This window comes from Phaethon aethereus (genome assembly GCF_964289735.1).
Source record: "Phaethon aethereus genome assembly, chromosome: 2".
Classification (NCBI taxonomy): Eukaryota; Metazoa; Chordata; class Aves; order Phaethontiformes; family Phaethontidae; genus Phaethon; species Phaethon aethereus.
In genome coordinates, this window is record NC_138582.1 from 99,759,009 (window position 1) to 99,831,097 (window position 72,089).

A 72,089-nucleotide genomic window follows, 5' to 3' on the forward strand; every position below is an offset into this window, starting at 1 on the left:
ATTTTTAAATGATTTCTGAGTTAGAAAAGATTTAAACTGTGTGCCCAACCAAGAGTTTGTATGTTTGATTGCAGGAAATTGCAATCCAGAAACTTACAGATTGCCCAGAAACTTACTGTGACAAAAAGTATGAAATCGTGGGTTTCAGCAGATTGTCCTAACAGAGGCAATAATTAACTTGTGAACATCATACAAGGAGAAATCCATGCATTTTTTTAGAGATTGCCTTCCACCGCTTGTACACAATGTTCAGCCTCTTCCAACAAGTGTCACAGAAAGACTCCAAATGTTACTCCCACTGATCTAACGAGGTCAGCCAGAAAACACAACAACACCTTGGCAAAGCATATACCAGGCTACCTACCTTTCAGACCCTTCCTGCCCCGTGAGGTGGATGTGGAAAAGTTACCTGCTCTGGGCTTAAACTCTTGGATGTACTCAGGAGGAGTAATTGAGTTTTTCCCTTCTGAAACAGGTCTCTGCCCTCCCCAAGTAAAGCTGACAAGCTAGACAGCATCACCTCTCAGCCCACCAGTTGACCCACACTGTGCCACAGGTTTGTCTCGATTCTTGGATTCTGTGAAGTTTTTCAAAGTAGACTGCTATTAGTAATGACACCTGCAAAGGCCCTCTTGTTTCTTGTTGCTTCTTTCAGGGTATCTTTGCTGCATAGTTGATTTGAGAGACTAGCAGTCACATCTGACACACAGATGAGCCAGGCAGGAGCCCATGAGCGATCCGATTACAAAAAGGCACCTTTCCTGATGCTGTGCTTCTCGCTCCGTATCACAAGGGCTTATCGGGCTTTGTGCTGCAGGGAGCTAAGATCCTCACTCAGAAAATAGTGAAAGAAATGGAATTGGCTGTGAACAGACTGTTGTTTGTCCTTCTGAAACTATAGGAAGGCACTGGGAGACTATTAGCACTTGAGCAGCTTCACTGCAAGGAGAGGTAAAGTGCTCCAACTTGGTGGAAGAGTCTGTATGGATATATATATGCATACACACACTGGTTTTTATTCCAAGCCTGGCCAGGTAGCCTTAGCTTAAAGTACTTAAGAGACAAAATTCGGTGAAGAGCCTGGGTTAACTGTGAGGTGAGAATGTACCCTCAGATCTCTCTCTTCTCCTATTTGTCAGATTGTTGGATATTTTTGAACCAGATGAGTAAAATTTCTCTGTTTCCTAAGGTGTTTTTTGTCTTTTTCCTGTTTTTCTACTGTTCTTTACAGGCAACACAGGGTGATTTGCAGGTTTTTTTCTCTATTGCTAATAGAGTTTTTTCACAAAACCTGCCAATTTGGCCAGAGCTGGGCTGAAAGAATAGTCTCTTTCTGATGGCCTGCCTTACTCAGCTACTCAGGTGGGATGCCAGCTGCTCAGGAAATGAGATGAGCTCTTTCTCCTCCCCTTAGTGATTTAGTACAAGTCTGGCAAGAGAAGAAGTAGCAGGAAAGCTTTTTTTCTTCCTGAGGGTGATAGGGAGGACTACCATGAGACTGTAAAAATAAGGACTACCTTTTTATCTGTTCTGCAGTGCTTGGCCTGTGATTTAAGAGAAGAGTTGTCCTATGCTGCAGCTGAATTTCCTTGGCTTGGAAGGGAAGAATGTGTCCTGTAGCTGGAGGTAAGAAAGTAAAAAGCCAAGGTAGGAGTGAGGTTGAGTGTGGTGGGGGCTTGATGGGGGAAGGAGATGGCCCAAATGGAAGTGGGGATGGGTATGTTTAGAGGTGGACCAGAAGGGGGTGGCAGAGCTGACAGCAGGGAGACTGTGAATGGCGCAGTTGCTTTACTTCTTGCTTTTGGAAGAGCTGGCTGTAGTAAATGTTGCATGCGCATTGGAAGTAGGCCGTGGGAGATTCCAAAGGCTGACCAAACATGTTGCTCTGTAACAGAAACAGTCATCTCCTTCCATGTGGACAACCCAACTGTGCTTTGTGTATCTCAGACCATTAGTTATTTTCTCCATTGGAGTTCTGGTACTTGTTCTGTCCTTCCCTTGTATGCTCAATGCTTGCCAAATAGATGTTCTTGGGGCCTGTTGTCACCTTACTATTTGAAGCTCTCATCTCTTTGCCTGTTGCTCTGCACAGTAAGTTAAAAGTCTTTGTTCTTATTCTGAGGACCCCACTATGTTCTACTGCCCCAAATCCCTGCTGGTCACAGCTTTTTCCTTGCGCACTCCTGTTTTTGTGCCTTCCCTGTGAATATGATGCCTTTCCAACCTCCTGTACCCTGCTCCCTAGGGAAGGGGAATCTTTTCATGGAGCCATTAAAAAAGTGAGCTAAATTTAATATTATAATAATAAAGAAGTAAATTTGGTAGAATTGTGATGATATGTATGTGCTTGAACTTAGTGACTGGCTGGTTACTAATTTGCTGGCTCTTCTTGTTTATTTTGTTACTTTTAGTTGGTGTGTAACAATTAAGATTAGGTACCATTTCCCCAGGTGAGATAAGTAGCAGCAAAACTCAGTTATGCCCCATGATAATTCATTTACTTGTGTGTGTGTCCCCCCTCCCAAAAGACAGCCGCAGGGAGCAGAGGAGGTCTTCACTTTTGCAAGACAGCTGAGGTCCAGACTGTTTCATTGATGCAGCTGTAAGTTATCAGACTTGTTGACAGACTCCTGGGTCTAATTGTTTGTGGCTTCTACTGTAGTTGTTTCCTTCAGCAGGACCCCTGGCTCACCATCTAAAGGTGAGGGCTGAATGGTATCTGCATCTCCTTGACTTTCAAAACTTGGACAGTCCTTTTCAGTCTGTTTACCTGTAGTTTGGTGAGCAGTTGCTAGAAAAAATGTGATATGTTGTGGCACTTTGTTCAGTTCCTCTTCCCTAACCTAGACCAAAACAATAAAATCCTTCAACGCTTTGTAATGAGGGGTGGAAGTAGATGTGTGTCAAACACATGCAGCAGTTCTTTCTATCTTTCTACTCAAATGTGATCAGAACATTACTCCAGGTAGCACTGAATTTAGTCAATTTATTCTGGTGTCCATGGAAGATGCATCTTTTGGTACAGGTGAGAAAAAAAAAAAAAAGACTGCTTCAGAAGTTTTGTCTTATGCATATTTTTAGAGTAATCTTCCAGACTTTTGGCAAAAGTAAACTTGGGCTTCCAACATCTATGAGATTAATGTAGCTGTGCTGCCATTAATCAGGTTTTGGTAGTAGGTTGTACATAAACTGTCTGCATTAGCTTGATTTATAAATAAGTAGAGGGTTTTAGGTGATAAAGCAAACACTGGAAAAATACACAGCAGAATTAGATGACCTGTTTTATCACTTCAGCAGAAGTCTTCATGTCCTCCACTGTAAAATCACCCACTTCCTTGTTTCCAGACTGAATTTTTTCCAGCCTAGCTGGTGGCTTCTTCAGTGTCTTTGCCAGGGCATCGCTCTGTAGAGACATTAAAAGCTTTCAGCAGAGTGTATTTTGACGTTGGGGTGACGCTTTGCTGCTTGCCTTCCGCTTTTTCTCATGCGTGGAGGTGATGGACTCTGATACCAATGAAAGCCTAGAAATAATGATGTGCTTGCTAATAACCTCAGTTTTTACTCATGAGCAAGTGTTGTCTGCAGTGACAATTCCCTTTCTCTGCTGAGTGATGTGTCTGAAGCTTGCAATGTTGCTGTACACCAAGCAGATGTGGGGATTTGGTAATGAGGCCCTAAGTATTTAGGGAAGTTACTTTATTACTGCTGAAAAGATTTAAGAATGGTTTTGTTAGAGCTTCGTAATCATGATACTGCTGGTCTCTGCTGCATACAAATGAGCAGCCCAATCCTAGAGCTCCGCCGCTGAGGGTAGCGCTTGCTCCTGAAGAGATGCGGTCATCGTTTGATCAGCGGGGAGGTTGAATTCTACCGCTTTCTGTATGGGTTTAGCAGTGCTAAAACTGCTTAACAATCTGAGGACCTATGGTTGAAATAATCACTATCCTGTAACAAGTTTCCTGAGTTACCTGCTCCCCAGACTTTTATTGATGTAAATAACTCTAGAAGTCAGGCCTCTGCCAGAAGTGTTAAGTGCTGCAAATAGTATAGAGGATGACTCATGTAGTGAGATGAAGGTGGAGCATGAATCAGTAGGAAGAAAACTGGTATACAAAGGAGACGTTTTGAATGCAGATGTCACAAAAAATCTGAACAAAGCAATGTTCAATCATCATAAAAATGAAACAGAAGACTTTTGAAAAAGAAAAATTCTTCTTAATGACACAGACTATTCTAGTGAAATCCCAAAGTGGGAAGGTATTGCATACTAGGCCTGTCATTCCTTACCCAAGATAAACTGTGGACTGCATGGGAAGAGACGAATGGAAAATTCTTCCCAATATGTCCAAACAAAATGGAGTATTCAGCAAGCGGGTTGCTTTCCAGATTGTTCTGTGTCTATATAAGTTGAGAAAAGAACTTATTTTTGAGCTAAACAGTTTTGGGAGATCAAAGCTTCAACAAACTCACACTGAAAGCTAACAGCAATGGAAATGCCAGAATAATGACCTGTGTGCATCCCTTGTAAATAATAACTCATAAGTGGATCAAATTCCCATAGACCGTTCTGTCTGAGACTACAACTGTTGGTCCTTTTGCTTACCCTCTAGCTCACACACATAGGAGTGCCTTTAAAGGTAGACTTGGGAAAAAGGTACCCCATAGATGGCATACCTCACCCCTACAGCTGCTGGTGCACTATGAAACTAAAGTGTCTAGTGCTGCCTATAATACAACTCTTGCCAATTCTTGGGAGTAGGGGTGTTTATTAAGAGCTTAATGTAACTCTTCAGGGTGAGGATTAAACATTTTCATGTTTGACATCAGCTATGATCCTTTGAATATTAGGAAAAGTTTCTCCACTGAGAGGGTGATTGGTGACTGGAACAGGCTCCCCAGGGAAGCGGTCATGGCACCAAGCCTGTCAGAGTTCAAGGAGGGTCTAGATGACACTCTGAGTCATATGGGTTAGTTTTAGGTAGTCCTGTGAGGAGCAGGGAGTTGGGCTTAATGATCCTTATGGGTCCCTTCCAGCTATGATTCTATACAAGCTTTTTTTAAGCACTGGAGGGAAAAATTGCAGTTACTTTTTGTTTTTTCCCTCCCTAAATACTGAAACATAATGGTGCAAGGAAGCCTAGATACCTGTATCTTAGGTACAAGCTCTAGTTCTGCTGCTATTTTTAGTAAGAGCCACTGTTAAAATTGTAGAGGCTGGTTTATCCTGTGGCATATATGTTTATTCCTTGGCTTTGTTACACTAGACCCATAAAATGCTGCTCTCAAAAGTACTGCTTCTTTAGAGCCGTATCACTTAGAAACAGGTATAACAAGGCATCTTAACTTGTACTGCTTGGAGTTCCTTTCCTCAGGATAAAGTGAGGGATGTTTGAAAGACTGAAGGCTTCCAGCATAGCTGTTTCTCAGTGCTGGCAATGGCAGGAAATCCTAAGAAGTCAGGTAATTTTGCCAAGGCTTAAGGGATGCAGATATTTGTATGGAGCAGACCTATGCACAGTTGCAAAGATATCTCTATCTCCAATATTACTGTACAAACAATCTAAAACCCGGCTGTACTAGTCTTTCATAGAGCTGTGAGGTTTGTGAGCTCACTTCTTCATTGAAGCTAGTGCTGGATTGAAATTCAGTGTAAAGGTATTTGTACTTACTTCTGGTCAATTCCAGAATTTCAGGCATGACTTTACCTGTGTTAAGGCTCAAAATCCAGAGCTGTATGTTGTAATTTGGAATATGTCTGGGTAGTAAACCTGTTCTACTGCATCTATGTTACAGAACATCTGTGTTACAGAACTACATGCACAGGCATGTAGTCCCTCTATTCACAGGTAATCTGCTGGATTCGAGCTCTGATGGAATAAATTATTCTTACAGGAGGTAGCAGAGGCCAAATTTTCTATTGCTGCTAAGGGAGAGCTAATAGTTAACAGCTAGTGACAGATATATGTTCTCATTTGTAGGTTGCCCAGCAGTGGGCCCAGCTCAAATGTAAAATATCACTTGGAAACGTTGGCTTTGTTGGTGGAAAGACTGGCATGGCTGAGTCGAGACTGCTGGTCAAACTAAAGGGCAAGAAGGAAATGCACAGGCAGTGGAAGCAGGGACAGGTGTCCTGGGATGACTACAGGGACACTGCCCAGTTGTGTAGGGATGGGGTCAGGAAGGCCAAGGCATGGCTGGAGCTGAGCTTGGCAAGGGATGCAAAGAATAAGAAGAAGGGCTTCTACAGGTACGTCAGCCAGAAAAGGAAGGTCAAAGAAAGCATACCCCCCACCTTGATGAGCAAGACTGACAGACTGGTAACAATGGATGAGGAGAAGGCTGACGAGCTCAACAACTTCTTTGCCTTAGTCTTCACTGGCAATGTCTCTTCCCACATCTCTTGAGGGGATGGACTGCAAGATGAGGACTGGAGGAGCAAAGTCCCTATCACTGTAAGAGAAGATCGGGTTCAAGAGTGCCTGAGGAACCTAAACATATATGTCTATGGAACCTGATGAGATGCATCCCAGAATCCCAAGGGAATTGGTTGATGGACTTGCCAAGCCACTCTCCATGATACTTGAGAAGTCCTGACAGTCAGGTGAAGTCCCTGGGGACTGGAAAAAGGGAAACATTGCACCCATTTTTAAAAAAGGTAGCAAGGAGGATCCAGGGAACTGCTGACCCATGAGCTTCACCTCAGTGCCTGGAAAGATCGTGGAACAGATCTTCCTAGAAGCTATGCTAAGGCATGTGGAGGACAGGGAGGTGATTTGAGACAGCCAGCATGGCTTCACCAAGGGCAAGTCTTGCCTGACCAACCTAATGGCCTTCTATGATGGAGTGATCACATCAGTGGACAAGGGAAGAACTACCAATGTTGTCTATCTGGACTTGTGTAAGGCCTTTGACACGGTCCTCCACAACATCCTTTTCTCTAAATTGGAGAGATATGGATTTGATGGGTGGACTGCTGGGTGGATGAGGAATTGGTTGGATGGTCGCATCCAGAGGGTAGTTAGTGGTCAACGGCTCAATATCCAGATGGAGATCAGTGAGCGGTGTTCCTTAGGGGTCCATATTGGGACCAGTACTCTTTAATATCTTCATCAATGACATAGTGGGATTGAGTGCACCCTCAGCAGGTTTGCAGATGACACCAAGCTGAGTGGTGCAGTTGACATGCCTGAGGGACAGGATGCCATCCAGAGGGAGCTGGACAAGCTCAAGGAATGGGTCCCTGTGAAATTCAAGAAGTTAAACAAGGCTAAGTGCAAGGCCCTGCACTTGGGGTGGGGCAACCTCTGGTATCAATATAGGCTGGGGGATGAAGGGATTGAGAGCAGCCCTGCCAAGAAGGACTTGGGGGTACTGGTGGATGAAAAGCTGGACGTGAGCCAGCAATGTGTGCTTGTAGCCCAGAAGGCCAACCGTATCCTGGGCCATATCCAAAGCAGCATGGCGAGCAGGTCGAGGGAGGAGATTCTACCCCTCTATTCCGCTCTGGTGAGACCCCACCTGGAGTCCTGCATCCAGCTCTGGAGCCCTCAGCACAGGAAAGACATGGACCTGTTGGAGCAGGTCCAGAGGAGGGCCACAAAAATGCTCAGAGGGATGGAACCCCTCTCCTATGAGAACAGGCTGAGAGCTGGGGTTGTTCAGCCTAGAGAAGAGAAGGCTCCAGGGAGACCTTATTGCAGCCTGCCAGTACTTAAAGGGAGCTCGTAAGAAAGATGGGGACAGACCTTTTATCAGGGCCTGTTGTGTTAGGACAAGGGGTAATGGTTTTAAACTAAAAGAGGGTAGATTTAGACTAGGTCTAAGGATGAGATTTTTTCACAGTGAGGGTGGTGAAACACTGGCATAGGTTGCCCAAAGAGGTGGTAGATGCCCCATCCCTGCAAACATCCAAGGTCAGATTGGATGGGGCTCTGAGCACCCTGATCTTGTTGAAGATGTTCCTGCTTGTTGCCGGGGGGTTGGTTTAGATGGCATTAAAAGGTCCCTCCCAACCCAAACTATTGTATGATTCTATGAAAGTACGAGATTCATTTTTAAAAGCTGTACTGATTTTTTTTAAAGACAAAACAAACCTGCCTTCCTCATGTTGGGAGAATAGAAATTCTCTAAGCTGAAATGGCACAGATTATTTCTGTCAATAAAAGAGTATGTGTAATTTAATACCAGACAGCTTTTTAATACAGGAGTTAAAAAAGAACAGACACTTGCCTATTTTATGAAGGGGAAAAATACAAAAACCTGCCTGCAGTATGTTACCTAAACTTAGCTATGGAGCAGATAATCCTCTCAGATACTCAAAAATCTGTGAGGGAAGCAAGTAAAGGCTATAGAGAAGCTGTACTTGGAGACCTTCCAGCCTGATTTTTCAGTGCTGGCAATAGGAAATGTGTTGGGCAGCGCCAGTGGGCAGTGTAAGGTGGCACTTGCTTGTTTAGTCCGTCTTATGAAAGTTTCTATTTGAGTGTCTGAGGTTAGAGATGCATGAATGGCTTGCCTCAATTGACAAAGCTACTCAATCATCCTTTGTTTGAGCTTGAATTGTTCCTGTGTTCAAGCAGTGGTGGGATCGTGCTTTGGATGACACATATCCACAAATGTGTTAAACTTCTTACAAACTCCCTGAAGATCTTCTCCCTCCTGACATCTGTACTCGAAACCCTCCCTGGAAGAGGCATCTGCTCCTTAACGCAATGCTTAACAACAAAGAATGAACTTGAGTTCAGAAGCCAAAATAAACCTCAGGTTATCACTCAGAATGAAAAGAAAATGGACACTAGCTTCTTATTCAAATACCAGCTCTCTAATTTCTTTTTAAATCCATTTTTGTAGTGGTTTCTTAGTCTGAGAAGAAATGTAGATTTCTCAGAAGTGTGAATATTCAGGATTTCTGAGGTTTTAATTTAAGTCTAATTATAAGCCCTGACAGCAGTATTTCTTCTAGTTTTGTGGACTTGAGGAACAAGTTTGTGGCATGTGACTTTCAGTGAGCTTTTCAAAGAGCAAGTTCTTAATATTGTCATGGTCTCCTTTGTCCCCATTTGAAACAAGCCTGGAAGCTGTAAACAACTGAAAACTGCTGCCAGCTTCTGTTGTATTAACATCCCCATAACACAGTTCTCTGTTAAACAGCTTGCTTCTAAATTCTTAGGGGAGATATGCCTGGATGCTTTGTGTGTGCAGAAACTGAATCTTGGGGTGCTCGCAGCAGGGTCAGAGCTATAGCAGGGTTCTGTCTCCTACAATGACACTTACCTTGTTTTCATGCACTTCTCCAGTGCTGGCAGTGGTAATTAGGCTCTTGGTTACTCCCTGCATCTTCAGCTCCTCAAGAATGTCTGATGATTTTTGCCTCTCTGTTTCCTGTAAGGGCCATGATTTACTGATGAACTTGCTGGTGAGCAGTGCATCTTCAAAAGATGAAAACATTAAGACTTAATACTTGTAGAGCACTTGGCATTCAAACAAAGCTTCATGATGTATTTCCAATGCCAGAGTTTTTATTTAAGAGGTTAGAGACTGAGAATGTCCAGTGGAGAAGGCCTGCTCGAGGCTTTCTTCACTGCTTAAACTTTGCAGTAAGCTTTTTAGTGGCTTGAAAAATGGTGCAGGCACCTAGTTCAGTTTCTCACTGTAGTCAGTTACATTCAGGAAGGCATGGAAGCATGGGCTGAAGGGCTGTGAAGCCAATTTTTGAGCATGTTCCCAAAGAGGGTCCATAGGGAGCTCTTTACAATTCAAGTTCTCAAGGGTTCTGCGATCTGGTCAGAGAAAGCCAGGCTGGGACGGCATAGCACAAGCCTACTAATGGGCTGTCTTGTGAAGATCACTGTGTTCTTCAGTTAAATGAACCCAAACTTTCATATGCTTTCGTGGTCTATGACTTTTGTTGCAGCATTGCTACATTTGAGTCTGATCATAAGCATTCCAACACTTAATTATATATTTATAAACAGCAACTAAGAATAAAAACCAAATTATTTTGATAACCCTTCTGAGTGGCTGTTTAGTTTCCACATATTAGACATGAATAAACAAAGAACAACTTTATTGCCAAGATCCATCAGGTTTTTCAGCCCTCAGTTGGCAATTGTACCATCTGCCCAACCTCTATTGGCAGAAGTTAGAGCTTTTATATGAAGAATGCTTGGACCAAATAAAAATCACAGTTATTTGACATCTGCCAGTCTTTATAAGCAGAATGAGTATGTCTATGTTGGCTTATTGTTTAGTTGTAAAACAAAAATATACCACCTTGTAGAAGCTGACTCCATACCTCTCCTAAAATAACTGAACCAGTCACTCAAAAAGCACTGGGATTCAGCTGTCAGTCAGAACACGTAAATGTCAGAAGCCAGTATACAGCAAAACATATCTTTGCAAAAATAAAAGCATGATGAGTGGGCAGCATTGACAAGTGGTGTGAATTTTTATTGGTTTTACTAATCTATTGATTCAGGAGAAAAAAGTAATTGAAATATCGAGGTATGTGTGCGTTTTTTCTTGAAACAGAAGATTGAAGCATGATTTCGAAAACTTTCTGGTTAGAAATTTCCTGTGAAGTTATCTTTTAGCAAGCAGGAGGAAAAGGAGCTTGAAATGAAATGAAACACTATTTCAGAGCAAGCAAATAATTTTGTTCCATCTGAAATGAAATCCTTTCATCACGTCCTCCTATGGCATTGGGAGTTAAGTCCTCTTTAATGAATAGCAAACACCAGTAATTACTCCTTTTGTGTTCAATTTGAAATATTTTATTACAACCTTTGTTTATTACAGAAAGTAAACAACCACTGTAGATTTTCCATTTAGTGTGGTTGTGAAATGTAAGCTGTTCTTGAAACAGCTTGAAAAATACAAGGGTTAAACTACAAAATTAGGGGGTTTAAATGCACCAAAGATGGCGCTGCTTTTCGCTTAGCAACTCTTACTAGAATGGTATCCTAAGATTATAGAAAAGTTTGGGTTTAAATGTTCACTTGTACTTAAAAAAAAAAAAATTCTTAGCAGACCTTTGCTTATTGTCATGATGACTTCTGGCACTTTTTATAGTTTTCTCTATATGACAACTGGCTCTGCAACTTCCAGTTGCAAACTTAAGGAATAATATGGTGTTTACGTACTGTCTCTACTTGATGCTAGTCAGGGGCATTGTATTGACCATTCTGTTGTAAAAACTGACTCACTGTTAACTGCAGACTGACAGCCCTCGCGTGGGCAATGCATCTTCCCAGCGTGCCGTAACCCCAGTTAGAGAGGGCTACTCCTGGGGACAGGGCTGAGTTTGTTCTCTTGGTCTGTTCCAGGCATCTGCCAAGAAAAGTATCTACCCTGCTGCCTGTTCTGGTAGTGAGGGTTGAGTCATGTTGCAGAACATAATCATCGTCTAGGAAATACTTTCTGCTACTATTGCAGGGTTTTAAACCAGCGCTAAGAGCTCAATCCTTGTGGTGTTGCAGCACGAACATTTCTGGGTATAGAAGTTGGCTGTAGTAATAGACTCTCAAGATTATCTGCTCCTAAGTCTCTGTTTGTGGAGCTGGTATGAACTTCAGTTACTGTTTACCTGTACTTTGTGCACTGCTGCTTTTCTGAGATGATGTAAATCTTTCTGGTAGTTCTTCAGGGGAGTCTCCCTGACTGGTCTCATCTTCAAGTTTGGCTCCAACCTTTGAAGTGTCTGTTGGCCAAGCTGCCCCATCCTGTGAGAGGACAGCTTCTGTTTCAGCAATGCTGTCACTTTTAGTCTACAAGAAAATGAAGAAATAAATGAGAAGCTCCTTGGGCTTCTAAATATTTAAGGTGGTATCTAGAATAGTTCCACAGAATTAGCAGGTTCTGAGTGGAGTGGAAGAAGTGTTCCTGATACTTATCTATGTTCTGCCATAGGTGGATGTTGATGGTGAGGAAAGGTCTTTTGGAGCATTTTGGAAAGAAAGCAATGACCTTAACCCTAAATGTATTCATAATCCAGTTGACTATACTGGAGTATTGTTTCAGTATTTAAGTGCCTTCTGTATGTCGATCATTGGTTAGAAATTTAAAACTGAGTTTTAAATTAGCACTTGGTGAGGTAACTTGTGCACCTTCTAGACAATAGCTTTGAACCCCCAAAGAATTCAAGATTAGAGCCTAGATGTATTCTTGTCTCTTCTCTGTATGTTTGGGCTTGAGCCAACTCAAACTTCACAAAGTGTCCATGCACATGTATCCTGTAGTATCTGTATATACACAAGCCCCCTGCCTCATAACAACTTTGAGGCAAAACCTACCTTGCTGCAGTGTTGTAATTCATCACTGGTGTGGGAGCTCAGTGCCTCTAATTGTATCTTTAATGAGGCAAGTAAGACAGACTGTGAAAAGCCACTTTTCAGTTGCTGCAAAATCAGGTCATGCATGAGGCCAAATGGTGAGTCTGCTTCCCCTGTAGCATAAGCATTAAGCTGAGTGAGTGATAACCCTTCTCTTAAAGAGCTTCCCGACAGATTTAGAGCTACCGTTAACATCAGCAAAACCATTTCTCTGTATGCATATGTCATTGTACACTCGCGTGCTAAGACCTCTCCTAACATACTTTGTACAGAGCCTGTTTGGAAGAAGTCACTACCTGGCCTTTGGCTTCCTGGTTGCTCGGTAGCTCCTCGGAAGACAGCTGTGTGACAGCGACCCTGTTAGAAATATTGCAGCCCATGGTGAAACTGTGACCATCTGCTTCTTGCTGCAAGTCCAGGGAGTAGAAATGCCCTAGTCTCTTCCTTGGAGGCTTGGTTATTCGCTATCACCATGGAGTCTAACTGTTGCCAGGACCTGTTGCTACAATAAATAACACCACAGAAGGCTTTCTTCTTGTGTCCCGGCATACAGACGTCACCATCTTTGTCCAGGCACTCTCATCTGAATTTGAGAGGGAATGTATTTCTTTTGTGCAGCTGGGATGTTGGTCTGAGAGCAGCAAATCTCTACAGGTCATTCAGGGGGTTAGTGAACCTTCTGTGGGAAGTCAAGTAAAGACATTTGAGTATTTGCAGACATTTTTTCCTTTTTTTTTAAATGAACAAGATACTGTTATGCAAAATACACACACATTTCAGGGTCTGGCTGGATTTCTTAAGTATTCTTCAGTACCACTAGCAATTGGAAAAGGTCAGTCCAGCCATGGTTTATACTTCCAAGAGGTTGTTATAAAAGATAGCAGAAAAATATTAAGGCAGTGCTGTCAGTTGAAGGTCATGACTGGTCATGTTTTGTGTCACTCGTGCTGAGATCATCAGCTGTTATAGTTAGAAGAAATAAATTGTTTTTCACAAATATTCACATGAAGTAGACTCTTTGTATGAAATCAAAAGGTTCAAAAACCCCAAGTAATTACTAATACCTATAAAGAATTTTTTTTTTTAAACTGCCTGAGACCCTAGTCACAAATGAATGGCAGCTTGTGACCTTACCCTGATTCATAGTGGAAAACTTTCTGTAAAACTTGCCAAATTTCTTTTCCATATATGTGAAACGGAGATGTTTACATGACTAATGTGTCTTTCAAGTAGTAATGCTGGTGAACTTCCAGAATCAAATGAACCCCAGCACTTGAGACAACATGACTCCAGTGTAAGAGATCACTCTGAACGGGTGGCTGCAGGCAGCCCTATGCGTTTCTCTTGTCTCCAGTCCAAACCATCAGCTGGTCTAGTTGGAAAGCTGAATAAACTCATTTGCATGGCAGTGAGCCTGAAGTGATCTTCCCTGCCTCAGTGTGCCTTACCTGACCCTGCAAAGCACGGCGGCAAGGTCACCCTATGGCTTCCAGGTTGTTGCTAGCGTCTCTACTCAGCTCAGAGCGCACGTGTGCGGCTGCTTGTACCTGTCTGTGCTGGCATCCTAGAGCTGCAAGGAACTCTCAAATGTCTGTCTACTGTCTCTTCAGAAAGAAGGGCCTTCCAAGACATTTTTTTTAATTCTTTTTTCATCCCTAATCAACAGGAACTTGATTCTTGTGTCCAGTTTGAATTCGCACAGAATCCAAGTCAAACAACCTTTTGGTGCGTGGGTTTCTTGTTGCTGTTCTGTTTTTTTTTCCCCTCTCTTTAGCAGATGTTTGCAGGTTGTATGTGATAATGCTGAAATATGATTGCTGCTTGATGTATGGCTGAACATGATGTACAGGCTGAGCTTTTTTGCATTTCTGATTAAACACTTGCTGTGATGGTGCAGTTCTAAAACTTGTTTGTATGTAAATAATAGGTGAAATTTTAATCCTTGCAAAAAAGGTCATTTTTGTTTGTTCCTTCAAACACAAATAAGGTAATAAAATGGAAGCTGAATGTTGGTTATTAGTAAGAAAATTGATTAAATGTAAAATCATAGGCTGTAGCATAATCAAAAACCAGCTTTATGATTTTTGCTTTACAAATTCATTATTGTCACACAAAAAGACAGGCAAGTGATAGTTTGAAGAAATAGAGTACATAGGATGTAACAAGAGGCATGAAATTGGCCCTCATTCATATTTATGAAAAGAACCTTCTCAGATCTCAACAGAATTTGTACACTTAGAGCCTGATCTTTTAATGTCTTACATGATTAAACTGACATGGTGAACAGTATGTTTTTGAACAATCAGAGCTACAGGCTTTCAAGAGCAGACTGCTCTCATGCTGATGCTGACTGACGATAGAAAATCTTCCTCTCATTTTAGCTGCTTTTCATCAATCTGTAAAATTAAGAATGAGCACGTTTCAGTACAGTCAGGGCACCAGGATGTGTGGTGCTCGTTGAAAAAGAGAGGCTAATTCTTCATAAATACAAACATAGGATATTTCCCTTTAAGAAAATACCTGGAACAGAGCCTATGTGAAGCACAACATTGAAAGTGGGGAGAAAGAATTGCTGTGAGATGGCTGGTAAAGGTGGGAAGGGGGAAAAAGTGCAGATCTCTTTATACCTTGTCTTGTGAGAACGAAAACAAAAGCTAGTTGCAAGGGTGTGCATGCTGGTGAAAAACTAAATCAGAAACAGCTGTTTCTAAAATGGCTAGTGTTATGTGGAGGAAATGGAAATGTATGTATATTTTAAAATGAGGAGAATTGTTTTCAAAACTCTCAAATCCGAAGCTGTTTGGTGGCTTGCAGGATGATTAGGAAAACTGAATGGGAGGCAGGACTTCTTGGTGTTTACACCCTTATCAGCTGTCTCTGATTTATGCTCCCAGATTAGTGGGCTACTGCGGAGAGGTGAGAAAAGGACTACCCGTGGAATGGCATTCCCGATACACAGCAACACTTTGCTGTTCTCATCAAGCGAAAGGCTCCCATGTAGTATCACCAGCTTGACATATATGCAGATAAAAAAGCACTCTCCTAAGGCCTGGAGGCTGGCTGAAGTTATTAGCAAAACAAAGCTTGACTGATTTGAAGGAGAGAGGCAAATTTCTGACATTTTTAGTCTGACAACATTCCTACTGACTTCAGACAATAGAAAGCAACGGGGTGGATTTTTCAGGGATTCTGAGCAGCCACATTTCTCTTTGAAAATAGGACTGAATAGTGGGGCAGCTACAGGGGACGCGCCCTGATTATCAGTGGGCACAAGTAGCCGTCTGAGGCCAAAAGGACTCTGGAAAGACTGCAGCCCATACCGTGTCTGCACGTGAAGATGGAAAAAGGTGCCTGTTTTCTCTTGTGCCCTGATGACTCTTTCCCAGGGTGCTGCTGCAGTCCCGAGGAAGAAGCTGTGTGCTGGAGACGTGGGTGATGGAGTGGAGGGGAACAGTCCATCCCAGGAAACGGGGGCTGCTGCTGGGGTTGAGTCTGGAGGCTGGTGGGGACGGAAGACAAAAAGTGAGCTGGGTTGGGAAGTAGGCAGAAGGAAGGGATAGGGAGGGAGATGAGCCTGAGTTTTGACACATAGCTTAGTATTTTTAAGACTGGGAAGGGGCAGACAGCTAGAAGCGGAGCCACTACCTGCGTGGCTGTAGTCAATGGGGAACCAACTGTTGGTTGTGCTTTGTTAAACCAGCTCCGTGGCTGGCTCTTTCGTGTGCGCGTGTGTTGTATTTCAGTGCTGCATGTGATCCAAATGCTGTACGTAATCTCTCCATGGTGACTGCACAGCATTTGTTTCTATTTAAGGAGAGAAAGAGGTTTGGGTTTTCTGCTAGATTTCCCACTCAGGTAATTACACTTCTGCCTGCAGAATTTCCCCGTAGCTTCAATTGTAGTAGTCGTTCTTCACTCCCACTACTAAAAAGTGCAAACGCAGACCTGCTGCTGTGTTCCGGGAATGCAGCAGTGGTTGCTCTGCTGAGGCAAGTGAAGTGGCCCTGCCATGCATCATTTATGCTAGATTTGCCCTTAGTAAAGATTGCTGCATCCCATCGTGCTACTCTGCAGCTCTCCTCTTTCTGTGCCTGGCTTTGGCATAGCAAGTTGGTCTTGCTAGTGATACTGCTAGATGATAGTGAGACAGCCAGCTGGAAGCCAATGAAAAGATGATGAAGAGCCAAGAGAAAACCATATGGAGAGAGAGGGATTTCTCTTTACAGAATTATAAGTAAAAGTGTTTATGTCTTTGGATCCCACTAGCTGTTTTTTCCCTTTGCATCAGTTTTATGGGTGGAAAGTGGTTGCAGTTGATTAGCAAATTCTATCAAATCTCTTTAGCTAGAACAAATTTTGTAAACAGTAGATATTTCAGGCAGCTCTGTCAGTACTCAAAATCAACAGGCCAACATTGTAATGGTAATAACAAAAATTTCATAGCTATTAGGATGATTTTAACTACAATACTGCATATGATACTAACATCCTATAAATAGTATTGTTATGCAAAATATGATATATTAAATAAAGGATGTCTGTCTCAAATTTAGGTGATGTGAATTTTTTTTCTGAACTTATGACAGCAGAGCTAATAAAGTCCAGCTGAGTCTGGAAAACACCTCTGCAGATACTTAATTGTCTTTGAAGTCAACACAGGCCTTGTTCACTCAGAGCCTTATAGAGAGATTTAAAACAGAAGATGTCCAACATGAATAAGTTAAGACTCATCAAACATAGTGTAGATAGTAAACAGAACCAAGGCAATTGAAACAAATTATTGATTCATGGAATTTTGTCTTTTTCTTCACAGAATGTTCACATGCAGATTGTGTTGCTATTGAATACAATTCTTATTCATATTTACTAAATGAATGTTATGGTGAGTGTGTGGGTTTAAAAAAAAATTTCTGTTAACTAATTCTGTATCGTTCACATCCTCAAGACTCAAGCTGTTTCACATATGTTATTGATTCAGCCTCCCTGACTGAATGCTATTCAAGTGAATAGCACTGAATCCCTGTTTGAATCGGTATTAGGAGTTGGCGTGCTTAAAGTCTGTCTTTGGAGTTGCAAGTTTCTCATGAACATGGGGTAGGTTAAGGAAAGTCTGGCAAGTAGGAAATGGGAATTTTTGTCAAAACTCAGCGTCTTTCTTCCTCTCCAGTAACAGCAAGTTAATTCTACTAGTTACTATTACTAGAAGAGTACGGTGCTACTTAGTTGAGAGCAAGGTGTGCTAAGATTTTTTCTCTTACACCAATGTTCAAAGTGGCTTTTGCACAGTGCTTTCTTGAACAAGGATTTAGGCTGGCTTTTCATGGTTTTAGTTGTAATATGGTGAAACACTAAAAGTGTGTGTGTGTATAGGTGGGGGACACTGATATCTGACTGTAAGACTGCCCTGATGATTCTGAAGGACAGATCTTCAATGGTGTTCAGAACCTCTGTGTCCCACCTCCGCATTCAGTTCTGTGTAGAACACAGCTTGCTTAGACCGCAGACACATGAGCTTTTTTCTCTGTACAACTGGAAAAACTTCATAAAGTTGAAGAATGGTGCTTATCTGAAGTATGTATTTTGCCTGCACCCTGTTTAGTTTTTTCTTTTCCCTCCCAAACAACAACAAACGCTTCCCGCTCCTCCATTAAACTGATGTCTATGAAAGCTACTCGTATCTCTGTCTTAGATGCTTTTACTCTCAGCCCAAATACACCAGCATTTTCAGTCGTTGCTGAAATTGCCTGTGAGGTTTATAAGTGTATCTGTTGGTCTTAAAGGGATGTGTTGTCACCCTTATTTGAACTGGTGGATGTTTTGGTCTCCTGAGAAAGCTTGTGTTTCTACCACTGAAGAGTCCTTGCAGACTGCATGGTATGAAAGAGTCCTGTGCTCTGCATAGTAGCTCACAGCGGCGTTTATTGTCCAAAAATATTCAGCTGTAGACAAAGGCAGTCTCTGTATTGGGTGGGTTAGGAATAGTTCAGAAGTCTCTCATCAGTTTGGGCTGAGCTTGCCTTTTTCCCAGGCTTTTTCGGACCCATACCATTTTACTTGGAATATCTGATGCCAGGTTTGGCATCAAATTTGAAACCAATGACACTGACTAAGTTCTCAAAGATACAGTGGGAATTGCCAGGGGTTCTCTTTCTAAGTTTTTGGGCTAAGCCAAAATACATTTTCCTAAGGAAATACAGGAACCTGGAAGTGCAAACCCTTGTAGAGGGGCAAGCCAAAGCCCTAACAGAATAGGGGAACTCATACATGTGGTCAGAAGGGTATGCATAAATGGGATTTCTTGGCAATATTCCTCCAACCCTGGGAACAAGCTATGTGAGATGCTTTGCTAATGGAAAAGTGCGGATGTACAGCCAGCTCCACCATGAGCTTCTGCTCATTGCTGGGATAAGACTGCAGTTAGGGGCAGGTTACCCCATAGGGGAATGAAATAGGCCTGTAATCCCGTGTGCTTCTAGTTGCTGGAGCAGGCCGTGGATATTCCAGGCATCAGCCTTGCTCTGTTGTGAAGGGATGCTAGAGCTCCTTTTGCAGGACAGGACAGCTCTGTTCCTGGAAGAGTGCTGTCCCAAAAGAGTACCACCTGGCTCCCAAGTGACCTAGGAAGATAGGCAGCCATCCAGCCTGGGTCAGCTGGCGTCCTCGCTTGTTGCTGACTGTAATGTGGGCTTTGTGGAAGGGCTCAGGAGAAATGACGTTGTCTGAAATCTAGATGTCTCGCAGAAATACGGAGAGAGACTACCTGACTTGACTGCAACTTTTCCATGCTAGCGGTAAGAGAGGTTTGTGAAGTTAATTGGACTTCAGATTTGAACTTTCCTCATGGGTGAAACTGTCATTCTCCTTTCATCTTATCTGCATGTAGAGCTGCTACACGTTGGACTGAGGATGCTCCTGGAATGAGAAACGGATTGTATAACATAGCTGCCTTCCAAGGACTGCCTTGTCAGAGCCTGTGGTTCAGGAAGGGGCTTACTGCATTGCCAAACACAGTCCATCATTACTGTAAGCAACATATCAGAAATGTACTTTTTGCCTGGTGACCAAGTACCATTTTAGCAGATGTTTAATGCAAAACTGTCAGAGCTTCTAAGGAAGGAGCTTTGCTCCTCTGCTCACTGGCCACTTCCTTCAGACTCCCAGCCTCTTTTATCTGTAACTGGTTCATAGTTGTATATTAATATATAAACCTTTTGTGATCGCTTCTTCCATCCTTTGGTTCAGTGGGACCCTTCCTTTTGTCAAGGAGCATCCCTTCAGCTTCTGCCCCCTTCACAGTGAGGGACCTTCAGGCTTTGCCTGTCCTTGCCCAGAGCCAGTTCTGTTTCGTCTGTTGTTTTGTTGTGGGACAGTGGCTGTAACCTTCTCTGTTTACATAAGCCTGTGTAGAATTGAGGTTGTCCTGCTAAGAGTTTTAGATATTCTCGTGGTGTAAAGTAGGATGTGGGAACAAATTTTGTATGTATGTAGTCTAAGAATCAGCTAAATATTCCCTCTTATTTAGCTGCTCTTCACGCTCACTTCCTGAAGTCCTTTATGCAGACACTGTTTTCAGTCCTAATGCAAAAGCTGGTCAGAAATAGATTGATTCAATTTTTTCATCTAAATGGGGAATGATCCAGATTTGTATGTGAGAGCTGAGATCAAAAACTTGTTGTTTGCTTCTATTTAAACAAAATATGTTAGAAAAAAAAAATCCAAGTGATTCCAAAATTTCTTCTGAAACATTTTTCACTTTGCTAATCTTTTTTGAAATACAAGAGAAACATGGAGCTGCTTCAGCCGTTGTGAAGATAGAATTAAAAAAACAGGAATTAAAATATAACAGCTCAAGCTGCGGGAGGGGGGCAGGCTGAAGGGTGTTTAGTAGAAGCATCCTAGCTGTGTGTCTGGGATAGCTTTTAGGTTGGGGAAATAGTACAAATCTATTCACTTCATTTGGAAAAGTGGTGGTATATCAGTGCTATGTGTCGTGTGTATACCCTGAGTATAGAAATGCCTCGTTCTCAGGAAGCCTCCATCTCTGGAGTGGAAAGCAGCAGCTATTTTTAGTAGTGTGCCGCAACATGATACAGGAGAGCACAGGATGATGCTGTTTCCTCAGCTCACTTCATGGATGACTTTTCTAATTTACTAAGGAAGGACTGATGACAAACCAGTACCACCAGATAAGCGTGGACACAGCTTCACGCTTTTTTGAAACAGATCAGTAAGGTTGTGCTGGGGAACAGTCTAAAACACGACAACAATTACTGCATCGGAGAAGAGCTCTTTAAGCCTGGAACTGTAAGTGCTTGAAATACGAGCTTTAGAAATAAGCATTGGTGCCCAGAACAGTGGGCACGGAAATATAAGAAGCTGGTTGGTCTTGTGTCGGGACACAAAACATCCCGTGTGAAGGTACAGCAGGAGACTTGCATCTTAATTCCTGTTTGAGGCCATTCTTGAAGAGTTAATTGATTCTCAGACTAGATACTGGCCTCTATGTATGCATGAGATGCTACCTGTTACAAATGCGGTATACACCATCCCATGCTTTTCTGACATGCATCATCCATCAGAGGTGAAATCCTAATGTGAAACCTTACAATAAAAGCTTGCAGCAGGCTTGTGGAACTTTTGGTGAGCCTTGCCAGGTTGCTGGAGTTTCTAAGTCAACATTTTGCTTGAGCGATGATAACGGGACCATCACATTTACTCTTCTGTTGACAGCTGCTCTGCTGATTTCCCTCTGCAAGTGACTCCGGGTTATGCAAGTGTAACTGGTGAAGAGCCGTGTGAGTGCGACAGAGCAGCCTGTTACTGCAGTAAACGGAAAAAGCAAAATGCAAACACAGTGGAAATCTCACCTCTAGTAATCTAATTGCTCACTTTGAAAACTGGTGTGGATGATGTTTGGTGGAGTTATTTTACGCTTTTTTCCTAGTGTGCATTTGTATATTTTTTTTCCACTCCAGACTAGCTTCTATTACATAAAAGAAGTTATGTGCCGGAGGGCCTGATGTTGTTGAGGGTGGTAATGTGGAATGTGATGAGTTAGTTACTAAAGGATATTATTTCGGCAGTTATCAGAGAATAGATATGTAAAATGTAAAATTGTAGAACTGTCTAAATTTGACAAGTGCATACAAGATCTGCATTTTCCTGATTAGCAGAACTACTAGAGTTAGTGTAAAAGCAAAGCATAATTGCAGGTTACTCTGTTTAGATGTTTGGGGTTTTTTTCCCAAGAAAATGGGAATATACACCAAAAAAACATGTTTAAAAATGAGGGATTTAAATTCAGTTCGAAGACTTGTGAAGACCAAGCCTTTATGACTTTTATAAGGCCTTGCAGGAATGTTTTAGTAGTTTGTCCTGGTGCATTTATAACAATGCATGGTGGTGACACTGGGAAGAGAAATGATGTTTTGTTGTGCATTTGTGAGCAGGGACCTTCAGTTGTAATCACAATATAGGTATGAAAAATACATTGATAAAATCATTCAGTCATGTTTATGAGCTCTGGAACTTGCATTGCTGTAAAGGAAGACTGCAAATGGATTTTGATTCACTTGGGATTGTGATTCAGTTTGTATACCTGTCACCATAGATCTTTAATGCCGTATATATTTTAACACGTGACCAACATAATGGTACTAGTAATGTTTCTCCTTGGAGTAAATTAAGCAAATGTTCAGCCTTTAAATATCCATGATAATTTCTCCTGTTGTTTACAAGGGACTCCCATTGTGGCCATTAAAGAACAACATATGGCTTATTGATATAATGTCAGCTTCCCAACATATTTCACACTGTGACTGTTCTAAAACTGATGGCTGTCTGACATGCACTCTGGAGTACCGAGAAAGAAAAATCTCTTTAGATGTCAAAAACAGTTCCCAGGTGAGAGCCTCACAGCCAGGAGGAGTAATAAGTGCCCTCTGGCCTTCAACCATCAATTTCCTCCCCTGCCCCCCTGCTCTTCTTCCAAGATATACTGACTTATATTTAGCTTCCTCTGAAAGGAATTTCAAGCTTTTAATGCAGTTTGTCATTTTATGCCAGCCTCTACAATGCCATTTGCCCTCAGGTAGAGGGTGTCTATACTGGGTGGCAAAAGAGTGAGCACTCTCTGTCCTTCATAAATTTTATGACAGACTTTAAAATAATAGTGCTAGAATAAATTTCGAAGTGTGGCCTTAGTAGTTTTCTCTAAGAGCTCTGACAGGTAAGATCTGGCAGGTTTTGCTGTGATCTTTTACAGCATTACGTTCTTGCATACAGCCAACATCTTGCCGTAAGCTGCCTGGGAAGACTATGGGAGCAGTAATCTCTGGCAGAAAGCAAGGTGGAGAAGGAAGGGTGACAATTTGGATTTACCATGGCTAAATTCAACAGTACCTGTTTAAGAGAGTTTTAAGCTTCTTGTTGGGTCATTCTAGATGTGGATGAATTTTTTTTTTGTTTTGTTTTGTTTCTGTAATAGTTGCTGTTTCCAAATTCTTATCATAATTCTGCTTTTGCTTACCTGAAGAAGAGTCTTGCTTCTGAAGCCTGGGAAGTTGTTGATCTGACTGGTCTGCGACTGGAATCCGTGTTGGCATACATAATGGAAAATATCCTAAGGCTTTAATTATTGAGCTGTAAAGATCTGCTTTCCTGTTACCCACCCTAAATAAAAAAAAAAAAAAAGGAAGAGCGAGAAGTTGGGAAGGTTATGCTGTATTTTATTTACATGGGTATTCTGGTGTCAAAGCTGTTTCATGTGATGAAGGACCTCTGTTGTATAGCTGGTTCAAACACTTCAAACTAGTCGTGTCTGCCAGGGTGCAAGTATTCTGGTACAGGCAATACAAACTAGATGAAACAGCAGCTTCAACCCTGGCTTAACTACAGAACTGAAATCAAGTCAGCAGGTGTTGACCACCTGTTTGTCACAGGGCACAAGACATGGCATGGCCTTGGCAGAAGGGCTGCACTCTGTCAGAGGGGCCCCATATGCAAGGTGCTTGGCAGCCCAGTTGTGTGAGAGTAACCTTGCTTAGCCTTTTGGATCAAATGTTCGGTGAAATCAGCCCTAAGACTGATGATGTTTCACTGAAGGGAAGTGGGTGTTTTGGGGTCTTTTTTGGTTTGGTGTGTTGGTTTGGGTTTGTTGTTTTTTTTTTTTTTTTTTTTAATTGGGAAGTCAAGCTAGACTGGCTTTGAATCTCTGTCCTGCCTTGCAAGCAGTTAGGTCAACACATGGGACTTGGAATGGTCCAAAGGTACTGGACTGCTGGCGGGGACCTGGCAGTGGTCTGCACCAAGCAGAAACAGTGTTTTCCAGAAGCACCAACTCTTCCGTGACCCAGTCAAACTTTTTAAATTGTCTAGAGTACTTGCAGTATGGCTTTCTTGGGGCTTGTCCTTTAAAACTGGCAGACTTAGCTGAGCTGAAGTTAGCATAATGCAAACTTTTATCTGCATTCCTGTTTCTTCACCCAAGTCTGTTCTGCAGTGACCACATCTAGGGCTAGGAGAAGCGTTTGGCTTGTCCCGTCTTCAGTACATTCATCCTTGGAATGCCCCTGTAGGTAGGGAACTGCTGAATCTCTAGATCAGAGTTGGGAACTAATCACATAGGAAACCTGTGACAGAGGTAAGACTCAAACCTACTTTTCTTAAGGCCAGAGACAAGCCCCTAGGCATGGAGGTAGCCTTCCTCTCTTTGCCAATCCTTGCTATTCTTGCCAAAACTACCAGTGGCAGCCGTGAGGAAAAAATGCTCACTTTGGGATAGCCCCGCTCACAGCCCCACCAAGCATCAGTTCAAAGTGCGTTTTAATGCTTGGCATGTTTCACTCTGGCCTCTTCAGAGATCAGGTTAATAGTATCACCTCTCATCAAACATTAATCTGTACATCATTTGCCAATTGAGGCATGAGTAGGTTACACAGATTTATTCAGCAAGCAACAATTGCTGCCTAGACTCTGGTCTAGTTGTTAACAGCTGGCTGTTTGGGTTGTCTTTTTGTTAAGTGAAGAGCCTATTTATAGGCGGCAGAACACATGCACGTCCTTGTCTGTGCTACTGCAGATCCTGGTTAATCTCTTCTGGTACAAAAGCCTAGTCTACCAGCTAGCATACTGTGTATTAAAATCAGCGTGGGAGAGTCTTAGAGGGTTTTTTTCCCCGCTCTTTCTATCACTATCTTGAAGCTTTGGAGCAGACTGATAGCACAGAGACAGGCTGCCTGTCTAAAAACAGGGGGCAAATATTTCCCTCGTAGCTGGTGTCTTCCAGGATACAGAGGAGGTGATCAGTGGTAGTGGTGTCTCACACACTGTCATTAAGAAGTGTTCTTGTGGCAAAAGATCTGATTTTAAATGAGGTATTTCATGTGCATAGCACCCCATTCTCTACCCAGAGGAGGGCAGACTTAGATTTTTGTTTGCTTCTTGAAAATTAGATGGCAGGCAAAATATCTGTGATGATAGAAGGCTGGGAGCTGTCTCATTCCTGCTCAAGGGCAGGGGGAAAAGAGGGTGTTGGTGAATGCTCAGCGAAGGAAAACCAATCCGTATCTGCACAGTTGACACCATCAGTGAGTGGGGAGTATGGCCTCATGCGTCTAAACGTCTATGGCACTCCGCTCTTCAGAGGCGCTGCTTGCTTGAGTCACTTTTAACGCTGTTTATGCTTAAAATGAAAATGCTCTGATTCTACCATAGCACACAATGAAGTGCTTAATTACAGAATTGAAAACAATGTTGAAAAGAAAAATGAGTACAGCACAATTACAGATTATGTTAAGTAGCATTTTTTTTTTCTTAGTTGCTTTAGTGTCCCTACTATTTTAGGAATTATGAGGTGTTATGGAGGAGAGAGGGAAACCAGATTTTCTCCACACTCCCCTCCCCTTGCTTCTTCCAGGGTTCACATACCTCTGGGCTGCTTTTCTCTCTTCTTGTTCAAGAAGGAATTTCCCCGATCTCACATGTCTGTCTTCACTGCTCTCTTCCTGACTCACACTGTTACTTGTTTCACATGTAGGAAGTGATATCTCCCACTGCTCCTGGCCCTGGGAGCTTCTCTTCTTGTAGAGTCATGCTGTATTCCTTATTCAGAACTTTCTACACTGCCCATCACTTTTTTTTTTTTTTTTTTAGGGACAAGTGCAGCGTTTTAGGAATCCCAGGCCAAAGGAAACATTTGGTGGCCATAAATCTTACTGAATGCCAAGGCTCTGGCCTCTATAAATCTCTTTCTAGACTGAGTATTGTCCTCTGATGCATAGCCTGCAACTGGGACAAGCATGGCTTCTCTCCCACCTGTGCACAAGAGTTTTCTACCTGAGAAATGGAGAGTGGGTGTATGGGAGGGTTGGAATATACCTGAGTCTTAGCCTATCATGACTAGTGTACATGCATGGACCCAACAGCTGGGCATCACTCCAGGCTACACTACAGATGTGGCCATGGAGCCATAGCTGACCCAATTGTAACACAGACTGGATGTTTGGCATTTAGAGAGCTTTTATTATGTCTTCTGTCAGTTTTACAGGTTCTTTCTATTATATGATCAGCACTTACTAAACAGGACCACTGTGTTTAGTTGCATTGCCCTATACTGGCAAATCTTCAGGGACCAGGTTCTGAATGGAGAAGCTAGGGAGACCGAAAGAAGTTCTTCGGTACAGCCTTGAAGTCTCTGCCGATGCTGGGGGTAGGTTCTGGGGGATCTTTCTTTCATTCAATTGATAGAGTTTGTGATTTGTGGTCCTGAAATAGCAGGTTATATCTCTTATGTATTCATCTCTAAATGCATGAGAGAGGTTCCTGTAGTGGGAGAGAGCTGCTTTTGTGAGCAAGGTACAAATTAGCTGGGTAATTAGTAAATGTGTAAGCATACTTTGCTTGACCAACTCAAAATGACTTCATCCTCAAACACTTAAGATGCCCAACCAAATAAAAATGTTGGCAGTAGTTCACTGTGTGCTTTAGAAAACGTGACTCGTTACTTCATGGGCTGTCAGGGGTATTTCTTAGGGCCTTTTTCCAACCTCCCAGCTGAGCTGTATATGGGGCACATGTGAGTGTGAAGTCTCTGCTCCAGTGTGTCGTCCAGGAACTGCCTTCCCTTTGGGAAGAGTGGCTATCTTTTCCCACAAGAAGACTCTGGCTCTGTCTGCAGCAGCAACACGTTCAGTTCCTGAACAAAATTTGCATTTTGGTATTACTCTGCTGAAGAGGTAGGAGCTGAGATATAACAGATGTGCACTTTTCAAGGAATTTTTCAAGGGAAAAAGCATTTTCAAGCTATTAGCCAAATCTTAGGTAAATCAGCGTTTGGCTGCAAGGCTGCTGTCCTCAGCCAAAGGATATTGCTGAGTAACGTGCCCTAATCGAGGGACAGAGAAAGATGTTCTGTCTGGCTGTCCTCTTTGTGAGAAGAGTGCTGCAAGCTGCTCAGACAGAAAGCATGTGGGTGCTTTGGGAATACCTAGAGAGGGACCAACACTCTGAGAAGGCAAAGGAAAGCAGTGGGCTGCAGAGACTGGTGTCCAGAGAAATCCAGTTATCTAGTCTTCAAGGGACTGGCTACTATGAACAGGACCTGAAGATGGAAACAAGGCGTTACAGCAGTAGAATCACTTTTTTTCTATTTGAAGTATTGTCGCTTCTGAGACTTGCCTCACACAAATATCTTGTAACTTAAGGAAAACAGTGACAGTTCACATTCTTTGACATTCATGGGTATGTTTTACTTTAATTCCATCACAGCAATTATTCTATGTGTCTGAGGGGAAAAAAAGGACAGCTGCTGTTCTGTATTGTGCAGAATGTACAACAGCCTCGTTTGTCCCTTCCTTCTTATTCTGGCCCTTGTCACATGAATCCCTGCAATAAAAGAGTTTGGAAATAACTTCAATATGTGCTTGTGGAGCAGGAGAACGACGAAGTTCTGCAGGGCACTTGGGTGAGCACAAGAACAGACTGGACCCCAGCTAGAATAATGAGGGCGTGCACGTCAGTCTGTGTAAGTGCTTCTCACAGCATGGTCCTTAAGTGAATGTGAACAGCCCAAGAGATGTGCATAAACTTTAAATTAATTGCTTCAGTTGCTTATCTGTTTATACTTCTCCTAAAGCAGTATGTACTTTGGTAAGTATTACATACATCTGTCTGCATTTCATATTCAGACATACAGGCATAAATTTTGATATACTAATTCAAGCATAAATAAGTAGCATCTGTGACATCACAAGGATTCATTTATAGAATTGTAGTACAGTGCCCCCTGAGCATCACCGGTGAAGATCACATTAATACTCCTGGGATATATTCTGCACTGCCCGGCAATCTACTGCTAGCAAAGGATGCAAACAGGCTCCGGCACTTCCTGCAGGGCACTACGCCAGCATGATACAGATGATGAGGGGGAAAAGCTGAGCAGGTACTTTACATCTCTGTGTAAATCCTCCCTGTTCTGTCACAAGAGCACCTCGTACAAATAAATAAAAGGGATGCAGTTAAATCACGCCAGTCACAAAAAAAAAAAAAAAAAAAAAAAAAAGCCTGAAGACTGACTCTGGCTGCCTGCCCAGTTGTGACAGGTTTTCTAGGCAACGAAGCATATACTTGTGTCTGGGAAAGCATTTAATTCATGGCCCATGGACTTCTGAAGACCTGGGATGATTTCTGAAGGATCTGCTAAATGTAAATAAGAGAAGTGAGACTCTTATCATGGAACTTAAACCTACTCTGCAGGAGTCAGCACTTCTGTTAGAAAACGCTGAGGTCTGTAAATTGTTAAAAAAAAAAAAAAAAAAAGCTGTGGCTGGAGTTTTCCCATTTATTGAAAACCTGAAGATGAAGGAATGCTGTAGGGTCTCTGGCACTGAGTGCCAAGACATCTCTGCCTTCTCTGTGTCAAACTGATATTGGTGGGAGTGGTTAGTAAAAGGAGATCTGTTGGCAGTTCATGTGTTATCATTTGTTTTCATCTCAAAGTCATAATGGAGATCCTCCTGCCTGTGTGTTGATCAAGCTGCCATCACTCAGTTCCAGATATTGTATTTTTTAACTTCTTACATCTAAGCAGGCTGCGGGTCTAGTTTTTTCTTTTTTCCTGAATGGGTAGTTCTTTAGGCTTTTTAGGCTCCCCAGCAGTAGTGCTCATATAGTGAGGATCTCCCAGTTGCTTAAGTACAACTTCCCTCTGAGCTACAAGGAGGTGGCTGCTCTGTATTTGTAGTTCTTTGTAGATGAATTATAGTGAAAGCAAGTAAACCCACAGGCTCTGAGGCTTTCAGAACCAGACTCTTGGAAGCATGAGAAATGTATAGATCCAGGCTATGTGACGCAATATCTGGATGTTTTTCTTCATCTTAACTTTCTTACAACTTGTGAGGGCTCTTTAGAGTTTGAAGCTGTGAGTGAACTCCAAAATGAAGGCTATATCTTCTTGCCCAGGTTGATTTTGTCTGTAAACAACCTTTGGTTGGTTCTGCACCTTGGTAGGACCCCTTTATTATGGTAGGCATGCAGGTAGCACTCAGCAGAAAGCATGCAAGTAAATAAAAGTTGGAAAATGACAGTGTACAGGTATTCTTAAATAGGCTAAATCAAACCATGATTTTTTTTTTTTAAGCTGTGTACAGACAGATTCTCAAGCACATGTTCTTTGGGAAGACCTTGAAAATAAGAGATGAGGCAGGTTTGTTGCAAAGCGTTTGTAAGAAGTGAACTTTGCAAAATGGGGGTTGCAGCTGCACTGCTGAAAGCATGAAATGTAGGCTGAAATCTCCTACCTCACAGCTTTAAGAAGGTTCCCCAGTTCTCATGTGAGCCTCCTGGGGGGAAATAGGATCCCCAGATATGTTCTCTTGACTCTTGGACCTATGGGAGTGAGGGGGGATGACAACAGGGTCTAGGCTTGGTTAGACAAAAGTGCTGCTAGAGCAGGAAGATGAAATTACTCAGTGCTTGCAGTTCCCTCTGCCAGCTGGAGTGGACCTGTGGTGGTGGTTTGTGTGTGTCTGTTTCTCTGCATGTAGGGCTGGTAACAAGTAACTTCTTCCTCAGTTAAGTGACCTCCTACGGGTTGGAATTTGGAATTCAATAGGCCTTTTTGTATTGTTTTATTCTGCTGTCCTTGAATCTCTTTTAGGAAGCTGGTATCACTGAACCCTCTCTAGAGTAATGAGAGGGCAAACATTCTGTGAGGTTTGTGCTTGTTTAAACAGCTAAATTAAATTGAGGGGCAGCTATAGTCTCCCCCATAATGGGATGATGATCATGTTCAAGTTTTATTGGTAGACTCATGCCTCTAACCCCATGGGAGTCATTAACAGAAAACAACTAGTTGTGAGATCACAGGCCGGCATGCAGTGTGACATGGGGTCGGGGAACACCTCTGGCACCAAACCTCCTTCCATCCCACACACTGAGGCAGTTCAACACAGCAGGTTTCAATGAAGGAACGAAGCAGTGATAGTTCTTGCTGAGGACAAAGCACAGGCAGACATGGGCATGGCTCTAGAGCAGAAGCGAGCACCTGGTGGCTTTCAAATGTGTGTAAACTTTAAATGAAAATTAAAGACCCAGCCCGAGCTGAATTTCAGTTATCAGAAGATGCAAACTAAAAATAGAGCTGAAGCTTCAGGCTGAAATGTTCATTTTGACTACCTGGTTTTAACTTTGCTACATGAGTTTTCCTAGTGTTTTGATATTGTCAAAATGACTGTAGGGCAGATTACAGTAACATCTTGTAACATTTAGTCTGTTAAATTAAAGCTTTACGGTAGCAGGACATGATTTGAAAAACCCCCCTTCCAGGAGTCTGGGAGTGGGGAGGAGGAAGGGGGCTGTTGGTGCCGAAGGGGAAAGGACGAGGGGCACCCCATAGCTGCGCAGGCTGGCAGGGCCGAGGAGGGGAGTTGGGGTGTGTCTCAGCATTAGGTTCTCCGCGAGTCCTTCACTTGGAGCTGCAGCTGAAGCGCAGGACAGCGAACTCGTGCTGGTGCTACACCTGCAACTTCAAAAAAAGGAACTACGTCCTGTGTGACCGCCCCCGCACCTCCCTCCCCTCCCCTCCCCTCCCTCCCCTCCCCTCCCCTCCCCTCCCCTCCCCTCCCCTCCCCAGCTTCCTGGCCGAGCGAGTTGACGCCATCCCAGGCCTTGCCTCCGCGCGCTCCTCCAGCATCTCCCCCCATCATCCCTTCTGTGCTCCTCTGCTTCCCTTCCCTCCTCTCCAGCCCCTGCCTGGTCTCCCTCACCCCTCTTCACCCCTGTCGGGGCCTGGGCTCAGGGGCAGAGCCAGCTAGAAGGCGGCTTCCCCTTCCCCTCCGCCGTGGTTTTGGGAAGGGATTAACTGAATCCTTCGCTCTTTGACTCCCCCCGGCCGGGACTGCACTGTCGCCTGCCCGCCTGTGTCTTTAGCTTTCGTTTGTGCCGAGAGCCAATTCGGTCTTCCCCCCGCCGCCAGTTCAGCCCCGTGTTTGCTCCTCCCCGCTCACCGGGGACAGGGCTGTGGCTCTGGCCAAGGGCGGCCGGGGGGCTCGCTCCCGCGGCCGGGGGGGCTCGCGGCCGCCAGGGGGCGCGCTGCCGCCGCCCGCGCCGGGCGTGCGGGCGGTGCTGGGGCGCGGTGCTTGCCCCTCCGCTGAGCTCCCGGGGCTTTTCTTTAGGTTTCCCCCACAGAAATGGCATATGGCGGGGAGTAATTTCCCGCGATTAATTCCAGCGAAAGGTAACTTACGGTTTTTTTAAAAAACTTTTGTAACTTTAAAAATATTTTTTAACTTTTTTTTTTTTTTTTTTTAATGCACTTGACTTGGTAGCTTGGTGCAGCGCGGCCCGCGCAGCACCCAGGGCAGCATGTATGATCCGCTGTTCAACGTGGTGCTGCCCCGGTGCAGGGACGGGGGGGGCCCCGTGGTCTACCTCACGCCTCTACCGGCCCTGTGTCACTTCCCACGCTCGTTGGCGCCCGTGGAATAGCCAAGGGGTGGCTGGCATGGGTGGGCTGCGGCCCAGAGGCTACGCTGTGTCACTCAGACTGCAGAGGACGAGCAGCGTTAAAAATGACCGTATCGAGTAGCGCAGCTTTTTGCGGGGAGCGGGTTTGTTTTCTACTGATGCTTTTGGGCACCGAGAGCGTTACCTGCTAACGTGGCTGAAATGCTCGAGGCCAGCTCTCTAAGTGGGAGAAATGAGGACCTGGATGATAATTGCCGATTTGACATCTGTCCAAGTTATGAAGCACCGGTGAAACGCAAGACCGGAGTGCCCTTCAGGAAGTCATCTCGTACGTCACCGGCTTTTAGGCAGGATCCGTGCTTAAGCTCTCCTGACAAACGAATTCCTAACTTAAAACCCTCCAGTGAGAAAGATACCGTGACCTCCTGGGTGGCCGAGTCTACTGTTTAATTATACGTACAGTTAGAAAGGCTTTTCCCTTAATATTTAACTAAATCCTCCTTACTGAAAATTACGTTCAAGGTAGTACATGAACAAAGGGTCACATAAAGTCTTTCCTTGTTTTAAGAGACCAACATTTTACATCTTGGAAACCTATTATCATCTCTCATCCCTCTTCTCTTTCTCTCTCTGACTGGACAAACAATTGTTTTAACCTTTCCTTTTCATTAATGTTTTCGAAACCCTTTCAGTCTTACTGCCCCTTTCATTATTCCCTCTAATTTATCTACATGTTTCATAGTTTGCTGCACCAAAGTGGATGCAAGTACCACATAGCTGCCAGCGTGACATGTAGTGATTATATCTACTCTGAATGCCTGCAGCACACACAAAATCATTGGGAACATTTCTACATTTATTCTAGTGTAGCTTTTTTTCAGGCTGGCATCCTTACAGCACCATTTTATATTGGAGGAAAAAATAGCTGAGCTTTTATCCCTAGGTAAAGCCTCTTCCTCAATCACCTTATTTCAAGTAACTACCTAATAAAATTAAAGTGAATCTATATCCCTCATGTGCTGTAAAGTGTTGCTTAGGGTTTTAACAAGGCTATGTCTGTTCAATTTGTCTCTAGCATGTTAAAAAAGAAATCCTGATTTTTTTTTTTTTTCCTTCTACACTGATACAAGTTTCAACAAGATTTCTCATGGCAAAGGTTACAACAACATGTACCTTTTGTGTGCCACTTTCTTTGGAATTTGCTTCTCTTGTAAGCAATATGCGTCTCGGGGGTTGTTCTAGTCCCCCGCTGTCCAGCCTGAGCATTAAAATTGCTGCTTACAATTCCTTCGGTCAATATGATTGATCGTTCGTCTCTCGTGAAACAGAAACATCCATATACTGTGAGGGGAAATAAGTTCCCTCGCTCAGGGTCAGTGGATGTCAAGTTGGCACGTCTGCCTTGAAGGTCTACCTACCTCTTTTGGGGCAGAACAACCAGTCTGTGTAAATCTGTTACGCACCAGTGCTGAGGAGGGGAGGCTGACAGCTACAACTGATAATCTGTCACATCTCAGTTCCTCCTGCTTCTAGCTGCCCTGCAGTGCCTGGTCTCAGTGGGAAGGTGGACCTCATTTGGTAGCTGCTCCCTTCAGCTCAGGCAGAGCCCCTTGGTCATTCCTGGGGAGCTCTTAAGGACATGCAGTGTGGAAGGACATTGGCAATAGACTGTTGCTGAAGCCAAAAGAGGTGGCAAGACAGTAAGCAGCCCAACCTACAGCTCCCAGGCTGAGTTAAGTGTTTCATGAGACAATTGAAAATGTGCTTTCAGGTCTGTCCCTTCAATGTATCTTTGTTATTTTTTCCCCAGTTCTGTGGCTGTGGGAGCATCGCAGCAGCTTTGGTATGAACGAACATGCACGACTGACCCTGCATTGTCTCCACGTGTGGTCACACGGGAACACCCGCATATACCATAATTGTGCTTCAGCTATGGGTCTCCTACTGGCGTTTTATGCTGCTTCGGCCGCCCCTGCTGTCGCTGGTCTAGGGCTGCAGAATGGCAGCCATGGGCCTGAGCTAGGTCAGGTCCGAGCTAGGTCTTGCCCGAGAGGGCACTGGCAGCATCTCTGGTCGTTCTTTACTCAGAGGACCAAAGATCATCTTTGGACTGCTAGCTATTGATACATAGACTTAAGATACTCTTTCTCTGAAGTAGATTTGGTGTATCTATATACATCTTTCTGGAAATTTTGTTTAGCTCATCCTCTTGCCACATGCTAAACCCTGTTGTTGATGTTTGTAGCATCCCAGACATTTGGATGATGATTTCTTTTTCCTGTTGGCATATTGCTGTGTGACCCACCAGGCACAACACTTCATCTTTAATTTTTTCTGTAGTTTAAAAATCGTCTGTGTAGACATTCAGAGTAGTGACACATCTGCCTGTTACATTCTCACAATGTAACTACTTTTACCTCATGCTTTATTCTGGGTTTTACTAATTTATTTTAGCAAATGCAGATCCTGCAATGGGGAAATGGCTTGTTACTACCCTTGGATTTTATTCAGGTGCTGCAGCTGGTGTATTTTGAGCTTAATCTCTAGGAAAAAGCCTGGAACTTGCCTGCACTTGCAACAGTGCTGTGCAAGGGAAGAGTGGGGAGGAAAGGACAGAAAGAAATGGGTGCTTGGTAGTTCCCAAATGGAATTATTTCCTCATAACATCAGGCTCACTTTTCACCTAATCATATTCCTTAATTACAGGTCTTAGCAAGTAATCAAGAGTAAGAAAGACGCAGGGGTTTTTTATATGTATATATGGGGGGGTGGATATACATCTGTTGTCGTAATACAAAGAAGAGGGTGTTTTCACCTTCTTTCATCCTCTACAAACTCATGCAGAGATGGGCACACGTGCAGACCCCTGTTGTCCGGTGGGACATACTCCTCTGTCCCCGATACTGAGCTTCGTCAAACCTGACAGATGCTAACATGACATAGGCAGCACAGCGACCCACAGGTTATGACATGAGCGAAACAGAGAGACTGAACAATTTATGTAGGAGAGCTGCAGAAGAGCAGGGAGCTGTCTCAAATACCAAACTAGTGTCCTGGCCACTTGTTTTTTGATTTTAATTGGTAACTTTTTTAATAAGTTGTTATAATCGGTGTGAACAACCTGCGAACGTTTTCATTCTAGAAAAGGGAGCACTCACCTTCGTGATTGGGATGCTTGGTGGGGGTGCTTTTGATGCTGCTTAGGTTTGGCTTTTGTTTTTATTTTCATCTCAATGCATACTCTTCTGAAAATTCTCCCAGTCTCTGCCTCTGGTCTTGACATGGACCTCATGACTTTCACTTTAGATTTATTTCAGACTAACAGCTTTGTTTTTGCAGGGTCTTAGTACCTAATTCAAATATGACAATAATTTTGACAGAACTGCGAATAATTTCTTAATTTATAGCTCCAAATGCAGTTGGCATACACTTGTATTTTCCAGTCAAAAAAGATTATTTCTTTGATCCTCTTCTGTTTTCCATTTCTGAAATACCAGCAGATTTACTAATTGCTCACTATATATTTAATCCTGTTAAACGCTGACTTGCTATGAGACTACTGACACAGGGCAGATATAAATATCTCAAGCTGAATTCCTTTCAGCACCGTGGTTAAATGGTCCTTTGGTGTTCTGCCCCTAAAGGTGAGCCCTAAAGGAATCTCTATCATCCATCAAATTTGTGTTTCAGCTTTAGATTTGATAGGCTTCAATTCTGCAGCCAATGCAGTTGAATATGCTGAACTTCCTTCTGTAAGCATAAATGTTTTTAATGAGATTACTAATTACCAATTTAGAGATTACCAATTCCATACCTTTGGAATGAAACTAATAGTAATAATTGTCCCTCCTGACACACTCTTTTTTTTTCTCCTTTGCCAGAATTTTTGGGGAGAAATGTTACCAGTTTCAATAGATAAGTAAATAATAAAGTAAATAATTCAGTAAGTGTTTCAATAGAAGGTTTAAACACGATAGAAAACTATTTGCCTTCCAGAATGGTTTTTGCTGTCTCTATTTTTTTATACTACCCCTATAGAAGACCACAGACACCAGAGAACATAACAGCAGAGCTCTCCTACTTATTTTCAAGTATTTGTGAAGGAAAAAAATGTATTTTTCTTCTGAGGTTCTAACTTCCCAGTTTTCATGTTAGCTCCCTAAAGCATGAACTGTAGAACTCAGTTCATTTAAAAACATGGAAATCTGTAATCCACATTGGACATGAGACTTTTTACAGCCATAAAGCCAAGCAATTCTAGAGAATATGGTGTCGAAATTAACATAGTGTGAATAGAGCAACAACATCTCTTTGAATTGTTCCAGAGAGAATCCTCAACCTTAAGTCACAGCTTCTTGGTGTACATAATTAACAGCTTATAAGACTTTAAAAATAATTGAGTGAAATGTATGGCTTTTTTTTACCCCCCACTGTACAGAGGTGCATACTTCCCCTCTGATCTGTCAGAAAGAGTCTGTGAACCACATCACAGAATAAAGGCAGTGCCTTACACAGCCTCATAGTTCAAGGTGACAGTGAAAAACAGAAATAGAATTTCTGGTTATTCCAACAAAGTAAGCATCTGAAGTACAGAGGTGCTTAGTAAATGAGAGGCTGAGAGATGTCTGTTGAAGAGAAATTGTTTGACTGTGTATGTATGTGTCCATTACCAATTTTGACATAAAGCTGCTGGAGTTGCTGTGATGATGAATGATAGCGTGCTATAGTCATATGTGCTCAGCGTATGATTTTTGTACACAAATACGGACAGTGCATGAAATGTATCTATTGATATTTATTTTTTAAAAAGTAATGTCTAATTAGCAGACTTAATTACTTTTGATGCTTCTATTGAAAGCAACAGTAAAGCTTCCAATGTACTGCCTTCTTTTTTTTTCAGCACTCATTACAATGTTTCCTGCCATTCATCAACACTTCTAAATTACTAGGAAGAATGTGATTAATCATTTGCTTCCTTATGCTTCCTACCAGACATACACAGATTATTGCAGGCAAGTTGAAATAAGCCATTTCAAATTTTCAAAACATGCTGCAGCTAGTGGAAATTTAGGGTAAGTACCAGTTTAAAAAAATCTATCAACAGATTACAGTACAAAAGGTAACTCAGTGTCTGACTGTAGCTGAGGATCTGATGACTAACAGTTGATGAGCTGTCTTTGAGGATGGACTTCTCTGTCACTAAGCCAATAAAAATCCGGGGAAGGAGTTTATGGAATTCATTTTGAGTCTAGCCCAAATGCATCTCAAAGCAACTTGAGAAGCCAGAGTTCAAATGTCAGAAGCTCCAGATTCTGAGCCAAACCTCGAGAGCTGACAGTCCCATGTTTGCATTGGGATTTATTGGGGTTTCTTGGGTTAAATCAGAATTCGTATACATGAAATACTAAAGTTCTGTTCAGGCCAAAAAGGAACAGTAAACCGAATAGAGAAGTTCAAACATACAAAGATCGGAGTTTTCATCTTTATTCTGCAAATATGCAACATTTGGAAAGCCTTGTGTAAACTGAACCTCTGCCAAGTTTTCTGAGATAGTTATAATCTGTCTGCATTATATTTACTCGGTAAAAACGCACGTTGCTGTGTTTTTGGAAGTGAGAGCTTACGCATGAAGTGCAACCCGTAGGGACAGAAAATATCTCCTGAAAAGGTTTGTCAGCAGAAGTTTAAATTGGCTCCTGCCCCTACCCACCCACCCACCCAGGCTACTTCACAAACTCGTATCGCCACTGGAACGAAAGCACCCTCGGCAGTCAAAGAACAGCAGCCAAATGCGTTGTGTGCTGCCCCACAAGGAGGGGAGGGAAGATCTGGCCAAGAACAGAGCGCACGTACGTAGCCTGACTTCTTCTAAAAGAACGAAACAATCCTTTTATGTCCTCGTAGGAAAGCAACAGCTTTCCATTCTCCCTCTGCAGCCGCCTTTGCTGGAAATTGTTCTTCAAAAGAGCAAAAGTAGTGCAGCATCGTGCTTCAGCTGTAGGAATAACAGTATTTTTGAGTTATTGCTTAGATGAGCAACAACAATAAAAGCCCACTAGGTTAAAAAAAGCACCTTCAAGTGTTGTCATTGAAACATAATAATCGCTGTTATTAATAGTTATCTCACCAGTTTTGACGTGGTAATCAGCTACCATGTTTCGGGCTAGATCCTGGGCTGTAAGGAATCCATGCTAAAATGAACATCCATTTGCCTCAGCAAAGGCTTCCAACTGAATGTAAGCCACAAAGGGCTTCTTTTAAGTTGGATATGAGCTCCCCGATCCCACCCCCTTCCTCTGAAGGAGAGAAAACAAGTTCTGGAGGCTTGGCTGCTGGTTTGAAACATCAGGAATGTGAAGTCTCTTCGGTGTTTCTGCATTAAACATTGTATTTTGAGCCACTGCTACTTAAATGAAGGGATATAGTTACTGAAGACCTGTTATGATGTCGTTAGGTCTCGGAAGGGTAAAACCTCCTGTTGTGATGGAAGTAGAAGCAACCAGACGAGGGAGTGTGTCTGTCCTCGCCTTGTAAGTGACTGACGAGGGAAGTATTCGAGCCTGCTTCAGGCTATGGGGCTTAGACTCAGCTTGTTGAAGGTATTGGGCCAAAGACAGTCTCACACCTGCGCTGTGAAGGCCAGCCACAGAGACTCGTCGGGGGAATGACAAAACATGTAGGTTCCTTGTTTAGTTCTGTTACAGCCCAAGTACATTATTTTTCTTAGCCTGCACCCTTTAGAGTTAAATTTTGTCCCTTTATATACCTGGAAATAAAGGAAGTTAAGTGTTTTAAGTACCGCGAGAGTCCTAGAAGTAGATCCAAGTGAATCTCCACATGGGGGAATTCCAAGGAATTGGGTCCTGTGGGCTTTTAAAAACAGGAAGAAAAAAAAGGAAAGCGGTGGGGGGCGGGAAGAGAGGGAATGTAATCGCAGTGCTGGCCGTGATTCCTGTCCATAGGGGAATGGCTGTTGCGGGAGAGCTGCATATTGGACAGAGTGAACTTGTAATCTGTTTGTAGCGGCAAAGGCAAAATAAACTAGGGCAAATTCCACGTTTGGCTCATTGTGATACCTCAGTCTGGGTTAATTATAGAGTTTGAGGGGAAAAAAAGGAGGAATGAAAGCCTCTCTCAGAAAACCTAATTCAAAGGAAAGCAGAGTGCAATTCAGTACCTCTTCCTCTGTCTGACACTTCATCTGCCAAAAGCACCGCACTCTGATTCGTGCAGTACAGTCTCTGGAAGGTCGTGTTGTAAGAATTGCGTGAAGCAGCCTATTGTTGGGTGCAGCTCTGTGTTAGGTGCACTTTGGGCTTATAAACGCTACTGAGATATTCCAGCATTCCATTCCATTCCTTATCTTCAGATCACTCTGATATTGATGCATTCCCTTGCACGTTCTCTGTTTGTGACCTACTTTTTGATGAATTTCACATCTGCTTTAGCAGCTCTTCGACAACCAGAAAACAGAGCTGTTTACTGAGTTCACAGCTGCTGCTAATATTGATGCAACTCGCCAGAAATGACTGTTTTCTTGGTTAGTTCATCCTGTTGAATGAACCTCTCCACAGGGTTTTTTACAAGTTTGTTTCAACTGGAACGCTATCAAAAGTTCCCACATCTGTGAAATTCTCATACTTGAGCCTTCCTAGAAACCCAGAAACATATGCACCCTCACTAATTCCAGCAACGTTCTTACATTTCCCGTGGCTTAACTACATCAGCTTTTCACAGATAGTGAAAATCATGACAGCCTGTTAAAAATGGGACAAAATTCCTACTGTCAGTAGTTAATACTAATGCTACTGACAACTTCACACTTGAACACCGTCTTTAAGGAAATGAGTCTCCTAGTTTAGTTTAAGGACACCATTACCTAATGTTTCATACTGTAGCGTTTTGTTATGGTAACTGAATTACCTTTTCACATTATTTTTGTATACAGATGAGGGCTGAACTGGTGGGAACGTACATGAATTGTGCAGTGATAGGTGTTTCCTTGCATCACCTTCAGTGCTCTCTGGGACTGGTTTGCTCATGGTGCATCATTTCTCAGTGAGGCTGCCTCTTTTAAGGCCAAATTCCTACCCGCTCTGTTGTCTGAGTGTTTGTGGGCCCTTTGGTACTCTTGCACTTTATTCCTCTGTGGATTAGTTACTCCTGGAACACTTACTCCTACTGATCAAAGAGATTATTTGACCTGTGCGGTTTAGGTGGAAGAAGTTGCAGCTGTGTGAAGCCTGGATGCAGGTTTTCTTTGTTTTGCATTTAGGCATTGATTAATAGCACAATATTGCAGGATGTGCTGCTGGAGGCAAACAGGTCCCAGGCTCTGTGTAAGCGATTAGCCTGGGGACACATTGCTTCAGTTCCAGCTGTATGGGCCTGACCTTCCTGATTTTGAAATACTGTTCAGAGGTGTTATTATCTCCTACGTGCTCATGTTTTTAATGATTGTATTTCCTAAGCCACATCCTGGATCTCAAAAAACCTTCAAGCCTTTCAATGTCCTTGTGGGGTAAATGTTGTAGGTTAACTGTGATCTGAATTGCAGACGTGGAAACAAAGGCACAAAGGGTATAAAAGACTTTCCAGAGTCATCTCAGTGCATCAGAGACAAAATTAGGCAAAAAGATTTCTGACTCCCACCTGTGTCCTACTCTTCCAGCAATTTTCATGCTTCATTCAATTTGGGAACTTTTGCTGTCATGGTATCTCACAGGTAGCTTTCATTTTTTAATGGTTTTGAAGATTGATCCCCCCGCCTCCAGTTCATTTCTAGTTGTTAATGAAGCATATCTTGAATTTTCTTTGGTCCACTGTGACGCTTGTGATGGTGACTCTTAAAGTACTTTCTGATCCCTATCCGCTTATTCTTAGAGGATGATAGAAAATATGCTGACCAGTCTTTGCTCTCATTTTGTCAACTACAGCTAACAGGAGATGCCAGAACATTTGTCTGTGCTCTTCTTAGATGGACTAAGCATTTAATTGCTAATATGCTTTTCAGTTGGCATTCATTTGTTGTTTCAATCCAGATGACAATGTTGTGTGCTGGCTTAAAAAATTTGTTGCATTAGATAACTAAATTTGTAAGGCCATGTTTGTTTGTGCTGTGGTAAGGGGAGATGCTAACAAGGTAAGTCTCTGTCGTAGGAAGTGCTGTTCTAATAACCCTATAATCTTACCAGAATGCTCATTAATTAATTTTTGGTACCTAAAAGTTGTTCTCCACCAATATTAAAGGAAACCTAAGTGCACAAAAACCCTCTCTGGAACTGTATTTATTCCACCTGTCTCAGATACTTATTCTGGAAAGTGAGCTCTTGTTCTTTTGAGATGTCTGCTGCTTTTGATTTGTTGTTAGGGGACCGTGGATGAATAGCTGATACTAAGCTTCTAAACCTGAGACGGCTAAATGTGTCCAAGACAAATCCCACCTGAGTTTAAGGCAAAACATAACGGTGGTAGAACAAATGGATTGTGAGTGGGCAGCGTGGAGTCGAAAGTGGGCAACGAAGTGCCTTATGTTACTATTACACAAGTCTCGGTGTTGCCTTGCCTTACTGAGAGGTAGGAAGAACTAGAAATTAATTCAGTCAAGACAGCTGTTTGTGGAGGTCATAGTATGACATGAACACAACTCCCTGACCCATAGATTCCTTGCCGATACATTGCTGCTCCTACATCTGCGAGTCTCCTCTAATCCTTCTGCACCAAAACTCATCTTTGTTCCTGTAGCTTTCTTCCTCTCTGCAAACTCTTTCAGGCTGTAGAGGTGGCAGGTATTCACCAAGGTAGCTCTCCACCTCCTACCCAGGCAAAATCTGATAAACTCTTATGACACTTCCATATAGACAGGAAATTTTCTTTCATGGCTTCGTAGGGCTTTGCTGCTGTATCATTTTCTAGCCACAGTAGGGCAGTGTATCGATTGGTAAACTGACCCTGTGGACTTGACCTGTATATGCTCGTTAGGTCCCTGGATGGTCGCTGCAGGGGTCCGTGGGACAGTGCAGGAAGAACAAATGCTACAATACAGCAAACATCTTCCTTCGTGGAGAAATTCACCCAGTCGCAGAACAGCTGAGGTGAGGAGAGACCACTGGACATGGTCCACACCCACTGATCAAAGCAGGGACAGCTCTGCCCAGGACCTTGTCCAGCCACGTTCTGCATACCTGCAAGGATGGAGACTCCACGCCCTCTCTGGGCAACCTGTGCCGGTGTCTGATCGCCCTTACAGCAAAAGTTTTCTCTTACGTTTAAATGGAGTTCTCTATATTTCAGTTTGTGCCCACTGCCATGGGAGAGGAAGAGGCAGAGGTATAGCTGAGCTCTAGTAGAGCTAGGGGAAAGGAAAAAAGTATTAGACTGCATTAAAGCAGGGAATTCAGCAGCAAAAGTGCCAAATTTCTGTGGCACAGTACAAATCGGCAGATTCTACAGACTGGAAGAGGGGAATCTTTCCAGCCCCAACTGAGATAAATGAGGTAGTTCACACCTTTCAGAAATGCATTTTAAGGCAGCCTGAAAAACGATGGAGAGCGAGCTATGTCAGCATATGCTCGGTGCATGTTCTCAACTTTGTACATGTGAGCACAAGAAATCTTTCTTTCAGAGGCATGCTGAGTTTCTCCAGCACAATTCTGTGGCAATGGGTGAATTCCACAGGAAAGCTTTATAGCCACAGAACATATAAAGTCTGAAACATGGATAAACTGGTTAGGATAAAATAGAAACCAGCAAAACTCTCTGCCAAATTCTGAAATGAAATGAATAGAGGTTCAAAAAAAGTTCATTCAGTACGCCTGGCTCCTTGTTTCCATCATTTAGGAATAATTACATTTTTGTCACTAACATTGTTTTTAAATGTCAATAGAAACCAGAGTAGATTTGTAAGCCCGGCTCTGTCATATTGAATGTGTTAGGTTTTCCAATAAGAGCCTCTTTTAAGTAAGAGTGAGGAAGCATTAAAAGCTCAGTAACTCTCAAGCGTGAGGAAGCTATTGAAATAGCTTATTAGGCTTTATGACAAGCAGGCTGAAATATAAGAGGCCTGGAGCTTTGTGAAGGAGCCGGCAAGCCGTGGTTGAAGAGAGGACAGTACCCAACAGTTTGAAGGCCGGATGATTTGTGCAAAGGGGATGTTGGAAGGTTTAAGGCAAAATAAATAAATGGGGCTACCCACAGGGACAGTGTTAAGCTGAGACCAAAATGTTTCCTTCGCTTGGTTTCTAAACATAAGTTAGTCTGTCTAACCAAAGACGACATTTTCAGTTAGTGTTTCTTCCTTTCCAAACTTGGGCCAAGGAGCCATTTTCTGTTACCTAATTCACCACATTTGTTCTGACCCAAACTTTCCTTAGCCTTTTGCCTAGTGAGACTCTGGTCTTCCTGCTAATCCAGAACAGCATGATTCTTTTCTTGCAGTCCTAGACGGGGTTTGTTAACTCTGTCCTTCTCCACTGACTCTGTTCTTATCCCTCTGCTTTGGTATTCTGATTAAGTATGCCTTCTTCTTTGCACCTATTATTAATTTTCTGTTAGAAATCAGAAGATTTTTGGTTCTGATGTCTTCTACTAGACCAGCTTGGGTACCTGGGAAACATAAGCTAGCTTCTGGCAACACAGATCCTGCTAACAAAACAGACATTCTTCCATGCTCATAAATCAACCACCATGGCTCAAGCAACAAGATAAAGTAGTGAATAAAAGGTTTTTCCTAGCATTTATAGCTTTGAATGCAAATTTGAAGATGTGAGCTGTGTTACCAGATGCAGCGATAACTTCTGTCATTTTTGCAGGCCTCCTTGAGTTATAGCTTAGAGGTATGTACCTAGTCTTGTTCGTATCAGCAGGGGATTGAGAGCTACCCAGGAATTTTTCTTTAAAAAAGCCCTTGGTCTTCAATGGAGATGCATTGTAAAGAAAATGTAACTCTACAGGGACAGCTTGGGCTTGTATTAATCACTGCATTCAGTTACTGGGGTTTAATTGTATATAATTCATAGAGCTGTCAAAATGCAACAGAGCTTAAGTTATCTACCACTTAAAAACTAGGTTCTAGAGGCCCTGAGCATAGGTATCATCATTAGAATATGTCAGCTCAAGAAAGACTCCCTCGAAAAGTAGATCAGGAAGTGGTTACAGCTAAGCAGTTGTTATAGCTGTTGACGGCTAGCTAGAGAATATTACATTATGCTAACTCAATTTTTCCCAAAGGATAGGAATTTTCTACACTTATTTCCTTTTTTACAGATGTGACAGATCTGGGATATGTAAAACAGAGGAGACTAGGGAAGCAGGAACATTTTAAAAAACAGTGGTTTGACATCCTAGCTTTCTAATACCTTCTTGAATTATATATATGTTCTCTCTCTTTTGCATAACATAGCTGGCTGCAAAAGAACCAGTCTTCCTGTTAAAGTTCTAAATTACCAGCATCCATTACTGAACTTTCCCAATCATCCCCTATTAACACAAGATTACTTTCTGTAATCCCTGCTGCACCTTAAATACATCACCAGGCCTGGAAGGGTTAGCTGAACTCCCTCTGTGAGCACAGCGTCCAAGTCACTGCAGACGTTCTTCGTGTAATCCTGCGGTCCCTGAGCAGTTCAGAATAGGCTGACTCTTTCCAGTCCTACCAACATATTCCTTGCTGAGTCAGGGAGGACACAGAGCCTTTGTGTAACCCCACTATCGAGCAGAAATGTCACTGTCTATGAACAATACCAAATGGCCGTCAACAGATTTTCATGCAAGAAACTTACAGTAAGATGGGACAGAAGCTTTGTTTGTATGGAAACTGGTCTGATCTGCCTGCTTTATTACACCAGATAAAGCCCAATTTGAAGAATTAAAGGAATTCCATCATTAAAAATTAGAACAAAACTAAATGGTAACAAAGCTCTATCCAGAATACAGGCAACCTGATGGATATCTGCAATATAAATCTACATTCTTCCAAAGTCACGTACTTTGAGGTGTAAGGAACCATCCTGCACAGCAGTGCATAGCCGCACCACAAAACAGGAACAAATTTCTTTACTCCATGTTTATGTATACCACATTTATTTGGATGCTACCTTCTTACTGAGTGTATGAGCTAGAACCTTGTTGTGCTGCTTCATTATGTGCTAATGGGCCAGGTGAAAGTCTGAACTTTAGAAACCAGTATTGCTGAACTTGAAAAGCATCATCTTCTCCCATCTCATGGCTCAAGAATTCATACTCTGCTACTGACCCGCTCATTGACTTTCCTGTAACTGCAGTTCTGTTATGGTAAGTTGAAGAATTCTATGAAAACCTGGAACTATCTTTATCTTTTCTTTTTCACATGTTCTATTTCCTAGAGCTTCTCTGAGAGTTGTACTGGGGGAATAATGAAGCAATCTCAGAAAAGCATCTTATTTACTGATTGCGTTGTAATGCATCACAAAGTGCATGTTCCTCATCTTAATAACATTCTCCTGGAACAGAGGTTGGAGTCTGGGAAAACTCCTGTGTAGCTCACCTTGGCAGTATCCAATGTGTCTAGCAGATGCCAAGTGGAATGTTCTGTAATAAATCATCTCTAGCTAAATGTTTTCTAATATCACAAGTAAAATATATTAATACGTTATTTTAGCAAATTCATACTGTCAGAACCTAATTCTGGTTTCTAGCCTTTAAAAATGCAGGTGGTGCATATTAGTGCTGAAGTGAATGGTTTGAGAAGGAAGGAATTTAAGCGGAAAGTATCCCAAATTCAGGTTGCTTGGTCTAGACACTTGAAACACTGGTATTCATGGATTTTTTTTTTTTTAAAAAAAAAAAACACTCCACTGCAAATATATTTCTTCCTCTTTCTACTGCCACTTGTTTGTGAGGAGCATGAGGCTTTGAAAAATTGAGAAAGCAACTTGCAGTTCTCTAGAACTTTCACTAGCTCTGTTTGGGGTGTAATTTGTAACCTTAAAGACACAGACAAAAAGAGAACATTTCCAGGAGGTAATGTGGCTTAGATTAATCAGTGTTGCTGCGCATGTTCAAATCAATTATTCAGAGGAAATCCAAAGTTTTTAACTGCTTATAGTAACTAAGTAGAGTATAAATAAAACACTGATCTCCAAAACTTGGAAAAGTATTTATCTTAGTGGTATTAAGTGAGTTAACTTATTTTCTTTAAAGGAAACAAAACTAGTATCCTGGCCTTTCCTAATCTTTTGCAAGATTAAATTTGTTCTTCATAAAAAGAAAATGAATTGATATAGTTGATACTAAAGATGAAAGTAACTTTCTACATTGGCTGGGCAGCCATTTGTTTATTTTTCACACTGATAAATTTTGAGGTAAAATGATTTATTTGTGTCCAGTTTCTCTTTTTATGGATATTCAACAGTAAAAAATGAATCGGAAAGGACTTAAGAAAGGCTGGGAGGGGGAGATGGGAGAGAAAATTAAGTGAACTTTAAGGTCAGTGTCATAAAGATACCAACCTAACCTGATTATTGCCTGCCCTCTGGAGAGGGGAAAACCTTACACAACTGCATTAAAGTTGCGAAAAATGAGAACCTGAAAAGAGGAGGAAATTCTATTACTCTTGGAGGTAGATTATGTTGTACAGTTAACAAATGATGGTCACTTACATTCCTTTAAAAAAAGCAAGTGTTGAAGTCATGAACAAGAAAAGGTAAAGATAAAAATCTTGTGTTATATCCAAGAAAGTGAGGTGGAGTATGACTTAATATTCAACGGGTTTCTCTTTTATAGGAAACCAAAGGCTCTCCACTAAGAGGATTGCATTATTTTCAGGTTTGGAAAGGTCTGTTCTGTACCCTAACAATTATTCGGTAATCTTTTTATGTTGATGGCATTGTAAATCCAAATAGTGCCCCGCTGACGATTTTCACTGATTCTGCAGCTTCACTTTCTTCAGCACCCAAGGTTATTTTGAGGCTGACAAGCAGTTCAGCAAAGATAAACTCTTTGGCAACTGAAGAGCAAGTCTCTCTTTCTCTGCCATGCTACATATCCTGTATTCAGCTGAGCCACGGGGCTGCGTCACTCGGTGGAGAAGAGCACTGGGGACAGGCACTGCTTTGATGCAAAGTTTGAGTCCCTCTTGCCGGCACGTGGCTCTGGCAGCTCAGCCTGCGTCTTCCCTGCTGTTGGGCAGTACCTGGACGTTTTCTCTTGGAGGATGGGTGCTAGTGGTGCTGAGCCAGTGTTGGAACATGGAAGTTGATGGAGTGTGCCTTCACCTGATCTTTGTCACCGCGGCCAAGTGCAAAGGGACCTTGCCCTTTCATTTTTCTATGGGAAGTGGGATGACTTTTCCTGAGCAGCCCAGCTTTATGTAGAACCTCTATCCTCTTGCTTTATTCAGAAAGTGCGAGATGTTTTTTGATTGATTCCCACCAAAGTGCTTACACTGAAAACATTTCCAGAGTTACCCAGCATGGAAGAAGTACAAAATTGAAGTCCTTCAATGTAAAAGTGTACATGAAATGAAGAATATTTCTGCAACTTTTGGTAACCCAATTGCCCTTCAACTATTTCTCCTACTACATATCCATTCTGGAAAACTTTTTCATTAAACGAGCACTGTTAGATCCCTCAGTCTCTTTGCTGGGAAGAATGGCCAGCAACGTTTTTGCGAGTCACTGTCTCATGGTTGAAATGTGCTTACCAACAGCACTTAAAGTACTTGTCTGTTGCAAAGTAAAATAGGTGCATTTAAATGAACAATTGTTCATGCACTAAACGCACTATTTTGTCTTTCACCTATGCTTGGACTTCACATGCAAAACTGTAGATGCTAATTTTGTCTCATTTATTTGTGAAGCAGCATGTACATTTCTGGTATTTACCTTAAATTTTATGCATAATATTTAGGGTACCTGTCTGCCTTAATTACTAGAGGAGCAGGGCAAGAGGTATACTGGACTCGGTAGCACGGTTGCTAATGGCTTTGGGTGCCTTGATGAGATAAGCATACTGTTGGATTTCTTGAAAGTATTTTTGGTGCAGAATGCTTGAAAATGATTAAATAGGAATGTTACTGTACAAGACACCATCATCTTTTAGCTAAGCCTGATATGAAGAGAAATGAGTTATTTGGTGCTGCACTGCTTTGAAATGCAAGAACTTAAAATATAGGCATTGGTTTACTTTGCCTTTTGTTAGACTGAGAGCTTTAGAAATGTGCAGAGCAAAGAACACTGACTTTTTTTCTTTTAACAACTGAGCTTTTAGAGCGGCTGCCGACGCAGGAGGAAATACTATTAGATAGACACAAGAAAAGCCAATATTCCACGTTATTCTTGCAGACAACTAACATTTGAAACTTGCATGAACTGCTTCCACTTAAAAGCTGTCAGTCACATCGGTTATAAAAAGCCCAGAGCACTTAGGGACTGTCAATCACTTTCTAGAAGAGAGAGCTGACATCTTAACATTTACTTTGCCAGTATTTACCAAATGGAGAAAACCAAAGGGTGAAAATGCAAATGAAAACACACATTCTCACTGATCATATAATACAAGGGAAACATTTGGATCAGTTACTGTAGCTGCTCACCTAGGAACCTCCAATCCCGAGGAGATATTTCTCTCTTGCTCTATGAATAGAACTGTTGCAGGCTGGCTCTGCTGTGATGCAGGGAAAAGGCTTTTGCAGACAGTGTCTGCGGAGGGCTGTCATGGGCTTGTCAGGTGAGGAAATAGGTTGTCTCTGGCCTGTTATGGCCAGGGGAGCAGCAAGAAACATGCAGAGGACTCCAGAAGGGCACGTAAGGGGCATCCACCTTGCTTTTTTTCTTATGGTAATAGGGATGCAGGTGTTGTAACTGTCAGGCTGATGACACGCTCTTGTGTAAGAAGGGGATTGGCACGGGAAGGAATAGGAGAAACCAGTTAATTCAAATACATCTTCTGCTCTTTTTCTGTATATTTCAAGATCTAGTTACCCCTGGGTTGCTCAGAGAACCGATGCTGTGGATATTGGTCCTGGTGCTTCAGTGGGACTGCAGCTGTGGGTAGCGCTCTGCTAGGATTTGGCAGCTGGGACCTCTGGTCAGGACCACGGGTTGCTGTCACAGGGCAGGAGGACCAGGTGCGGCAGTGAGCAAGGTGCAGAACTGGTGCGTTCACACGTCACAGGCCCGTGTACATCGTTGTGCTGCTCTACTGCTGAGCCCTGTCGTACAGGATACCCTTTTGCAGTGTATCCTTGTGGAGGTAAAAGCGACGTTGTCCTTGAGGCTGCCTCCAGCAGTTCACTGAACCTGAGTACCAAGTGTCATGTTCCCACAACCACATGCACCTGAAGGGATCCATGTGACCATTTGTCCTTTTTCTGACCTGACTCTCCGTCTATAAGTCAGCACAGCCAAACGCAACTGCTAAGGAAACGTTGCAGGACTCTGCTTTAAACAAAGTCATTCCTGTGGGTGTGTCTTTACAAGAATCTTCTGGAAGGTCCGGTCCAACAGTGAGCCGCTTCCAACATTTACTCCTCTTGGTGTGGTGCAGCGTGACATTCACTGGTGAGCCCAGAGGTTTTGTTCATTCTGCGCATCCAAATGTTAACAGTCTCGTAATCCTAACGCAGCCTTTGGCTCCACAAGTTGTCTTCCATGCAGGGTTCCTCCTGCCATTTGGAGTTGAAATTGGTCCCAGATTAAACCCCCTAAATGGTGTTTCTAGAGACCCAGTGTAACTGTAGATTCTTCTGCATAAATTCATAGAATCAATAAAGCTGTATTTCCGTTCAATTCCAATTGTAGTCAATGGAAGTCAAATCAATGCAGTTAATGAAACCAAATGATTTAGTTTACCTTGGAGTAGACACCTCTCAGATATCAGCAGAATGGTTCTATAGCCTTCATGGACTATACTGAGTAGGTTTCCCTTGGCTGCAATAGGAATTCATACACTTACTGCATATTAGAGTGCCTTAATCTTGAACCAAATTCCACCCTTTGCAGCCAGCCACATAAGTGACTCTGACCATTTGGGGGACTTCCCCACTGGGGTTATAGCCTGGTCTTGAAACATGGAGCTACCATGTTTTCTTTCAGAGTAGGGCTGCCTGACATGACGTATGTATACTTCAACCTTTCTGGCATCTTTAGCTTGGACATAGGTTGTAGATGTGGCAGCCCAGAACCGACTGGATAAGTAGACCAAACAGCGATTATTTCTGATCTCTCGCGCTCTCTCCTGCATGCTCTCTCTCATTTATATGTTTACCAGTGGTATGAAGAATACCAATTTAGGTTATGGAATATGGATAAAATTATTACATGTCAGTCAAGAAGCTCTTGCTTCTGGGTGTGTATAAGTGCATGCACCTGTGCTTAAGGAAACTGTTATGTGTCACAAGCAGATTACGGTAGGGTTCAGGTAGTACAATAAGGTTAAAAGATAGATATGTTTGGGGACTTGGCTGGACATATAAGCTTCCCCTGTTTTTCCCTTGGAATGGAGTAGTAGGCTCCACCGTTTGTGACCTTCACTTACCAAGGAAAAAACATTTTCCTACTGTTTCTTAGATGCCATGTCTGTTATCTCTTTATAAATGGGCCAGGCCTGTATTCTCTAGTACTTTATTTTCTTATTAGGAAGTTCTTTCTTCCCTTAGGGAGACTCTTTGTCTTCCTTTTAAGGGTAAATAAAGAATGCCCTTCACCATAACAATATGTCAAGAAAGAAGAACAGAGAACAAAATGTCCCTGTATACATCTTGAGTAGCTATAAGTTGATTACATCAGTGCTCTGCTAATTATCCTCAGATTTTAGTGCCAAAAGCCAAAAGGCTGTGTTTAGTATGGGCCAGAGGTTGGGACTAAGAGAAGAAAGTTCAATAGCTTAACATAAGAAAATGTAGACTGAATGTATATTGAGTAATTTCCTGACAGAGATATCCACAGGTACGCAAATAGACTTCTATGGTCTACAGATGATGTTAAATAAAATGGGTATTTCTTTTTCTTTCTCAAAATACTAGGGAATTTATGTGAAGAATGCAGTGCAGAAGAGATCTGCTGTTATATCCTCTTCTCATCTCCTCTTCACCCTGTTGTCCCCGTCTTGTGGCCCTTTGCTGTATGGCAGTTAAGATTCGTGGCTCATAGGGTCAGGAAACATGCCATGGACTCCTATATGCACCAATTATTCTTTCATTCCCCTCCTCTAATGATACAGAAAATCAGAAAACTCTTGAAGTTGTAACCTGAAGCTCTATCAAAGCAAGAGGTGATTGTAGCTGAGAGAGTCTAGGACTTGCATGCTTCCAGCATGATGCATAGGTTTGGGCAAGATACGGTGTTCCCTGCGGTGGCTGATTCCTTGTCTGCAGATCATGAGCTGGAGACCTGTCCGGGTGCTGTGCAAGTTACTACTAGCAGTTGAGTGCCAGTCTGTTGTATGGGAGATCCCCTTGCAAAGTTTCTTCCAAGAACTAAATGCAAATTCCGTTAATTCATTCTTATCAGAGAATGTGGGGATTAACTAGTTGTGCCTTAATTTTTAAAAATCCAGTCTGAGGCATTTTAAAGAGATCTAACATTCAAATAAAATCAAGTCCCCATCACCTCAAATTTGGTGTTTCAGGTGCTGTGTCATCAGTTCCTTTGGAAAAGTGGATTATTCTAAATTGCTGGAACACCTCCCGTATTTTCTTCTGTTGATCATAACCATAATACAAGAGAAACGCCACCAGAATTACCCAGAAGAAGAAGAGGAACTGACCTAAAATATTGCCTTCATTCAGGGAAAATCATCAGCTAACAATGGCAGCATGTACTTAAGACTGCTTCTCTCTTTGAAAAGCATCCAAACTTTTAGACATGATCTTAAAAAAGATATTGAAATGACTTCTGAAATTGCCATTTTATTAAATTTGGGGGGGGAATTAACAGATTTTTGTAATACCCCTTTTAGAAGTCCTTTTTATTTAAAGCAACTGTGACCTTCAGTCATAAGCAATGCTCATGATGTTTTAGGAGAACTTATTACAATTCTTATTTGTGCAGATATTAAAAAGAGGCAAACTTTTCTCCAATCTGCTGTAAAAAGCTAATTTTGTCTTAAAATGACAAATAGAATGGAATTCTAATATATGTGGGAATTTGAGAAAACCAAACATTTAATGTATTATCAGAACTACTTAGAGCAAGACACAAGGCAAATGTAGGTATTCCATTTGCAAATTTCAAATGATGACTTAGACTAATGCAATAAGACAGAGTTGAGTATTGCTAGTGTCAAGCCCTGCAACGTCATGAGTTTGGCTTTAAAAAAAGTGGTCATAATTTCTGGCTTACTTTTATTTTATCTTTTAATCCCCCCCCCCCATCTTTTTTTTTTTTAATCTCTGGACTTCACCCTTTCAAGTTTTCTCTACCACAGTAAGGCATATCGTCATGGTTTAGCCCAAGCTAATATATTATATGTATTTAGCAAAAGCCAAGATTACTGTAAAACTGAATGACTTCAGAAAAAAGTTTTAGGAGTTGGCAGCATAAAAGGAGGAGATATTTGCAAAGGCTTCCTAGACAGCAGCGAATAAAGAGAGAGGGCCACCAGAATAGTTGTTAGGCTTCTGTTCTGGATCACCTTGTTCTCCATTGAGTCGCTTTTCCACTGACTATAGAAAGAAACATCGTCTCAACAGGCTGCAGTTAGCTTTTGTGAATAGCTCTTCAGGCGAACATGAAGGAGGCTTTTCGTGTAAGGAGCTGCACTTCTGATCCCACATGACTGTAGTGATCTCAAAATACATGAGGGCTGTGATTCTGCCCTGAATCGGATGCAGTGGTCCAGCCTACCAGAGAGCTCACGCCAAGGTGTGCATATATCCATACTGAATAGTTGCTGCTGGATACCTGCCTGAATTTGGGAAAGGGGTGATAAGCAGGTTTGTGACAGACCATTTGATACACTATGACGCTAATAGCTGGAGAGAGCGCTCAGTAGGTAGAGAACCGCTGTGCGGAATTAGTCAGTCACCAATATGCTCACAGTGCCGTGCTCGTAGTGGGCTGCAAATCCGAGCCAGACGGTTGGTGTGCTCTCCTGTAGGCATCCGGACAAGCCTGTTCTGAGACGACATTTGCTTCGCTACAGATATGTCACGGATCATTTTTCACAGCCCTGTTGAAGTGGCTTATTTATTATCATCTGTTCTGGTGTTATATCCTGGACATGGGAGAACTGTTTACTGTACCGCTGTGCCAGGAATTCCTTGTTACTGTGCAATCTGACTCCAGGAGAAAGCTTAGGATGAGGCTCGATGCTTTCCTCCAGGCTGCCGCTGCTAAAGCAGGGCACCCCAGATTGAACCGACGAGGCAAATCCCAGGAGTTACAGCAGAAGTTAGTGGTTTGATATTTAAGTGACCTCTAAGTGAAGAGGTATTGGATTCGTCACCATTCCACTTTAGAAATCAAATGCAAAAATTGTAGCTGGCAGAACAACTTGACCTTGGATGTAGGCAGCTCTCTTGTTAGTCCACTCGAGATTTGTTGAAGTCACGTTATCAAGAGTAGTGATTCTCAGCTACGCTCCACAGATCACTAGCAGCCTGCAAAGCTATGCAGCCTTAAAAGGTTGGTGTTAGAAGGCAGTGTGGTAGCCCACACTGCATTCAGAAAGTTGACAGTGATCCATGAATGAAATGCTAGGGAATTACTGCCGTTACTGCCCTAGAGCGTGAGGAGTTTTCAGTGTTACTGTTCACAGGAAAAGGAGCTAATGAGTTTAAGAAATGGCAACAGGACCTGGCTGTTATGTTTTCTAGACTTACTGTGTAATTCTTACAATTTGCTTTCCTTACCCTGTATGCAAATAACATTCATAACCCTAAAACATGGTAAAACCACGTTTCTGGGAAAGTCACTCACCTTTCTCTGGGTCTGCTTATCCAACGCGATTTGTGTTGCTATGCTAGAATAATATTTCCCAAAATCTCTACCAGTACGATCAATCAAGTTGGTGGCTAGAATCTGATGTCTAAGATGACTCTCTGTTGTTATTAGGAAGGAATCAGATTGATCTTCACTGGAACCGAGCTACCGGAAATGTCAGTTACCGTGGGTAAAAGCGTGCTGCTGTGCGTGCTGCAGAAAATGAAGCTGAATCCACTGGAGAACACTTACATTCAGTGCATCGGTTTAAAAGTGATCCAGCATAAGCATACCTTTGTTTCTAATTGCTGTTCTTGTCTGTGTGAGGGTAGGACTGGAGACCCCACAGAATAGCGTGGCCCCGTCATGCCAGGTCTCGCTCAAATGCACGCTGACCATTGAAAGAGTTTGATTGAAACAGCAGGTAAGAGTCATCTTCTCTCTAGTCTGCAGCTAGGAGGTAGGACAGACGGATTGCCTGGGATTACATGGAGAGGAGCGGATCCCTGTTTCCCTTAGGCCCGGAGCTGCAGCCTTTTGCCCCTTCTGCTTCCCCCACCATGCCCCGTACAGCCCAGTTTAGGAACTGGGACAAGACAGTCTAGGACTTTTTGGGGAGGAAGCCTCCTGTGACTTACCTGCTGGCTTCCAGCTGGTGAAATGAAAGGTCAGCAATCCACCTGATTAAGGACAGACTGCCCTGGCCAGCAAGGTAGCTTTCAGGGCAAGTGGAGATGCAGTCTGATGAAGCCCATAAGGCTTTTTTTAAACATGAAGTCACATCTTGTTCTTCCATCGGCAGTAACGGAGGTTTTCCTGTCAGAGCAGTCAATGATGGGGTATAAGCAAGAATTCAACTAGCTAGCTGGAATAAATGATCTGGGTCTTGAAGCAATGAAGTGGTATAAAGTGTTAAAAAATGGGCTGAAGACAACTATCTGAAGAAGTGTTTGTCACTTACTGAGAAATTTGCTTTGCCAGCTAGTCTAAGTCCAAATATTAAAGTTGTTAAGAATTTATTTTTTTTTTAAAGCAACTGTAGCATGAATGGAAAATTTATGGAAGATGTTGAGACTTTGTTCTTTTTTAAAAAATGGAGCCTTGTTACTGAGCCAGGACATGAAAAGTGGCTAGAAAGAAAACTAAAACAAATTAATCTGTTCTAATCCAATAGAATACGAAAGTAGGCACAAAACAATAATAGAAAAAAATGAACCCAGATTTATAATTCTTTTATTATAATGTAGCAGTAGTCAGTAAAAAAGGAAGCTCATTTTGCTTTGTTTATTTTGTGCTGCTTGTTGGATTAGCAACGTCCTGTGAAGATAGTGTACCTCAGGCAACGGAGTACAGGTTTTTCCAGAACGTGTTTAAATATTCTTATTTCTTGTGTGCTACTAAAAAGTGAAAATTAAAATATGCCATACAGTACTCTGAATTCTATCCTGCTATTCAAATGTTTCAATTTGCCAAACACAAGCAAGGAGTTGTTCAAAGACTTAATCATTTTGCATAAACGTGCGCTGTTACCTGATCGGTAGAGAACTGCAGTAGTTAGGTGGTGTGTATATGTCAGTCCAGCGGGGTACTTCAGTCTATCCTGCCCTGTCACTGAAGTTAGCTGATGAATTGGAGTAGTTCTGGGCTTAGAGCTCTATAACCAGGAGCAAAAGTTGGCCTGTAAGTGGTTGCTGATAGAGCAGGAACGTGTTTCTCTCCTTTTGTTAGGCACCCTTCCTAGTGAAAATAGTTATTATGTGTTAGGACTATCTTAGTTATTGAGCTCTCCTTCCACATGATGCGACCAATCTTTTATGAACTCATGGTCTGTTTCAACCAAATTTGACAGTGGCCTGGGATTTAACAAGTGTCTGTGAAGTTCTTGAAAAGTGGGTGGCTGGGGAGAAGTGAGAAGGCAGCGAGAAGGTTTCTAGGCTCGCAGGACCCAGAACTTGGTGCCTATCAGACATCAGAGTGTCTATGGCAGCAGGAAACTCGGAGATGCAGGCGCTCATGGGATCTGCTCCTCACAGAGCTGTTTCTCTGTCAGACAAAAAAGCCTTATTGGTCCAGATGAATTTTGCTTCTGCTCACGGTTCTAAGCAATTTTTCATTTTAAAAATACGTACTGCTTGCTGTTTGAGAGAGAGAGAAAACCTAGGACGTTGTGCACGTCAGCGGTATTGTCGGTGCTGGCGCCGATCTTAACAGCGCGCTCTCTGCAATGGGAAGTCCCCGCTCCCTGCCTTCCCCTGCCACGCGCCATCACCCCCGCCCTGCCGGCACCGCGCTTCCTTCCTGGGGGCTCCAGCCCGCGCCGCCTTTCCAACCTCTTCTTTTTAGCTGGGCTCGGTTTTCTGTAGGTCAGTGAGTCGGACCAGCACAGAGATAGGAGGAGTGAGCCTTCCCGTCGCGCACCCCGATTTCATGGAGTCAGCCCTCGATCCCCAGCGTGGTCAGACGCTTGGACGCTTGGTCAGGCCCCTCTGCTTGGCCTATGAATGGGAAGCAGAAACAACCTATTTAGGATGCAGTAGGACCTGGTTCTGCAGCCGTGCCTCATGGTTAGTTTGAACAGAATCCAACAGAACAAGAGCTCTGAGGGTGTTTTCTTCCCTACCTGCTTGTCTTTTTACAACAATTGCTAGAGCTGCCACGCTGTAGGAAACAAGGTAAAATTGAGTTGGTGGAAAACCCCCAGCTCCTCCGCTGGCCTCAGAGATGTTACGGGTATTAACTAAGGTACTAACAGCAGAAATGGTTATGCTACCGTCGGAAGCAGTAAGAGGCACAGAAAAAGCGCCTTGGTTTCTGTGTGCTCTGTGTCTCATGGCTTAAAAAGCATCTCAGCACTGGTTGTAAGATGCTGAAGTAAGTAACAGTGGTATCTGCTATTTGTGTGTCGTTTTTGTGCGTGGCAGTTGTCTTGGCAAACCAGAGAACACTTTAAATCTGTTACTTGCGGATTCAATGGTTTAAACTAATTTCCTTTACGCAACAAAATGCGGTACCTTTCTCTTGTATTTAGGGAGCAATATACTGCTCGTGGCTAATTTTAACATCTCCATTCCTGTGCACAGAAAGCTAAAAGGTTCTGCTTTCTTGGCAGAAAGCAGCACTAAGTTCAAGTCCTATTAAACTTCAGTCAATAGGGTGATTTCTATTGCAATGGGAGAAGCATTCGGAGGAAACAATCGTACCAAGCCCACACCTAAGGCAATGGAAAAGATCATCTACTAAAGATCCTGACTAACTGAGGGACCACAGTCTCATTTTGAAAAGTGCCTTAACCTCCTGGGTGTTCATCAAACCTTGGACACCTACAAGTGAGGTCTTGTCATATGGAGCTCATTATAACTTTGGGATGGGATAGAGTCTGAAGCTGCCATTCAGCCCTTCAGCTCTATACATAGGGATACCAAATCCATGGTCCAGGTGCCACATCTGCTGTCTGTACCCTCCTGCTGTCTTTCTTGAGGGTCCCATAGGTCTATCAGTGTCACCTGATGGGGAGTTCTCTTGGTCCTGGTGACCAGCTATAAGTGGCTTGTCCTGTGGCACCCAGTTTTCCACCCATCCTGCCATCTTTCCAAGAGGGTGCCCACCATGTAGCTGACTGACAAAAAAGCTGAAGTATAAAGACATGAGGACATTTTAAGTGAACACCTGGCTTCACTAAGACAGATTTTTCGATGAGGTGCCCTGTCAGTGCCAAGACCAGCCATCATAACTGAAGCTCATGTATTTCGTCTTTTATATCTTTCTGGCATTATTTCTAAGCAAGGTTGTTCTCACAGTCATAGAATCGTAGAATAGTTTGGGTTGGAAGGGACCTTTAAAGGTCATCTCGTCCAACTCCCTCTGCCTCAAAGCTTGTGTTTACTTCACAGGGCATGGAAGCATGTCACAAATTAATATTGATGGAAATGGGGGCTGAAAAAAGTACAAATTCTTGTGTCATATCCATTTCTCTGTCACTATGCTAATTTGAGTCTCACTTTTCCCTGTTTCTGTTCTGTAATGGTATTCCCTGTCCTTTTACTCTTTTTTTCCAGTTGGTCCACCTTTGCTAAACATCCATATTACTTCAGTCAACAAGTAAACCATTAAATGAGGAATCCTGCAGTTTAAATACAAAACTCTGATTCATACGGGAAGTCGTTTTTCCTTTGTTTTAATGAAAACAGTCTCAGCAGCTCACAGACACAAAAAAAACCACACATGGAAAATGTGCGTAAGCTGTTTGTGCTTGAGTTTTGAGGAAAACGTTTATGTTGTGCCATGGCTAATACAAATTAAATTATTGTTAAATCCCCAAATGATTTTGTTTTGTTGTTGTTTAAAAATGGGATAGGCCCATGCCTTTCTTTATTTGTAGGAACAAGCAGAAAACAGAAAATGATCTTACTGAAATGATTTGTTGTTTTGGTTTACAACCATGAAAGGGAATGGCATTTTCAGGGCTGTATGTGAGCCTGGCTGTGGGCAGCTCACACGTGTGCTGTTAGGATACAAGATTATTCCTAGGAAAAAAGAATACTGAGTTATCTTCAATCACACCTCAAATACCCATCGGAAGTTTGCTCCCAGCACTAACCAGTCAAGCTTTTGTCATGTCTAAGTAAAGTAAGTGGCTAATATGTGCGTGCAGCGAACTTCACTCTTGCAAAACCTGGTCATCATAAGCATACTTCGGCACATTTCCCACAGGACCTCCTGCTTGCTTTTCCCTAAAGTTGCTAAAACTTACATGGAATTTCTTAGTGAACAGAATGTGAATAATATACAATGTAGTTTAAGTCTACCTATATTGCTTCCAAAACTACTAGCCTTACTTAAGAAAGTAGCACTTTCCAGATTTAAAACATTGTCAGAGGCTAGAACATTAAAGTACCATTTTTTCCCTTTTGCTTTGTGAATCTCAAATTCAGTTATGCTTTCTGGGAAGCTGAGTAAAGTTACACTGTAAATTCAAAAGTTCAAGTATAATTCATTTGGGCTGACTGGTTTCTGTTCAGGAGAGATGGATACCATCTCAAAGTGCTATTTTTATCATCTTCTTCGTAGCTACTAGATTCACCTGTGGAGTTGGAAACAAAATTTTAGCAGCAGTATCGATATAAAGAACAGAGGCAATGCCATTAATGATAACAGAGTAATCTAGGCTCCTTACTTCTTCTGGCCTCTACTGTCCAACTGCAGTGGGCTAGAAGAAATTATTGGTGATATGGAAAATTATACCAAGAGAAATTAAAGTGCCTTTTTCATTTATAGAGCACATAGAGGTGAAGCTGAGGGTCCAGGTGCCTTGCATATAAATTAAAAAAATTAGGAAAATAGAAGAATTACTGTTCTATATAAGACCATACAATACGTAACGAAAGGTCAAAGCAAGCCATGCCACTATCCTTACTTCTTGCCAGAGATCCTTAAACACCTACGAGTCTGGGCAAATAGATAAGCTTTGTAGCATGACCTGCAGAGTCCTTGGGACCAGTGTAGAATATTCTAAACGCATGAAAGAATATCTCTCGGTAGACACTTCTTCATCCTTCATTTTGTAGCACTTTGTCAGTCAAAAGCTCAAAAATCACGAGTCTTTCCTCTCTCTACTACAATTCTCAGATTTTTACTTTGTGTTATAAACTTTACTTTGTTTTTGTTCATTACTTCTGGCTCTCTATTTTTCTCTGCAGGCACAAACAATCAAAATTTCTTTTTCAGTAAGGTCACTGAAATTTTCCCATGAGTGTGGTAACTTATGATCTTAAGAAAATATAGGCTTGTTCAGAATTTCATTTTCACAGGAAACAGAGTCCTTAAACTTTGGATTTTATTGTCATCAGGAAAAGTATCTAAAATTCAATTAATGTTTGGGAGGTATGTCCTATAGTAATGGCGATTTTGAAAAAAAATTCATTGTGAAAAAAAGCCATAGTTTTCTGAGCATGCAGGGTTTTATGGTGTAACTTGAGAAATTAACTTAATCTTCATTGCAATGAGAAGTTGTTTAAAATCAGCAACAAGGGGCTGAGCATGCAGACTAAGCAATACCATGGAAAATATGGAAGGCTTACAATTTCATTTCTGTATTAGCTGTACGTATGGAATTGAGAGACTGTGGATCACAAGTGGTAGTGAATCCAGTTCTTGCTTCTAAAGAGGACTTCTGATTCTCAAAAAAGATGTGCTTTTGTCTGAGAGAAGCCTTGGCATCTGCATGATGTTCTGGAATGTATTGCCTTACTTGCAAAGCTGGAACTGTGCGTTATGGTCAAGATTTTCTTTCATATTTTTTTTTTTCATTCTAGTTTTTGGGAAGTTTCAGATTTGCCTTTACGTGTTGACTTAGAGATGCATTGAAAATAGACTTGTCTACTTTTTAACCCATGTATCATCTCCTTTAGCATTTTAAGGAAACTTCAGTATTCTTGTTGGATGTGATTATTTTATTTCTTTTTTTTTTCCCCCTTTTTTTTTTTTTGGACTCAGGTAGTCTTTTCTTAAATGAGAAGGTTGTTTTGATTTCTTTCATTTTCTTTTCTTTCTTTCCCTCTGTCTATACCCTCCCATGGAATTCGACTAGCAGAACCAAGATTTTTGTCTCTATAATCATACATTGTCAACAGTGACAAGAGGTGTAATTAGCTTCATAACCAGATAATATCACGAATTGCAGTCTCTCAAATGTTTAATTTCATTGGCTGTGAGTCCAGACAGCTACCTGTAATTGCCAAGTACATAAATATTTGCAGGTCTTTTATTACTCAAGTAATTTGTTAAAAAGTGCTAGTCTCCTGTTTAGGTTTTAAATAGCCATCTTTCTATAGCAAAGATTCAGTCACTCTAAAATCATCCTATGTGCAAGTATTAGCCTCAGATTTCAAAAAGGAAGGATTTTTATTTTTTAAACTTGGTTAGGGGTAAATTCTTACTCTGTGCAAAGTTAAAGGTGCTGCCACTTAGAAGGCAAGGGAGCATGAGAGAAAACAGCTTACTGGGTTTGTCTGAACAAGGCTGCGTGGATTGGATAAAGCCTAATGATTTAAACAGGCTTTTGAAAAATCACTGGTATTTTAAATAGCAACTTTGGACTTGGTCATTTGCTCCGGAGACTTAAAGTGCTGTGGTAGGCCACTGTTGGAGGCTCTAGCTGTTAAGAATAAGGGTCAAAGCTTGGTGCCGTGCAAATGAACAACAAAAGTCCCACAGATCTCAAAAAGAGGCCATGATTTAACTCAGCATCCAGCTTTTTCCTTTTACTGAAGCAGACACTAAAACGCAAAGCAATTGCAGGAGAGAGCAAAGGAGAGGAGAGAATTTTCCATGCAAGCAGGCATTAATCAAACAAGCCATTTTATGAAGAAAGACATAATAACGAGGGCTTACTCACAGTTAAGGGAATTTTTATGTCCTAGGGTTTTTCCAGTTTTGACAGATGCTAAGTTGAAAACAAGGCAGGAGGAAGAAGGAGAAGGCCATAGAAAGAAATATCTTGGCTACTCCTAGACTATGCAGAAAATCAAGCCTCTCAAGTTCTTGAGCTAGTTTTTAAGTATTATATGTCCAAAGGGGAACATCAGAAAGCAGCACAGCATTGTAATGAAAATATAAGTGGGCCCAGATCAATGGGAAATTCGCTGTGATTCTGACAAGCTTTAATTTGCTAAAACCTTGACTGTACTGCAGTAGTTTCCCTGTATCCTCACAGTGCAGATGTCTTCAGGAGTAGGAGGGTTGCTCCTCCCATTCCAGTTTCCTAGAAATGGATGAAAGCTTAAAGATTTCTACAGGCAGCATTATTTTTTTTTCCCCCAACCAGCAGACCTAGTTCTCAATTTTGGAAATTTTAATTTTTCTTTGCAAAAGTGTTTTACAGTTCCTTGCCACTGGGGGCAATCTAATACAGATATTGAGGTGGCCAGCGCTGCTTCTGCTTCGCAACCAGTCCTGTGGAGTTCGTTATAGTTCAACAATCTGCCTTAAAGAAATGCTACAGTAAGACCAGATAAAAAACACGTCTAACTGTGTTTCACTAGAAAATGAGAAGATATTTATCTCTGAGTAAGAAGGAAAGATGGTAGCAACTTTAAGATTTAAATTGATCCAAGCATATGATGCTAAAGATCCTAAATGGTTTCAAATTGCAGAAGATTATCTTGTAATTTGTATATACTGCTTCTGTAGGCTGCTGAGGAAGCTAATTGCGATACATCCTGTGGTTAAGTTATCATCTTTCTCAATGACTGAAGATCATAATTTTATCTTTAGGTGAGTTTAATGCCACCCGTCTGTTATGTTCATTTGTATGCTGGAGCAGTGCTGACAAGCCTCCTGTTGTTCCCTGTACAATTTGTGTCAGCCAGCTAGGTTAGTGGAAGATTCACCTCTCTGAAATTACTATGTAGGAAACAAGCTCAGCCCCCAGAGAATGGTTTTTCTTTTTCTTTTCTTTCTTTTCTTTTTTTTTTTTTAATGTGTCCAGTGAGCAGTGTCTGAGGCTGGATCCAGGCTCATGGATTACGTTCACATAGATTCTGACCTGATGGCACATTTACAAATAATAAAGTATCTGATATCAAAGCAGGTGCTTATTAACTGCACAGCTGTAGTGGAGACGAGATACCCCTGTGGTGGGGAGAGGTGTTTGCTTTGTTGAACAGCATTCACCTTGCTGCACAGTGACTCCACGATGAGAGCAGCCTACGGAGGACAACTGCTGAGAAAATGGGATTGCTACTCGCCTCCCTTTGCCCTCACCTCAGCCACAGGAGCGCTGGCACCTGGAGGAGCAGTCACACACACTGGCTTCGTTCCAGTCTTGTATTTTATTCTTTAACTAGCATACTAAATACAGATCAGAGAGCCTGCCAGGGAAACTTGTTTCCTTAAGCAGAAGGGTAAATGAAACAGTTGAAGGAATTCTTAATTGTCAAATTATTTTTTTTTTTTAAATACAGTCAGTGTGAAAAAGGAGGGCCCTGTGAATACATATGTAGTGTCCAGTTGGATGGCTGGGACTGATGGTAGAGGGCAATAGGTTCTTCTGCTATGTTGTCCTCTTTTCCTTTTGAAATGCTCTCATAGCTCTTTTCTAGCACAAATTTGGAACTTTTACAGATGCAACTATTTTCTTAGCTTACTAAAGCAAGCAGTGTGTGGGGAATGACAAAAAGAAGATGCACATACCTACAAAGAAAGGGCAGGAGCAAATGAATTCCAACTATGTTAAAAAGGCATGTAGGTTTGCAAAAAAACCCAACCAAACAAACCCACAACCAAACCCCAACACAAACGAAAGAATAATCCAGATGTGTATGGTTGGTTTTTTAAGTACTCACACTTCAGTGTTGTATTTCTAACTAGCCCATATGAGACAACAAGGCAATTCTGGACAGAGTGCTCTGTAATAAGGAGTGAAGTCTAAGGAGAAAATGATAGGATAAAAAGAAGAAAATATTTTAGCAGTCTTGTGTGCAGAATCCATTTACAGGGGAAGTGAAACCAAACCCCCGCATCTGAGTAGAGTCTCCAAAAATGTTGAGGAGTATTTAGTTTGGGTTTAGGCCTAACTTCAGATTGGATGAAACTTCAGGTCGTCTCCCAAAGTTTGCCATTATTCATGCTAATTAAAGGATAGATGTCAGGGCTTGTTGTCTGTATTCAGCAACAGGAGATGAAGTGAACGAAACTCTTCTCAGTGCTCTCCTTAAAGTCAATAATGAGATCTGATGTCAGCACACTCAAGCAAATGTTGCATTTAGAGACTAGGGCAGGAACATTGCCGGGCAGCAGGTTGTGGCGATTAGGCTGGATAAGAGGGAGTTTCCAGTGGAGGTGGCCAGACATTTGGGCTGCTGGGTGATGCAGTGTGGGATAAGGGGAGACAGCCAAGAGGTGTTAATTCTTGGCACAGATACTGGTTGGGCACGGCACCACTGTCGGACAACTTGTTGATGGGAGTCATGAACCCTTCTGGGAGAAAAGATGTCAGGTAAAAAAACTGCCCACACGTTTCTGAGACTGAATAGGTTTGGGGGTTTTGTGAATGTTGATGGTGGCTTGGCTGTACAACAATTCTTGCTTTTTGAACACTGAAATGTAAGACCGTGTCATGTTCTGCTAATATGCTAAAGTAACCTTTAAAAATAACTAACCTTTACAAATAAATGTGCTAACATCTGTGTGAATGGCAGCTTCCCACACTGCCCAGATCTCTGGGCAGGAGGAGGGAAGCATGGGAGGGACTGTCGGTCCTCACAGATGGGATTTGGTTATAGTGTATATGGGTGACCCTGACAGAGGTACATTAGTTTGGCTAAAGCTTTGGAAGCTACCTCTGAAATCCACGCGTCACGTTTAATCCTGTAAAATACGAGGTATTATCTGTAAAAATAGAAGTGAGCTATTTTTCAGCTGTGTCCTAACAGCATTCAAATCCTGGGCTGGGCAAAATGGCTGGCGACAGATTTCTAGCCAGTTGAAAAGGCTGGACAAGCTTGTGCGTGCCAGCTCTGCTCGGCCTGGTAAGCTGTACAACGTTTTCCTACACGCACAGCACGGTGGCTGCCCGAAGGAGGGACTGGAAGCTCCTGTGTTGGTTAAAGCAAAGGGTCCAAGCAGTTCCCCAACATGGGAGATCAGGCAATAAAATGGTGGGTATATTTCCGAAGCTGTTTATGACTAATGCTCGCAAAGGCTTGAGTGAAGCCCTGCCGTACAACGTAGCGGGGTGACAGGAGCTGGCTTTAGAATGAAAGCACTTTTGATGTGGCCTTCTTGCTTGCTCACCGTCGTGAGGAGCGGGTTATTAGCTGCCCTTTTGGGCTCTGCTGTTCGGGTTGCGGCATGCCTGGGTGGTGGTTGTTGGAGGGGAAGGAAGCAGAGCGCCATGTCTCTGACTTTGCACCACATGTTTCAGAGCGCGGTCGTTCACTCTCACATTTTACAAAATCAATTTCCATTCTGTCATGGTATTTCACACATTCGCGTTCTGAATAAGTTAGAGAATATTCTACAACTTACAAAAATAACTTTAATTTTTCCTGTTACATGAAGAAACCTATCATACTTTATCTGTTACAGATGGAAAAACTACATATGGAGAAGTCAGATCTATTAATTAGTTTATAGGCACAAAGTCCCCTAAAGAGTGCCACAGATCCATGTGTTACTCTTAAGAGCTGTCTGAAGTACTTGCACTGAATAATTTATTTCAATTTAGCCCTGTTTCTGCTGTTAATTATCCAAGATCAGACTCTGCTTTTGGGATTTTTTTTTTAAACTGTTCTCCCCATTTACCTAAACTCACTGAAATGCTCTCTGAATATATTTCAGCCTACTGAGGTATTCAAACCATCAACACTCAGTGACTGTGCTCTGTTGTCTTTAAAGCATGATAGGATGATTACTAACTTCTGTTGCTTTTAATCCTTCAGTCATTTAAATCCTTGGAGAACGAAGAAAGGGGGAGGAAAGTAGGAGAATCGGAAAATCAGCCACATGGGAACCCCAAACAGTATTCATTTTTATTTTGCCTTTGAGGACTGTTTCAGGACCCTAGCTAAGGATCTGGCTCTGTTGTGCTAGGAAAAGAGGGCCAAACAGCATCTCCCCAGCGTTGTGTAGCGCTCTTGTGTTGGAGAGGGTTAGGGTCAGCCAGGCAGCAGCATGTGGTGGGACCAGGGAGCGCTGATTTCCGTGCTCAGTCCTGGTGACCTTTCCCTGGGCTGAGCAGCTTCAGACTCCACTGTGGGATTCTCTCAGCGGGTGAGACAAGAAGGGCCAGGGCAATAGGTTGGGAAAGAGTTGGGCAAACAGGGGTGAGGCAGAAGAGCAGCAGTAGTCTGAGAATTATATTTTCGGTTGTGAATGATTTTACGCATGAGATTTTGGTTGGCTTGTTTATAAAATAAACGCAGGAAAATGTATGGGCTATTTAAAATTTTGTACAGCAATGCAGCAGGGTAATGTAATCAGCACCCGCATTGCATTACTGTAACTTTTGCCTGCTATATTAGAATTATTCACCTTCTCTGTGCAAAAATGCTTTTCCAGCATTTTGATGCCTCTGCTATTGTGTGGTGTAGCTGCAGGAGTACACATGGAAAAGCTATCCAGACAAATTAAATTAAACTCTACTGAAATCTGTGGCTCTTTACCACTGTATGTTTTATTCTTCTAGCATCGCCCTGGGAAATACCACCACTACCCCTGTATTAGGCAATGTACACACTGATGGGCACTCACCATCCCAGAGCATAGGGCCAGATCTTGTGAGGATCTGCAGGCACTTGGGGATAGGAGGTATTTGCTGTCATTTTCAAGGGCGAAGTGAAGTGACTGATGGGATCGTCAAGAGCATTGGTTGCACCTTTAGCTATCAGAATACCTTTTAAAATCTGTCCCTGATCCTAGCTAGACAAGAACAGCAAAGGGGACTGGAGAAAAATGTCCATAACACCGTCTTTCCCAGAGGGCCTCAAAGGAGAAAGTCACTTTCCCAGAATTAGATAGAGAATCTAAAGCAGCACTGGACTTTGAACCCAGATCTCCCAGTATGTTGCCATAAACACGGAACATAGAAATGCTTTTCGACAATGAATGGGAAAAAGGGTCAAAAATGCAAAGTAATTCACAGCTGTGTGTGAGAAAATACTTGCAGATGCATCCTCTTACTCATTCCTCTGTCAGTACTACATGTTGCATTTGGGACTCTGTAATAGCTGAAAGATTTATTTAGCTGTGTACAATTTATTTATTTATTTAGGTAACTCCCTCTGGTACTATTTATGTAGTTGTGCATTTTCATATTCCAGTAAGTCAGTGAAATGCAATGTGTTGATGCACAACTGGAATGTAAGCAAATAAACATCATGTTGGGCCCCACTTCTGTTGATTAGGTCATGCTTTAATTAAGTTTTCTGTATGTCTTCATATCTCTTGCTGGACATTATGGCAGGCAGCAGGCTCTTAATATTGCCGTGATTTGGCACTGGGACTTCTGGGTTACCGCCAGTCCTTGTACACAAAGACTTTGTTGAAAGAATTGTGATAAGGGCTCGGGGGAGATAAGGGCTGTGTTATGGCCCAATGGCTTGACCTTGCTCTTGTTGAGCCAACAGCAAGAGCCCTATCGATTTTGAAGCGATTGGGACACGTTAATACATTTTCATGCTTGAGAGCTGTGTACAGGCAGATGGAAGGGACTGCTTGTGGTAATGCTGAGTGCCGTTTGTTGATACGCAGGTGCCTGTTCTTGCGAGAATCAGTCCTTCTTTTGGCACAGCAGCTTTATGTATCCGTGTTTTGTGTGTGAACGCAATGTTTGTCAGGCACTCGTTTGGCAATCCTGGAGACAGAAGTTCTCTGTGCGCTGGGTGTCTGTCTTGGTGGTGCTAATTTACAAGCTACGTTGCGATGCTGGCCTGTGTATCAGGAGGCAGGTCTGAGACACCGGGGAGTGTTCACCAAGCCTGTTAATCCTGTCGGGCTGCAGCCACACAGTTGAGTTTGGTATTCTCATCACCTAAATTCCTAAATGTACTTCTAAGGCACATTCTCTTCTAACGCAAGCTGCCCAAACATCTGTGGCGAGACTAAGGAAAACATGGAGAAGAAGACCCGAAGATGAATATTTCAGCAGAAACGTGGGAAGGAATGCAATGTAGCTCACGCAAAACCTTCTGTAGTGTATGCCATAAATTAACACAATGTAAATTTATACATATTTACACCACATAGACTAAAATATATAAATCCTCAATACTCAGCCTTCTGTAGTAGGTGTAAGCAAGCAGTCCATATGTTTAGCTGATTTCTGGGGAGCTCTAGGGAACAAAATGTATCTTTGTGGAACTTTTGATATTAAGAGATTATAAACTAGGGTAATCAGTGCAGTTCTCAAAATGGGTTGTCTTTTCTGCAGGCTGAAAACAAGCAGCAATCTCCTGACTTGCTATCTGAGGCTCTAATTCAGCCAGGTGCTAAAATACACATGTAACGTTTAAGCGCATGAATATTGATGTTGAAGGCCTAAAGATCAATCTATCGCTCATTGGATTTTCCTGGCTTCAGGCTGCATGAGTATATTTTCCTCCTGAATTTGTGTACTTTCATTGCAAATACAAGCTTGTAACATGTCATTAGGTACCAGGTGTTTCCTTTTCCACCATTTTACACTGACTATTCTAGGCCAGTAACATGTTAGCCTCCTTTTGTACAGCTGTGCAGTAGAGAATTGGGTCTCTAACATTTGTTCTGTCTCTGCTTTTTTAAATAAGGAGAGAAATTTCTTTTCATGTGCTTAAGTTATGGAACCTGTAGTCCAAATGTCAGGATTCTCTTCCCAACTATACCATAGTTTCCAGGCATTAGGGGGAATTGTATGATTCGTGATTCTACGTCTGAAGTGTTGGGAAAGCTTCCATTTCACAGAGGTACTAAGAGAAGGAAAACGATCTTATGAGGAGAAGAAAATAGAGGAATTGTTTGTAAGTTTTATGACAAACTGTCCTGTTACGTGTTTTTTGGCGTGGAGTCAGTGGGGTTATTTGCAGCCTCTGGTTTTTGGCCACCTATCATAGGTGCCTGTTAGAGGAGCCTAGGTAGTCTCTGGAGAGGGAAAGATGCCCTTCCAAAGTGCTGTAGGGTTTTCTGGTGCTGTTGTATCAGCACACTCTTTACTTCACGTGAAGGTCCTAGTCCCCCAGCCATTAACAAATGGCTCCAGAAGTATCACATCCACAAGCCATACCATCATGTCTATGAAGAGATGCTTGGTGTGTAAGGTATTAGCACAGAGGGGTGCAGCCAAGGCTTAGTGGGGACCAAGGTCTTAATGTATTTATGCAAGGCTTGTGCTCTGCTCTGTGGCTCTACTCCTGGGAGAAACTCCTAGTAGAAATATGAGGAGATACCAGCAAAGCTAGAAGACGCTGGGTTCATACCCACCACTGTATGGTGCCAGTTCAAATTTTTTAAAGCATCAAAAACTGTGTACATTAAGGCAAGAGACAGAACCTGACCTGCTGGGACATCCTGAAAGGCATGCCAGTGTTTCCTGCAGCTGCATGACTCCTTTGGCAGTGTGGCAAACTGAGCTTCTCATCACCTGTGACTTTCTGCAGTCAGGGATGATGACCCAAGAGCCAGATGGCCCTCTCAGTCACTTCAGTGATAGAGGCAGGCAACCACCCACTAGAAGGGATCTTCTTCACAGGTCAGAGCATCCTGCCCTGCCTTTCCTTCCAGGCCATGGAGAAGCCATTAAACGAGTGATCAGCAAAGACTGCATTTCCAGCATACAACAAAGTGCAGCTCTAGTGGGTATCCTGTGGTGTCGTCTCATCCTGGTGGAGGGTGGGGTAACTGGAGAGAAGCAAAGGCAAATAGACTTTGGCTGATGTGGATGATACTGCGAGGAGCACCTGGCAGTGAGAAGGCAAGCATTGATTAAATGCTGGGCCCCGAGGAAGAGAAGTAGTTGTGGAAGCTCCCAATTTCCACCATTGCCGAAGGTGAACCATGGCCAGTATGCTGGAGAGTCATGAGCCTTTTTGTTTGCAAAGCAGTAGGAGCCAGTGTCACTTCACGTTACGGCAAATCCAGCTGTCTGTTGCTGATGGCCAGTCATAGCATATGCAATTGCTGCACTGACCACTGCACCATCACCTCCCAAAATACCTTTTTTCCCCCCTACTTGTCTGTATCTAAGAACATCCTTAGCCCCATCCTTTGGCGTATGAACATGGTTGGACCAATTGTTATGGCTGTACTGTCCACACAATCTGAGATGACAAAGTGTACTCTCCTGACTTAGAGGACTTGTACCTCTTTGGGATGAGGCTAGTGATGCAGCGGAAGTGGAAAAACTCCTTTTATACAGACCTCTCTCCTCTTCCTTGCATACTCCCGTTCAGTATAGCACTAGACATTTCAACAGGGCTGAGAGAAATAAGGTTTCCAGTTGCTCCCTCCCTTTTTCAGTGTTGAGAAAAGATACTATTTGCTCTTTCATGAAATATATGGGTGCAGAACCTTTAACCGATCATTTTAGTTTTCCTGACTCCTTCTGTGGACATAAATGCTTTGCTTCAGCTGGGAAGGAATTAGCTGGAGGGGTGAGAAGACAGTTGAGTCTGATCTTTTGTTTACTTTAGTTCATCGTATCTACAAATTTATACTAGGCCAGCCTCATGCTATCTGAACAGTCCTACTTTGGTGTCATCAGCCCTTGACCTCCAGTGGAACTGCTAGCAAAGATGGTCATAGACTTGGAAGTTCTTGAGAGGCAGAGATTTTATCCTTGCCAATCGAACTCACAAGCTCGCTTTAATGTGAGTACTTGAATGAGGTGTGTTTGGTAACTGATTTTTGGTAAGAGACTGACCAAGAGAGATCAATAGAGAACGCTTCTTTACAAGTCATCTTATGAAATCAGTGATAGGAGTGGATCAGTTTGCCACATTGTGTCTAACTGTGGATGCAACCTCCCTGAAGAAAAGCAAACAGCACCCAATGAAAATACAAAAGAGAAGGCTAATGTGGTATATCTTTTAGGTATATTAAGGCAAACCAGTTATTTCTTGTGGGGGGAAAAAAAAAGGGTTATCTTTGGTGTCGCTCCAGGGATACTAATGAAGTCCTAGAGGAATGAATTTCAAACCTGCAGTCTCAGAGCTGGTGTTCCAGCTGGCTACACAGAGAGGTACTTGGTCTAAGTGTTCTCCTTACTGGAACAACCTCCCCTTGGAGTGATTCCCATCTGGCCCGTAGGGAGAACCTGACATGAAAGTGCGTTCCCATAAATGACCCAGCATTAAGTGTCAAAGGATAAGATCCAGCAGAATTTGGAATCCCTATGCACTTCCCTTCTGCTCCCCATCCCTTGCCAAAACCTAGTCACAACTACTTCAGCATGACTTCTCTGTTTACCTGTGTTTTGTTACGATTTGCTGTTCCGTCCTAAGGGAAATTGGTAAGCGGCATGAGTTTACGTGGAAAAAAATTTTTTTTAATGTTTTTTCCTTTAGTTGAGTTCCTCCCCTTTGTTCTGCTCTGTACTATTATTGCCATATTGTTTAATTACATTGCCCTTTTTTATCCATCAGTGCAGACCAAGCATGCTGAAAATGAAAGGCAGCATGTAACCTTCTGAAGTCGCTAATTGTAGTACTGCAGGTGAGTTGGATAACCGGCTATTGCAAATTTTGGTCTGAAGTTCTTTGCTGTTTAAATTGGACAACAGCAGGAGAGAGAACAAAAGCTATTTCTTGCCTTATGTTTTTGGAAACCTGTTCCCAGTTCTTCGTGAAGGACTGCTGCTGTACTTGAATATGTTAAAATAGGGACACATGAATGACATTGATACTCTGCAGTGGAAATTGCTGAGCCTTTTGTATTCTCTTTACCGTTGCATGAGAGCTATGATAATCTGCTGCTTTCTCTAAATGGAAACCCTCCAGGGAAGTTTTGTGTACTCCAAATAGCATCTCTGTATGATCAGAGACTTGGCTTCATATGCATGTAATGATTAATAGACAAAGATAGAAGAATATAAATGCAGATTAGAGGTTATTCAGTCAAGGCAAGCACGTTTAGTGAGGGGGCACGTTATAAAAATGCCAAACAATACAGCATTGCTGCTATCCTTTCTGGCAAATCTCCATATTTTGCCAAAACATTGTTATAATTCTTAGCAGCAAACAGGATCTGTCTCATAAGTACCTATGTCTAAACCATTTACTCTCCTTATTTGTATACTCAGCAGAAAATCACATTCACTTTTTTCTAGCTTTCTTGCAGTGAATTTCATATAACTATTTTGAAGTGATCTCAGTGCTGAAAATAGTCTGCCAAAAGAGACGGATACAGACTTTCAGAAGAATACTTACATCCTCAAAACAATACATGAACTTTAATTGATCAAACCCATTAGCAGCATTGGGGTACAAATAAGGAGCATTAATCTGTTTTCTGTAGTCACTTTGACAGAGGAAAGGCCCCCAGCTTAGCCTCAGCACAGAGATACGTCTCAGATTTGACTTTAGCATGGCCAGTGGCTTCTTAGCTGGGTAAACTAACACCCTTTTTTTTGGTTGTTCAAGAGATGATCAGAGAACTGTCTTTGCATTGGGGCTGTCTACATAAAAAAGCTAGTGTGCATGATACTCAGATGAAAGCTGGTAATACATTACCCGTGTGGACTAATTCTTTGTGTAACTGCTCTGACAATTCCCTTTCTAGTGGCAAGAAGATGACCCCAAACTGACGATCTTACAGAAGCATCTCTGTGATCTTACTGCTACTTCTGTCTTTTGGGGAAGGGGAGTTTTCTTTTTGTTTCTGTAAACTGTATGACAGAAAAACTAATGACGTACTTTCTGTATGGCCATGAACATACTGTAATGAGTGTGGAGGAATAATAAAGGTCACTTCCTCTGCTTAGGTGAAAAATATGGTACAGTTATTCAAGAAACACATGAGGGAGGAGAAGCTTGCTTGTTACCATCCTTGAACACTTCTCTCCTGACGCAGCTGACATTTTAGAGGCAGCCAGTGGTTACAGCAAGGAACCACTTCCTATTTCTGGGTGACAGGCTCTGTCTGTAATAGAAAAAGAAGTTCTTTTATGACCAATTGCAAGGGAACACACATCCATTCCTGGAGCAACAGCGGATGGACCTGTTTTATTTGACCCTGAGTACACGATACAGATTCAGGCAAGCAGTGAACTTGAAAGTATTGTCTGGGGATACCTCACACTGAGCTCCCGTCATGAAATCCTAAGCCTGGAAAAGTGCAAGTGCCAGCATTAAGTGTAACCAAGGAGCTGCCTGTTATGTGCACAGTGGGCTGGCTGTGGAGAGGTATATAATTTGCTTTGAGTTTTCTCTGT